The sequence below is a fragment of the Lutra lutra genome, chromosome 1, assembly GCF_902655055.1.
Source record: "Lutra lutra chromosome 1, mLutLut1.2, whole genome shotgun sequence".
In the NCBI taxonomy this organism is placed as follows: domain Eukaryota; kingdom Metazoa; phylum Chordata; class Mammalia; order Carnivora; family Mustelidae; genus Lutra; species Lutra lutra.
The window spans coordinates 110,748,510-110,804,581 of NC_062278.1; the positions used below are offsets into that span (position 1 = coordinate 110,748,510).

At 42.5% G+C, this 56,072-nt stretch overlaps 1 protein-coding gene across 1 annotated transcript; it reads right to left on the reverse strand.

The window, feature by feature from the left end:
• Positions 1-19,330: 19,330 nt before the first annotated feature.
• LOC125101235 (uncharacterized) lies at positions 19,331-53,025 on the reverse strand. The gene is made up of 5 exons (XM_047731842.1): positions 52,954-53,025; positions 39,856-40,391; positions 38,849-38,926; positions 32,898-32,955; positions 19,331-22,726 (listed from the first exon to the last, which is right to left on the reverse strand). The coding sequence occupies exons 1-5, from the start codon at positions 53,023-53,025 to the stop codon at positions 22,715-22,717; spliced, it is 756 nt and encodes a 251-aa protein (XP_047587798.1). The 3' UTR covers positions 19,331-22,714.
• Between the last annotated feature and the right edge of the window lie 3,047 nt (positions 53,026-56,072).

The window sequence follows — 56,072 nt, forward strand, 5'->3', positions numbered from 1 at the left end:
TGTTTTATCAACTAAGTTGACGTAATATTCTAAAGGCTTTGTTGCCGTTTCAACAATTTTCATTGCATCTCCACTAGGAGTAGATTCCATCTCAAGCAACCACTTTCCTTGCTCCTCCATGGAAAACAACTCCTCATCCATTCAGGTTTTATCACGAAATTGCAGCAATTCAAATATAACCATGAAAATCTTTGAAATATGGTGAGAATTACTAAAATGTGACACAGAGACAGGAAATGAGCAAATGCTGTTGGAAAAAGTGCCAGTAGACTTGACGCAGGCTGGCCACAAACCTTCAATTCTTAAAAAACGCATATCCACAAAGTGCAGTAACGCGAAGGACAACCAAACAGGGAATGCCCGTATTTCCTTCTGACACCGGCCCCCAGTGCTCAAGTGGGGTCAGCCCCCTGGAACTCAGCTGGAAGGCCCTGCCAACGAAGCCTGGGTTTTTTTTCTGGATCCCAGTGGAAAGGGCACTCGGAATAGAAGTGACAGAAAAATAGATTCCAGTCAGTATGGGAACTGAGATTTGCACTGGCCACATTTATAGTGGCCCTAAATCTCTGTGAGGTTCTCTCGGCTGGTGAGGTAGATGGGCTGCGCCCCTCTCTCTGTGGCTGGAGGGAAACTTCCGCAGCCTCCTCACGCTGCCATTCCCCTTCTTCTGACTCTAGGTAATCTGCTCCTTTTTCATCTATGTTGGGCACGAGGGAGAAAGAATGGGGTCTGGCTCCTCCTTACCTTACCAGCCACTTGTGAGAGCCAAGCCACAGAGGGAAAGGCCATCGAGTGAGAGAATCATCTGTCACCCCCACATCTCCCTCACCAGTAGCTCTCCTCACTGACTAAAGCCCAGCTCTTAGGCCCTTTCTTCTTATAGAAGACTTGGCACCCTTACAGCATGCTGAGCCCACACCCACACCCACACCAGTATCAGTCTTATAGGCAGGAGTGGGTGGGGAGAGGGGTGCACTTGGACTCCCCAACTGCCACCCCATCTATTCCTAGCTCCTGGCCTCTGGTGTGGCCTTGGTTTCCTCTTCCCTTGTGACCTCCAGGGCAGCCTTCCAGGATGTGCGGTGATGTGACAGGGGCTGTGTTATTGCCCCAGGGTCACTTTCCACTATTCCAGCCCTGAACACTCATCTCTGTGGGCTGGGATCATGACATCAGTTACAGGAAAGAGGAAAAGGCCTTACCAGTGCCCACAGAATCCCACCATCTGATGCACTTAGGCCACCAGCCAGTCCTTTTTCAGGGTTGATCGGACAACTAGTTTCTAATGGGAGGAGAGCTTCTCTTCTGTCCATTGAGTCCACAGGGAGCACCTCCAGTGAGTGGTACTGGGAGACAGGACACAGAACCACAGAGCCTGGGGGAACGGGCCTGCCCCACCTGTGTTATCCCCAGGAGAGAGAGCAGTGAGGCCATTTTCTGGAGCACTAAACCTAGGTGGTATGCTTATGTTGTTAGGGATGCATTTATAACAGCACAGGAGAAAGATACCACACAAACGCCAAAGAAAAAGAGATGGGATTGTACAAGAAAAGGAACAATCATGAAGTTATAGAAAAAAAGAGATTGATTTTGACAGGGATTTGGGTAGTCTTACTGGGTGACAGTCTTGAGGGATGGGCAGGACTGCCCCTTTATTCTTTAAAGGTTTTTTTCTGATTATAATAGTAGTACATATTCACTGTCCAAAGCATAAAAGGGAAAAAGTCATCTGCATCCTATCACCCCAAAATAATCCCTGCTAGCAGTTCCCCATTCTATTTTAAAATACCATAAAAACATACACATACACACACACAAAATATTACACAGACACATAAGATCATGTCCTGCTTTTTCTAAACTTAAAAATCCATCATAAAAGTGTCTCCAGAACAGTAAGGATCTCTTTGTAATTATGCTCTGTAATGGGTGCATGATAGTCTATCATAAAAATGTGTTGTGATTTATACAATTTTCCTTAGACTTGGACATGTGGTTTCTTTACACTTGTTTCCCCCCAAGTAACTGCACATGTAAGCATACGTCATCATCTCTGACTACATTCTGAAGTGGATGATAGGTGGGATAGGTAGTCTTCTCTCAGGGAATTGTCATTGGAAGACTCTCAGAATCATCTTAGAGGAACTTCTGGAACAGTCTAAGAAAGTCAGAAAAGATAGCCTAGGGAATAACCAAAGGTAGCACTGTAAGATTGCTAAAAACATCATGACTTTTTCTGGTTTATTGTTTTGTTATTCCTTTTTGTTTCTCCACAGAAATTAGTAAAAACCTAAAAAATGAAGAGTGTGTTATTAGTTATATTGCTATCTAACAAATGGCTTGAAGGTTAGCAGCTTAAAACGTCAGGAAACCTTTCTGCACACACTGCCTGTGTGAGGGCTGCAGCCATCTGAGTGCTTAACTGGGGGCTGACTGGTCTCCCTCCAAGGCGGTTTTCTTACAGGGCTCTGATGTCAGGGGCGGTGCCACTGGCTGGGCTCTGCGATCACTTCGGCCGTCTCCCTGAGAGGACGCTTCTGCTGGCTTTACTCTGTGTTCAGGAAGACTCTGGACAGGGCCTCAGACTGTGCTTTGTGATCAGTCAGGGCTGGAGACTAGGCCCTGTCATCTGGCAGGCTGCTGGCTGCGCTCCACTGATCCGGTAAAGGGATGAACGTGTGGGGCGTGGGGAGCAAGAAGGATCTGGAAGCGGTGAATATATTTTGCATGTGGCAGGGGGAGGATCAATAAGGCAGACGGTCATAGCCAGGCTTCAAAATGACCCCCAACTGCCCTTGCCTCCTGGTATTCATACCCTTATGAAATCCCTTCCCACACGGAATAGTGCCGATCTGTGTTACCCATAGGGTACTGAGGAAATGACAGTGTATTACTTCTGTGTTAGGTCACAAAGACATGGTAGCTCCCACTTGCCCTCATTTGGATCACTTGCTCTAGGACAAGCCAGCCACCATGTCAGGAGGACATTCCAGCAGTTGGAAAAGTCCTGTGAAAGGAGGCCTCTTGTCAACAGCCAACAAGGACTTACCAACCAAGTGAAAGCAAGGTTGCTGGGAGGATTCTGTGGTCGGGAGGGGCCTCCAGCTACATCCTGCAGCGGGGTGGGGATAGATACTGTGCTCTGCGATCAGGCAGAGTTGCTGTCTGGGTTTCCCTTCATCAGGCTGGGCTGCCCGCTATCACTCTGTGATCAAGTCAAGTCACCATCTGGGCTTCCTGCCTGTGGAAGGCTGCAGGGCTGTGTTCAGCAATCAGGCAGGGCCAGAAGCTGGAGTCTGCGGCTGGGTGGGGCTGTAGGCTGGGCTGCGTGGTTTGGCAGGACCACAGGCGGGGCTCTGAGCCTGCTCAGGGTCACTGTTCAGGCTCCCTGGTTATGCAGGGTCAGGGGCTATGCTCAACAGCTGGACAGGGTGGCTGCCTTGGCTCCCTGCCCAATCAGGGTTGGAGGATGAGCTCCACAGTCATCCCAATTCCTCGGCAAGGCTTCCTGGATAGGTGGAACTGGAGGCTATGCTCAGCACTTGAGTGGGACTGCACATCTGTTTCCCCACACCAGCAGAACAGAACAGGCTCTACAGTCAGCGTGGCCTCGACTAGGGACTCAAATCAGGCAGAACTGCCAACTGAGCTCCCTGGCCAAACAGGGCCACCAACTTGGTCTGAAGATATATGGGCAGAGCCACTGGCTGGGATCTTGGCTTGAGTGCTGCTGCAAGCACAAATGAGACCCATCAAGACCAGAGCACTGGCTGTGGTAGGCTCTGTCCCCTTCTTCCTCTCTCTCTGATACAAGGTAGTTGAGCCCTGCAGAGTCCCCCAGTGATCCCCTAGAGGTGAAATCCAAGTGGGCCCTCTGGGAAACATCCCATAATGCTGGGGGAGCTGGATGTCCACCTTGGGCTCTGGTTTCCCACTGGAGAAGTCAGAAGCCCAGGGGCACCCATTCAGTGTAGCATGGTGCCAGCTGGGGAAGGGGCAATGAGTTTACAGTGAAGAGTAAGGCTCTTCTTACCTTTTTTTGTTTGTTTGTTTTTTAAAGATTTGAGAGAGAGAAAGAGAGAAAGAGCGTGAGTTGGAAGGAGAGGGAGAGAGAATCTGAGGCAGACTCTGTGCTGGCCACAGAGCCTGACACAGTGCTTAATCCGATGACTGCGGGATCATGACCTGAGCTGAAGTCAGTTGAACAACCCAGGTGCCCCAGATGACACCCCAGGTGTCAGCCTTTTAGTAGGGAGATTTTAATTTAATTTAAACTCATTCTAATGTACCATAATTGTTATCTTTAACGTCACTTTCTTCCATTCTGTTTTTATACTTCCAGCTATTTCTTTTGTTTTCCCCTTTTATTATATTGGTTTCTCTTTTTATCTTTTTCAGAGCTTTGTATAATATACATTGGATACTGTGTAGTATATGTCCTATGTTTCATTCTACTCAAAGTTTTACAAAAGCATTTTAACCCATATTTTACTCCTTGTCAGAGTCAGAAATAAAATGATCTTATGTTTCTATATAAACAAGATAAGTTTGACAAACTTTTATTCTCTATTCCCTATCTTTAATCTTTGTTAATATTAGAATTTTAGCCCAGCAATTGCACTACTAGGTATTTACCCCAAAGATACAACTGCAGTGTTCTAAAGGGGCACCTACTCCCCAATGTTTATATGTTTATAGCAGCAATGTCCACAATAGCCAAACTATAGAAAGAGCCGAGATGTCCACTGACAGATGAACAAAGAAGATGTGATACACACACACACACACACACACACACACACACACATAATGGAATATTGCTCAGCCACCAGAAAATGAAGTCCTTCCATCTGCAGTGATCTGGTTGGAACTAGAGGGTATTATTATGCTAAGTGAAATAAGTCAATCAGAGGAAGACAATTATCATATGATTTCACTCATATAAAGAATTTAAGAAATAAAACAGAATATCATGGGAAAGGAAGGGAAGAATAAAATAAGATGAAATCAGAGAGGGAGATAAACCATAAAAGACTCTTGACTATAGGAAACAAACTGAGGTTTGCTGAAGGGTAGGGGGGTAAAGGGATGGGGTATTAAGGAGGACATGTGATGTAGAGAGCACTGGGTTTTATATAAGACTGATGAATCATTGACCTCTACCTCAGAAACAAATAATACATTATATGCTAATTAATCAAATTTAAAAAAAATTTAAAAATTAGGATTTTAGATTCAGAATATTATTGTTCAGAGAACAATTTTTGATGACATCATTTAGTCTAAGAACCAGAGTTACAATGTATTTTTTTAAAAAGATTTATTTATTTATTTATTTGACAGACAGATCACAAGTAGGCAGTGAGGCAGGCAGAGAGAGGAGGAAGCAGGCTCCCTGCTGAGCAGAGAGCCCGATGTGGGGCTCCATCCCAGGACCCTGGGATCATGACCTGAGCCGAAGGCAGAGGCTTTAACCCACTGAGCCACCCAGGCGCCCCAGTAGCAATGTATTTTGAGGAACATTTCTATTTTAAATTGATTAATTACTCAGCAACAATTATTTTATACTGTAATATCCCCAATCTTGATGCTCTTAGTTTGCTCCCTTTATTATTCTGTTGCAGTACATCTTCAAAAACTTGTTTCAAGGTTACAAAAGTCCTTATATACCTGAAAATGTCTTTCTGTTTTCATGAAAACAAATTGCCTTGGTATAAAATTTTACTAATAAAGATAATTTACTAATAGATATTAATAAATAATAAAGTTTCTTTCTAAAACTGCACAGTGGAATCATATTCCTATCTAGTTGTAAGGTTCAAAAGTTAGTATAGAAGGCAAAAAGCACACATAGTTAAAATTTCTCCTAAAAATTCCTTAAAGCACCCTAACCCCAGATCTGGACCTGGAAAATTCAAATGCCCAAGTACGTTCTATGTCTTTGTCTTTTGGCTCAAGTTCCCCTTTCCCTAAAGCAGCGAAGGCCCAACGCCTGCCAGCCAAACATAATTTTGAAAGTGGACTCTTGCTAGGCAAACCATGAATTGTTTTATAGTCATACAGATTGCTCCCAAAGGTCCAGGCCTAGGGGAGCAGTCAGTCTGTCCTTCTAGGCTTATCAGGCCTGGCTCCGGTTCAAGGGGTCACAACAGGAGGGGAAAGGGACACGGACTGTTCTATTGCTCTGTTATGGAGTTAGGACAAGAGGACTGTGGTATCAGTATGAGAAAGATTCAGATTCCCTGCAATACCTACAGGAAATGGAAAACTCAGTGTGGTATGTGGCAGGGAGTAGGATGATAAGCAGAGGCAGCAACAATGGCTGGTGCCTGGCACCGGTGTTGACAGAAAAACATGAAGAGGAAAGTGCTGGCTGCCATGAAGACAACTGCACTTCAGATCAAGGCCTCGCTGTCCTGTTCGGGTTGAGATTTGAGGAAGCTGGAGCTTCAGTGAAAAGGTCAGGGTCAGGGCATGAAGCAAGGTTTGGAGAAACAAGAATGGCCTCTGACAGAGAGGTCCTCGTGGAGGGTGTGCGGGTGCATACCTGGTCAGCCGGGAAAGGGGCCAGGGGCAGCAGGATGGTGGAGACTGAGCAGGAGTGTGGTTGCTTGGAGTAACTGCATTTTTCAAGGCTTTAGCTACAGAAGTGACTCACTCTTTCCAGATATGAGATCCGGTCTGTCCTGTGGTGAGAAGTGGTGTGTGTGTGTGTGTGTGTGTGTGTGTGTGAACCTCTCTGCTCTGGGGCAGCCTACAGGTGGGCCTGTGCAGCTGAACCGACAGGGCCTGAATGGCAGCCTCAGGCCCTGGCATCGCCCAAGGCTCTCCCTGTGCTATGTCAGATGTTTGTTTTTCCCTCTTTCCAAAGAAAGACTGAAGGATCCTGAAAACGGGTGGGGAAAAGTGACATAAATTTCTTTATTGGGACACTCTGAAACCCACTTGCCAAAGGTCTATCATCTATCGGAGACATGACTGGTTGAATGTGGAGGCTCAGTCTCGGGCGCAGACATGAAAATGGCTGGAAGTCTTCAATTCTGCAGCTCATGTTGAGACAAATCTGTGAGCCCCCACCAACCTCTGTGGAAGGAGATCAAGAGGGAGTGTCTGCTAGGTCTTTACATGAATCCCTATTTTCCAAGTAGGAAACCTCCTGTTCCTGGAAAATACTGCACAGGGAGTGCGTGTGGCCCTGGGAACTGAGTAATAAAGTAGGATTCAACTGAGAGTTGTAGATGAAAGTAAAAACACAGAGAAACCCTGAGTAGCCACTTTTATAATAAAATAATCCAACCGTAGTTGATTCGAATGCTCCAGGCAGTGCTTACTTACCAAGAGAAGGGAGTTAGTGGTTTGGCCTGGGGTGACCATGCTGATCTCACTGTCTGCTCTACTTGGCCAGCAGTTACTAATCTCAGCTTTTTTCCCTTCAGTTTCACTCATGTGAGTTATTTCCTATCAGACCATGGTAAATTCCATCAGAAGCCACAGAGCAGTTTTTCATGCTTAACAGCTGGAAGGACACCAGCACTGCCAGGCCACTCGAGAGTAGAAACACTTTCTAAGTTTATTCTTGCATTGACGTTTCCAGGCTTGCCCAGCTCAGTAATCTTCACTTAGGACAGACCCTCTAGTTCAGACCTAAAGTCCTTTCCAAACTCTTTGAATCTAGTGCCCACTAATCCTGCCAGCTATCTCTTTGCACCCTCTTCTTTCAGAACTTCTAAAAAATATTTGTTTCAATTTTTCCCCATCCATCCGCCTGTCTGTCCATCTATCCATCTATTCATCCATCCATCCATCCACCCATTCATCCAACTGATAAATCCTGATCTATATACATAATGCCCAGTCCTGGTGTCATGTGATGAAGTAACAGTTATAATGAAAATGATGACAAGGAGAGTGACATCACCAAAATGGTGACATCACCAAAATGGTGACCCCAGCTCCTGTCCCCACATAAAGATCAATAGACAGCTAGCTATGAAAAAACAAAACAAAACAAAACAGCTCTGGGGTCCACTGAAGAAAAGTTAGCAACACAGTGGAACGGAGACAACCCGAGCATAACTGCAGGAGAAGGAGGGCGGCTTCGTTCTGCCTGCCTTGTCCCGCCTCGCCGGCTGCTGTGCTCAGTGCCAAGCGGGAACTCCCCAGGCTAGAAAGCAGCCGTCTAGTCAGGGAAGGAAAAGCAGGCTGAACCACCAGCTTCTCTAGACTTTCATGGCACCACAGATGAGACCCGCTTCAGTTTCACCCCACTGGACAGGCAAAACTGAGCTGTATAGCAATGGCTAGGGACAGAAAGGAAAGCGGGGGCTATAGACAGCAGCCACGTGGCAGGAGCAAGGGTGGCTTGCATGACCTGCTCCACAGACAGCCCCAGCTGCTTTCGCCGCTGAAGAAAGAGCCAATGGCCAGTACCGCTGCCAGACCCTGCACATCTCACCCACTTTGGCCATACAGGGTTTGTGTTCACAGATGCCGGCTGCCTGAGTCCCTCCTGCCCCGTCACCACCCCCTCCCTGCCCCTGCCAGAGCCCAGGAACCACACTGGCAGACAGCCTGGGCCTGGTGCCTGCCTCACAGCAGAGCACCAGCCTAGATCTTCACAGCTGACCCCCCCCCACCGACCCCCCACTGCTATATGTGCAGTCAGGGCAGATGCTCCAGCTGTCCCCTTGCATGCCGCTTACCAGCCAGCCAGCACCAGCCTTTACCGCGCGACACCCATGCCCAAGGAGACTGTGCAGCCATGGGGAAGCATGCTGGTGGCCAGGAACCCCGTGGCTGCTTGTGGGCCCAGATCAGGCCCTATGTTCCGTCACTGGCCTGAACAACTCTACTAACCTGTAGCGAGCCTCCATCTGCGTATCTGCATAACCTGGCCCGACCCCTGTTACCAGCCTCCACTGTAGTGCACACATACACACATGTACAGGAGACTGTACAATAGAAACATGTCGGCATCCAGGGCCTCGGGAGCCGCCAATGAGCCCGTGGCTGTCCCCGGCCCTGGATCTGTATGTAGGCAGCTGGCGCCTGCTGTTACACAGGTACCTGAAGCTGAGTGTGTGCACGCCACCAGCCCTGGCCCCCAGCTGCTAGACCCGGGGCGAGGGGGGACTGCTGAAGATCACAACAGCTGCTGCAGCCGTCATGAACACCCACCCCACCCCATGCCCCACCAAGTCCTCACGAAGGACACATAGCTGTCAATGCCAGGGACTCTGGTGGCCTGAGCTGAAGGGACATTCTGCCTTTTCCTGGACCTGGTACTTCCACACGCTCCCACGGCCAGAGCCTTGCACCACTAGACGGGGGCTCACAGCAGACTCCAGCACGCCCCTACCTGCAAGTGGAAGTCTTCCCTGACCAAAGGCTGTCCCTAAAGTCTGTGCTTATTCCACTGCACAGGCACCTACATGGGGCTGCCGGAATCATTAAGAATAAAGAAAGCACGACTCCACTAAAGGCATACAGTAAGCCACCAGTAACTGGTCCCAAAGCATGGAGCTTCGAGAATTGTCTGGCCAAGAATTCAAAGTAATTGTTCTAAAAATGCTCAGAGAGCTGAAAGAGAACACAGATAAACAATTTAATGATATCAGGAAAATAATACAAAAAACAAAATAAGTTCGGCAAAGAAAAAACACGAAAACAAATAAACACGGATTTGCCAGCATGGTTCCTCACAGGAACCGCAAAACAAAAACCTACAGTGGAATCACAGAAGATAAAAGGCAGAAAATCAGAGTGTACCACTATGGAAAAATCATTAATTCACAAATTAACACAGCAAGAAGTGAGGAAAGGGACAAGGGAACCATAAAACAGCTAGAAAAGAATACAATGCCATTAGGAAGTCCTTATCCATCAATAATCACTCTAAAGGCAAATGGATTGAATTCTTCAATCACAAGACATCAAGTGGTGGATGGGTACAAAGACAAGAACCAACATTATGCTGCCTAGAAGATATCCAATGGGGGAAAGGATAGTTTCTTACAAATGGAGCAGAGAAAACTGGATAACTACAGATGGAGGAATGAAATTGGACCCCTGCCCCACCACTCACAAAAGTTAACTTGAAATGGACCACAGATTCAAATTAAACATAAGAACTGAAACCACAAAACTCATAGGAAAAAAATCCACATGAATAGGACTCTTTAACATTGGTCTTGGCAATGATTTTTTGGATATGGCACCAAAAGCACAAGTAACAAATTAAAATAAACAAGTAGAACTACACTGAACCAAAAAGCTTCTGTGTAGCAAAGAAACTATCAACAAAGTGAAAAGGCAACCTACAGAATGGAGAAAATATTTGCAAATCCGATGTCTGATAAGGAGTTAAAAATCCAAAATATATCAAGAACTCATACAACTCAATAGCAGACGAATAATCCATGAAAACAGGGTCAGAGGGAGAAAGAACTAAATAGATTCTTTTCCAAAGTAGACATACAAATGGCCAACAAGTCCATAAAGAAGTGCTCGGCATCACTAATCATCAGGGAAATGCAAATCTAAGTCACAAAAGATATCACCTCACAGAAAGTTAGAAAAGCTGTCTTCAAAAAGACAAGAACTAACAAGGGTTGGCAAAGATGTGGAGGAAAAGGAACCCTTGGTCAAAGTTTCTGGGGGAAAGCTTATGAGAGCCATGTTAATGAGAAAATCCACATCCCTCACTGCTGCTGTTGGTCCTGAAACTGTAGATAATATCTGTCATTTTTCTCCACTATTACCTGTTCTTGATTCATCCCTTGCCCTTGGCTACCATTTCTTGTAGTCTAGGTGGCTAGGCTGGTGAGATGGCCCAGACCTTCAACCTGGGGGTTCTGAGCTCCTGGTTACCATGCCTTTATCAGGCCATGGCTCTGTAGCTCCCCTTTCACACTTCATCCTGGCCGTGGGAGTACCAAGGAATATCTCAGTGAGCCACCGGAGCACCAAACACATTCTTCCGCACCTTCATTATGAAGCATAGTTCTGCCTCCTTGGAATCAATTCCCCTGAGAGTATGGCAACTCATTGCTGTATCTTTTGGTTTACTGGCAATAACCAGATGGTAGCCATAGCTTTAAGTTCAATGGGATTCTTAATATATCCCCTGGTGGAAGCACACCTTCCCTGGAAATCAGTACCTTTAGACCCACGGAGCCAAAGTTTGCTGGAACAAGAAGTACACATTCTTCAAGTGGGAGTGCTGGTACTGGGGGTCATTTCCTACTTCTACCAGCTGACTGCCAGAATCCTATGTTCTCCCCATTGATTACGCAGACTCCAGTCCTCACAGGGTATACCCTGCCACTTTAGCCGTGCCTTTAAGAGGCCGACTCAATACTCTAGAAGGCTGGCAGCCTCTGGATGATGCGGTATGTGGTAGAACCAATGGGTCCTACAGTTTTGTACCCATGGATGCACATTCAAAGCACTGTTATGCAGTATATCATGCTGGTAAATCAGGTACTCTGTGGGCCCTTGGCTAGTGAACTGAGGCCTGTGTGCAGGAAAGGCAAGTCCGTTCTGGAATATATATCAAACCCAATCAGGAAAAATGCTTCCGTTTTCAGAGTGGACAGGGTCCAACGTAATCAACTTTTCACTAAGTGACTCATTGTTCTTGAGGGCTAACACTATATTTGGACTTGGTGTTGTTTCTGTTTCTGATAGGTCAGACATTCAGCAATGCCAGCAATTAGGTCAACCTGGGTGAAAGGGAGCCATGGGCCCCAAAACAGTGTGTCTTCATCTCTGCCTTCATGGCTGCTTTGTTCATGGGCCTATTGTACAAACATGGATATGGCCAAGAAGGAGGCAAACTGACATCCATTGGAAGAGTCACTCCATCCAGCTTGTCGTATGCCTCTACTGCAGGGATGCTTACTGGTGGGCCAAACATGTGGTACAAAGATGCTCACAGTGTGAGCCCACTCTCATAGGTTCATCTGTATGCTTCCCCTCCAGGCTACTTTATTCCTGATTTCCCCATCTTTCTCCTTCTAGGTCCCTAACCAATCAGCCGAGCCATTCAGTGCTATCCATGAATCATGTACATATCCTCACCGCAGGCCACTTCTCTCTCCATACAAGGTAGATGACCAGATGCAATGTCCAAACTGTCCAGTTGGGGAATTTCCCCTCACCACTGTCTTTCTGGGCCACCGTGAGTGTGGATACATATGGTCCATGGCTGACTCGGGGCTTATACCAACATACTCAATCCATTCGTGAGTCAGACCTGGTTATTTTTCTGCTTTGTTGGTTGATCAAAGGAACTCCCCCATGAGACTGTAGTTGTTAGCAGAGAAGTTATTGGTGCATTGGGGATAAGTAATGATTGAAAACTGAGCTGGCTTTCCTCGCAGATTATTTGTGTTCTCTGCACCAGCTCCAGCAACATCCAGAATATACCACTCCCGTTACAAAATGACTTGTTGCTGGGCCTGCCCAACATTACAACTTGGTAATTCTGACAGCTCTCAGCTCAAGATGGGCAGCTCTGGTCCAAGAGTTACTTGATTTCCCAAGATCAGACCCTCTGTGTCTATCAGGGCTCAGTACCATGCTAGGAGCTGGTTTTGGTTTTGTCTTTGTTTTAATGGTATATAATTCTATGCCGCAGGCGGCGGGCTTTTCTGATATATCAAGGATTCCAGCTAGCAAATTCTGTGGTAGTCGTAATTATGATTTACCTTGTATCTCTCAAATGCTAACGATAGGAATAAGCCAATACATTCCCTCCCAACTGTGCACCGTCTGAGTTAACCCCAGCTGAAAGTTTTAGTGACTGCAATGCTGCAGGGTGTCAGGGCCTATCACCACGATGGAGTCGTTGCCTTCCGGCCAATGTCTGACCAGCTCCAGAATCTCATCCCTAGAGCCTGCTTCCTAGGACCATTTCTGGTACGAACTGTCTTAAATTGGATTCTCCCAGAACCAGATCCTGAGTCAAGGATCCGATGCTAGTGATTTATTAAGGAAACAACTAGGAAGGAAGTGACAGAAGCAGGAGAGGGGCGGAGAAGAGGCTCAGCAAGGCTGCATTTTCTGGTGAATTGCCAGCTTCAACCTGACTTGTAGACACTCCTGGGAGTAACTGACTCCTCAGTTTGTTTCACTGTTTGTTTCCTAACAAAGAAGCAAAGTGTGTGTGTGTGGGGGAAGGGGTTGAAAGTAGATGTAAGACACCCAGGCACCTCCAGGTCTCAGTAAGGGTGGGCAGCCCCATTGCCTAGAAGAGAAAGCCTGTGAAGGTCACAGATGCTGGCTGTAAACGGCAAAGCACGCAGAAACTGGAGGATGGAGACCCACAGTGATAGAAGGGCTCTCAGGGCAACTGGGCAGGCCCCCCTTCTGTCTACTCCAAAGTGATCCAGAAAGAAATATCCTGAGTTCAGAAAATTAAGAGATCATGAGTGAGATGGGGTGGCTGGATGAGGTCAGACTTTGAGCAGATTTACAGAGAGGAAGCAAACCCGTGACTCCAATTATTGTATTAACAAGGGCATCATCATTGCATTTGGTGGGGCTGTCAGTAGTTACTGGCACACAGAAGGCTCTGAAGGAACGAATTGGATTAACACAGTAGCTGTATTAAAATGCTTTAGTAATTTTCTCCAGAACCCTTGTTAGGCTGGAGAAAAACACAAATATCTCGAACATCTACTCTTGCTTACTCTTCTCTCCATGTCTGTTTGAAGGCGTCTTCTAGGAAACTTATTTTGAAGGGGGAATGCCAAACAGTTTGGTCTTAGTCCTGTGTTCCCCAGCCCTTGCCAGCCCATTTTCTTTCCCATCCCTCACGCTACAGTAAGTAGGCAAATGAGTATAATAAGTAAGTATAGTAAGTAAGATGCTGCTTCCTCTCTTGGATGTTTGTACCTATTATTCCTCTGTCTCCTCTGAGGGCTCAGCATTTGCTGCAAGTTCCAAATCATTGCTTTCTAATAATAAAAAATAAAATATGAGATACCAGCAAAGTAATAAATTATGAATAGGAGAATTCAGGGCCCAAAATTGTTTAAGCAAACAGGGGTGCCTTTCAGAAGAACATGGGACCTGTTTTGACTCTTAAGAGCGCAGTGTGATGTAGGGAAGGTATGGGGGAATGGCTTCAGGGGAGCTGAGGTCTGTGAGTGAAGGTATTTAGTATGGAGGACAGAGGCAGGAGAATGTGACAGTGCTTCTTAAGCTTGATCCTGATTTTTATTTTTCAGTTTCAGAAATTATTTTCTACAATGGAAGATGAAATCTTAGCTATCTTACAACTCACCCTTCACCCATACACACTTCTATATCCACTCCTGATATAATCCTAATAGTACCATATTTGGTTAAATCAATATTCAATAATTGCATTTTTTGCTATACAAATGTTATTAGGTAAGCCATATTTCATGGTTATATTTTCTTTCTTTTAAAATCTTCCTATCCCAGAGTTAATGTTTTTTGTTTGTTTTAATGAGGCTCCGTGCCCAGTATGGAACCCAGCGCAAGGCTTGAACTCACAACTCTGAGATTAAGACCAGAGCTGAGATCAAGAGTCAGATGCTTAACCAACTGAGCAACCCAGGCGCCCTACATTTATGTTGCTGCTGCTTGATTAGTGTTCTTTTGCAATATCCTTAGTTTATCCCCCAATTCTTTGACAGAATTATTTTTTTTTTTATTTTTTTTCGGCATAACAGTATTCATTATTTTTGCACCACACCCAGTGCTCCATGCAATCCGTGCCCTCTACAATACCCACCACCTGGTGCCCCCAACCTCCCACCCCCCACCCCTTCAAAATTCTCAGATCGTTTTTCAGAGTCCATAGTCTCTCATGGTTCACCTCCCCTTCTAATTTCCCTCAACTCCCTTCTCCTCTCCATCTCCCCTTGCCTTTGACAGAATTATAAAACTTTTCTTGATATATTTACTTATGAGATACTACCTTCATGTTTTGAGGGGGGCTGTGGGGGAACTCTCTCTCCACAGCTAATCTCTCCAGGCAATCTCTAATCCTACACTAAATAATATGGTCCTGGGATTTCATTTTATTCTCCTCTTAGGAACTCCCTGTGCTCCTCTCTGCTTTTTGAATTCTGTTCCTCTCTGCTCCCCACCAACTGGTTTCTTCTTGGTTTACATTTCCTTGTTTTTGTGGGAAATAACAGTGGTTTCAAGAGAGAGGGAAGCAGAGAGGGAAGGTGGGGACGGCCCCAAGAAAGCGTCCCATATAAGGAAATGTGAGGTGAACACTTAGGGTAATGCAAGAACGCTGTATGCTTTTGGGAGCTCTTCCTGAGAAGGCAATATGTTTCAACACACAGAACTGGAAAGGTGAGGGCATTAAGATAAAACTTTATATTCTTCAGCGCACATCACAGGCTTGGATTTCACATGGAAGAGAGACAATCCCTCCCTAACCACCAAAAACAAACATTAGGAAAAGCTGTACTTTGCCACATATTGACAGAAGAGGGCACCATTAAACTCAGAATCTTGTAAACCAGCCTAAATCCACAAAAAGAATTGAAGAAAATTATGCAAACTTACTTAAAGGTAAAGAAAATCAATACATCTCAAGGGATAAAATCCTCCACCATTCTGAGGGAGATAGAAATCAAAACAAATCCAAACAACATAAAACAGCCATGAAGTAGAAGAAAACTGCATGACAGCATTCTAGACTGAACTAAATAACCTCAAAAAGTATTGGGAAATATAAAAAACTGCCTATAATCAGAAATTAAAAGCAAATATGGATTTGGACAAAGAACAGGAAGAAATTAAGAGAGTTGCCTGAATTCAAGAAATAAATAGAACAAAAGAAAAATCATCTCAGGATTGAAGAGTAAATTTATTTATTTATTTATTTTTTCCCTGAGAAGAGGCAAAGGGAGAGGGAATCTTCAGCAGGCTTCATACCCAGCGCAGAGCCCAATGTGGGGCTGGATGCAGGGCTGGATCTCACAACTCTGAGTCAAAACCTGAGCCAAAATCAAGAGTCGGATGCTTAATGGCTGCGCCACCCAGACGCCGCTGAAGAGTCCATTTTAAGAAGTTAAGTGTGTTAGTTTTCTAGGGCTGCCTGAATGAATCACCACAGACTGGGTGACTGGAAACAACAGAAATGGATTCTCTGGCAGTTCTGGAGGCTGGAAGTCTGCCATTTTGGTGTCAGCAGGGTAGGTTCCTCTGGAGGCTCTCTCCTAGCTTCTAGTGACTGCCAGCCATCCTGGGCTTTTTGGTTTGTACATGCATCACTGTCATCTTTGCCTCCAACTTCACATTCTCTTCTTTCCTATGTTTGCTCCCCTTCTTTTCTAAGGACACTTGCCATTGGAATTAGGGCCCACCCAGGTAATCTGGGATGATTTCATCTCAACATCTACACTATAATAACAGCTGCAAAAACTCCTTTCCCCCACAAGATCACAGTGACAGTCTTTGAGTGGACATATCTTTTGGGGGGGGGGGCACCATTCGACCCACTACAACACCCAAAGCAGAAGAGGCTCAAATGTAAACTTAGGAAGTGGCATGAAAGAAAGACAAGCCAACAGCCAAGACACTCAACGAGACAGCAAAGTAAAAAGGGTGACGAAGGAAATGGTTGACACAGAAGATAAGCAAAGCAACATGCGTTAACTTAAAGAAGTCTTTACGAAGAAATATAAAATGTGGGCTAGCTATCAGAAGAAATGAACACCAGTCTACAAACTGAAAGGATCTACCAGATAGCTGAAAAGATGAAGCTGAAATTGTCAACTCCAAAATAAGCTAATAAAACTATCTCATTCCTGCCCTCTCCATGTCTGTTCTTTCACTGAGCCCACAGTGACTTAATTACTGTGGCTTCCCAGTAAGTATCAAAATCAGGAAATACAAGTACTTCAACATTGTTGTTCTTTTTCAGAATTGTTCTGTGTATTCTAGGTCCTGTGCATTTCCATATAAATTTTACAATCCATTTGTCTATTTGTGCGACAAAACCTATAATGTTTCTGATTTCAGTTGTGTTTAGCCTTTAAATCAATTCAGAGAGCAATGCCTTTTTGGCAACATCGAGTTCTCCCATCTATGAACACAGTATCTCTCCATTTACTTAGGGCTTTGCATTCTTTCATCTGTTTTGTAGGTTTCCGCATACAATCCTATACATATTTTGTTAGATTTATACTCAAGTATTTCATGTTTAGTGTATTATAAATGGTACTATTTTAGAAAATTAAATTTCCAATCACTGACTTTTATAATATAGAGCTCAACAGATTTTTTTTTATATTATCTTGTGGCTTCATAACTTCATTTATGAGTCTCTGTATTTGTTTTGTAGAGTTTGGAGGTTTTCTATATGGAAAATCATCTATGAATAGAAACAGTATTTTTTTAATTTTTAATTTTTAATTAACATACAATGTATTATTAGCCCCCAATGTATTATTAGCCCGTTGTATTACAACGGCACTCACCATAGCACATACCTTCCCCAATATCCATAACCCCACCCACCTATCCCTACACCACCTCCCGCAACTCTCAGTTTGTTTTATGAGATTAAGAGTCTGAATAGAAACAGCTTTTTTTCTTCCTTTTCAATATGTATAAAATCACTTTTTCTTATTGGAAGGGGTTTTGGGAGTAAACATCCTTACTTTGGCTTACCAGCAAAGCAGTCCATCTTTCACCAGTTAAGTATGATGCTGTAGGTTTTCTGTATCTTTATCACAGAATAGCTTTCTTCTATTCCTAGTTGCTATATTTTTACCAAAAATTTAATATTTTATCTGTTATCTTATTTCTATGTGACACTTTATAATTTCCGTCTCTCTGAGCCCATGAGGACTTTTCTGCTCCTCCCAGCCATAATAAGTATTCACCTATCCCCTGGGAGTAACAGGGATGCTGCCCTTGGCCCAGTGGCTACATTTCCAGACAAGGCTTCCTGCCTTTCCTGCAGCAGAGACTGCTCCCGTCCTGCAGGCCTGTACCACATGGATGTTTTCTCCTCTAGTCCCCGCTCTGCCAACCAGACTTCTTTGTGAATACCTTGTAGGGGGTCCATCGAGAAAAGCCTGCAAGTATGAAATCCCTTATTTCTGTGGCTCCTTGGGATCCTGTTCTGATTATCCCACATTCGCGTTGAGACCTTAGCAACTAGGTAAATGTGTTAGCTGAGTCCTTCTTCCCTGCTTGTGATTTGACCCCATAGTCTTTCCGTGCTTTTCTACAAGTGAGTGTTTGTGTCTGGTCCCTTTTTAGAGACTCCTTTATTTCATTAGAGTCAGGATAACCAGCTTCCCTGTAACCTTATCTAAGGAGTTCAAGAAAAGTTGCACATTTTATAGATTGTCTTCTGGCTTCTTTCTTTGATTTTCTGTAATTTTAAAATGATATACCCAGGTAGAGTATTTTTTAAAAATTTACCCTACTTGGTATTCTCTAGATTTTGTGGATCTGTGCTTAATGCCTGACATTTGGGGGAAATTGTCATTATTGTTTCATATGTTCCTTCTCTCCTCTTTTCCCCTTCTGACATGTCCATTATAAGTATGTTACAACTTTTGTACTATCATGTAGTCTTTGGATATTCTATTCTGCTTTCTTCAGTTTTTGTTCTCTTTGCTTTGCAGTTTTGGGAGATTTCTACTGGTATATTCTCAAGCTCAGGGATTCCTCCTCATCTGTGTCCATCTACTAATAAGGCCACCAAAGGCATTTTTCATTTCTGTTAATGTTTCTGATTTCAAGTATTTCTTTTTGGTTCTTTTTTATGATTTCCATCTCTCTGCTTACATTGCCCATCTCTTCTTGCATGTTATTTTACCCCTTAGAGCCCTTAGCATATTAACCATAGTTGTTTTAAATTTCCTGGGCTGATTGGTTGTTCTCAGTATTGCAATTACAAATGATGCCACAGTGAATATTTTCATGACACATATGGTCATATTGGTAGAGGTATAGATTCCCACAAATGGGTACATTCCCAGAAGTGGAACTGCTGAATCAAAAGGTAAATGATTTTGTCGTTTTGTTAAATACTGTTAAATTTCCTCCACAATGATTTTATTGGTTTGCATTTTTATCCACAACTTATGAGGGTTTGTAGTCTTCTCATAACTTTGCATAATATTAAACTATGCAATTTTTCCCAATCTGAAAGGTGAGAAATGGTATTTGTGATTTTAACCTCCATTTCTCTAAGACTGGATATCTTCTCCTATCTTTATGGGCTATTTTTACATCGTGTGTGTGTGATATGTTCACATCTTTTGCGTATTTTTCGGTCATATGTGTGCTCTGGGCATCAGAGCAGCCTACGAAAATAAGGAACTTGATATGTTATTAGATCAAGGTCTCCACAACATAGAGAAAGCTGTCATTCATAAGAATCAAAATCATTTTTGGTGTGGAGATAGAGAAACCTCCCTGTGGGTCTTCACAAAGACACTGAGAGATCTTCCTTCGGTTTGGCTTTGCTTTCAAGGATTTTTTTGTAGTTTTGGTCCAGTCCTGGCCTGGGGATAACCACCTTGCTACATAAACGCCCACATGCACAGTGACGTCATTAGCCTTCTGCTGTACTTGTTCATTGTGAAGGACACATTTCCTCTCACCCGGACTATCTTGCTAGCTTGTTGACCTTTATAGCGTCCTCACACAAACTGAACTCAACATCCTTTTCGGCTGGGCATGGATTGTACATTATACGTCCATCTTAACAACTTGGAAAGAGGGGAAAGCAATCTTCCTATGCATGTGGGAAGTTGCACGGAAATGCCTTTTAAGATTCTTGCTCTAGTCAGAAGTTAGAGGGATTAAACTTCATTGTGGCTGCTATTGTTTTAGTAATGACCAACAGAGAGGGAAAAAAAGGCTGATATAGATGCTTTTACTTACCTTCCCCACTGTTTTCTATGATCATCACTAACTCAAAATAGCTGTCAGAGGGAGGGCAAGTGAGAGACTGAGCCTGAGGAGCAGTGAACCAGTCCTGTATGGGCTGTGATGCCCAACAAGCTAGCAACAAAGGGGAGGGGAGCTCCCTCATGCATCTGTTAAGGGTGGTGTTGGTGCCTGAGCGTTACCTTGACTTTATAGTCCCCATGAAAGGAAAAAAGATCTCAACTAACCATGGATTCCATTAGGAGACAGATGTCCTATGGTCAGAACATAATCTGTCTGAATCAGGAAGCTACCTGTTGTCTTGGGTCTGTATGACAAATTAAACCTTTTCCAGTCATCAACGCTAGAGTGTAGTCAAACACCCTTGACGCAGCCAGAAGACAGATGAGCCCAGACCCATCCTCAGAAATGGACCCCTGCAACACAGAGGTTGAGCCAACCCACACAGCTCAACCCAGCTCAGGGGCAGGCATCTAAAACTTGGAAACTTGGCATTTCAAGACAAAAAGGAGGATTTTACTTCCTTTCAGTTCACAAAGTTTTATCTCAGTATCTTTTGAGGCTTATAACCCAGTGAGAAAGGCAACCTCCTAATTTCAGATGAAACAATGAAGACTCAGAGAGGTTTTCTCCACCTGTCCAAGATCATACAACCGCTAGGAAGAGCCAGGACTCCAAGACACCTGGCTCCTCATCCTTTGCTTTATGTTTCTGGGTTTCTTCTGGCGTGATTCTCCCCAGAAGCAGAACCACTCCCATGAGCTGAGAGTGTATGATTTAAAAACTGAGACCAAAATGTTAATATTAAGGGAGTGAAGCTTTGTTTAATTAGCCAGGGGCAGCAAACAGAAAACAATCCATGATTTTATAGGTGACCCCTTTTCCTCTCCCATAGCTTTCCCCAGTGTGATGCGTACACAGTCCACAAAACACAACCACCTTCCTGATGCACAGGCAGGTTATTTCCTCCATTGTCCCACCACGAGGTTGTCTTTACCCACTTGGCTTAGCTGTGTGTAACACTGCTCTAAGTCCTGCGGATGTAGGCTCTGTTCTTAAAAAATTACATTCTTAATACCCATGTCCTAAGCCTTCTTTAGACTCCATTCTTTTCTTAGCTTCCAATGGCACCCACTCATGCTATGACATTCACCTCACATGCATTTCTGTGCTCAAGGCAGCTACACGTTTATGAGCAAGAGCCTGCCATTCCATCTTGAGAATAAGGAATTCCCTTCTGAGAGGAAGAGCATGCTGACCTCTAGGACACTTTGGTACCAAAGAAAAAGGTACCTTTCTTTCCTCTAGGCAGTTGTAGCCTTGCACAACCCTTGTTTGGGTTGCCAAGGGAAATTCTGGCAGAGTTTTCAACCCTGTTAGCTTCCTTAGCCAGGTATCTTTGTGCAACACTCAAATTGCACAATCATACCAGGTAGCCCTGGGTCTGGGAGCCATGAAGAGTGTTACCTTAAGATTTTTGTTAGTGGATAACAAGACAAGTTGACATGATTATCTCAGTTTGTAATCACACTTGCAAGACTTAATATTTACTCTCAGTACAGTAAGTTCCACTACAGTAGGGACTTTTTACTCACCCCATATGCCAGTGCCTGCTACAGTGCCTGGCTCATAGTAAGCACCCATTATTTGCTTGGTCCTTTCATAACTGTGGCTTTAGTACTTTGGGAAGAGCAAAGATTTTACCTCGTAACTCAGACATGACCACTGTCCAAAAGTTTACCTGTGATAAACATAGGAACCCATATGGAAGGGTGAAGAAGATGGACAGTCATTTCAAAACCAGAGAATGCTAACTAGTAGTCAGTCAAGGTTACAAATTGTCCATCAGATTCTGCAATTGCCTCATTTAAATAGCTATAGAAATGACTGGCCCTTCCCTGATTACTATTCTTTCCAATCCCTCTCTTGTCTCTTCCTCTAATCCATTTCCAGTACCACAGCCAGGGTGAAAACTAACCTGATTTTTCAGCTCAAAACATTTCAATGGTGAGACTGCTTAGGAAAAAAAGACAAAATCCTATCATAATTTACATAATTGTGTGATTTGGCCTCCATTTACCTCTGCAAACTCATCTAGCCATTCTCTCCGCTTTCTCTTCTCTAGCCACTGTCCTCTCACTCTGTTCACCAGAGCGATAAGGTTCACAGCATCTTGAGGTCCTCACGCATGCTGTTTCCTCTGTCCAGAATACTAGTTCCCCTCACCGTAACTGTTACATACCTGCTCTTTCCCCTCCTACAGTTCGCAGCTTGGGTGGGAATTCTGAACGCACAAGGCAACGAAGGTCTCCCCACTTGTCCAGTGACTCGACCTCCTAGCAGCCTGTTCTTTCATAGTCCTTTCATTTCCCCATTCTATACATCGGAATGGTCTGATTTGCATCTCTCCTCCAACTACACCCTAATTCCATGGAGGTCTGTTTGGCTTCACTGTTATGTTCCCAGCATTGCTCAGGGGTTTGGCAAATAACCCAAATTCTAGTGTTTACTGAATAAGTAAAAGCACACTTTTTAAGCATCAGAGAGACATGTTGACATGGGATGGGGCAAGGCACCATGAGGAAGCAAAGGCAGATGACAGCGAGCATCTCTGGTGTCACAGTCAGGGCTCATGGCCACTCAGGTCCCATGAATAGCTCTGGAGTAGTTCACGAGCCTGGAGCAGCCGGGGCTGTCAGCTGTGGTGTCTCTGCAGCAGAAGCGGGCAGCCCTCAGGTCCTGCTGCTCCCAAATGCTCTGCATTTCTCAGCCACATTCTGCTGTTTCTCTTCTTAAATGTCCATCAAGAGGATGTCTTTTCATTTTGAAAAAAAATTATTCTGATGTAAAAGTGGATACCAACTCATTACAGAAAAATTAAATAGAACACTCAGACTATATTATCTATCCCATGATCTAGGAAAAAAACAGTCACAGCTTGATATTATATATATGTGTCTATAGAAATGATCTTTTTGTAAACTGGGACATTTGTAGATTCTATTTTGTGACCACAATTAAGTAACACACAACTTTTTGGAACTTAAAGTTGTTGCAATAACCCTCTATAGTTGTAGGTCTTACACCTGCTCCAGAGTTGTACTTTTACAAACAATACGAAGCTGGAACAACTGGCTGAAAATAAATAGGAATCTAAAAAGAGAGTAGTTCACCTCCACAAAACTTAAAATATGGATCTAGACATTTAAAATGGGTAATGTGTTGTAAAACCATCTCATGGTACACTTACATTACTACTATTTTAATAGCCAGTTTCTGTGGATATTAATTTTTAAAATCTGTGAAAATTAACTAAGTTGCTGTCAACTCCATTGTTTTCAAATTGTATACCACGACTCCCCTGGAGGATCTTAGGCCTTCCATTCCTAAAAAGTGTCAAGTTTTGAACTTGGGGCAAAGAGGTACCAACAGCTAATTTTAAAGGACTTAGGTATAAAAAAAGTCTCAGATGGTAAGAGTAGCCAGTAGCAGCACAATCTTATGGCAAACAGTGTTAGAGATGTCGGCGTGTGGATCTGTATGGCAAAGGCATGCTTTCACAACCCTAAGGCAGCAGCGGAGGCGATGGTGTGCACAAACTATGCAATGTGAGTTCACACACAGCGCCCATCTGCCCTGTCAATAACCCAGCCTTTTCAGATGTAACCCAGGCTCTTCGCTTGGCTTTTCTCACAGGGTCATATTGTTGCAAGGTGCCTGTTTTGTGTAGGGCATCTCCTCTAAGATACAGGGAAGAAGAAGCGGGGGGAAAGAAGAGCAAAAGGGCACATGCCCTGAAGTTATCCCCTTTTAAGGAGCTTTACTAGAAACGCCTCTCAACACATCTAGTTACCCCTCATTGACAAGAACTGGGTCACACTGTGTCATCCTTATTGGTAGCTGATGGACATCATTTTTGTTTTTTTAGCTGAGCGCATTGCAAATGTGCTCCATGCAAATCAGCGTTCTGCTAATAAAGAAGAAAAGAAGAAAGAATAGATGGGTAGATAACTAGCAGTCTTTCCTATGCACAATTTTGGAAAAGATGGCTTAGGAAGACTTCTGGTATTTCACCTCCCAAAATAACCAAAAGAAAATGGGGGAGGGGATGTAAAAAAGAGGGGAAAAAGAGATTCCAGTAGAAAGACTTATTGGTCTAGCTATGAAGACAGGTTGAAAAACAGCCCAAATTGATGGGCAAACTATTAATGGTCATGAGAAGGAAATACCAAGAGAAATAATAGCCAACCATACTGTCTGCCCTTCAACCCTATATCCAAACTTCAGACAATTCTGAGACACATGCCCCTGGAGGGGAGGCCCATGATCCCAAATTAGGACACTTCCTCTACTGGGAACAGGAGGCTTTATCTGCAAGTAGCAGATGTGTGGGTACGGAGGGTGGGGTACACAGTAGGGTGTGGTTGAGACACAAGTGTTTCAAGAACACCAAGTCACAAGGAACCTTGCAGGAGGAGACTACAGGCTAACAGAGATAACAGGCCTGAAAATACTGAATAGATAATAAAAATAGGGAAGATACACTACTATCCCTCTGCCCCATCCTCTCCTTTTCTTCCCACACAAAACAGAAGTTTAAACTACCTATCATAGTTCATCCTAGGTTGACTGACTGATGACCTATAGAAAGCATCTAGTTGACCCTGTTCTACTCTCTGTATAGGACTCCGCCATTCCCTCTATATGGGAATATAGAGAAATTGTTATAACAATTTCTACCCTCTATAACAATTTCTACCATTGGCTACTTGGCTCCAACCACTTCAGAAACAAACTTGGAAAGATGCAGGGGGAAGAACTGGACTGAGTTGCTGCCAAACCAATGAGTCTACCATCTCCCCCCGTTGAGGACAGTGGTTGTGTTGGCCACGTTCTGGAAGTCATCCTTATTTGAAAGTCTTCTCAAAGAAAACTTTATCGTAGTAAGACAAAGAAGTTCAGTAATATAAAGATGCATATTGTACTATTCCAGGTACTAGTTCCCAGTGAGGAAGAGGAGTAGAGTGCTCTCTTCTGGGGACTCTCTGGCTTGGAGCACTGACCAGGCATTGCCCAACAGTTCAATGCCAGTCACAGATTGCTACAGCTGGAGGTAACTCTGCAGGGAAACTTTCTGAAAGAAACTCAAAGAGGTCTCTGCTACCCACACCGAGGACACTGAATATTAGTTATGGAAGGGCTAACTATAATGCCAAGTTAGAGAACATTACAGCCAATAAGCCAGTAGTCCTCATTTGAGTACAAAAAAAACCATCGGCTACAGTTTTATCTCGAAGGAATGATCACAGTCATTGCCCTAGACATCTCAGGTGATTCATAACACCCGTGGTAATTGACTTTTCTTGGGAAAATACTAACTTGCTTATTTGGCTCTATGCCAAGTTATCTATTTAGTCTAGAGGCTGCAAATACAGAATAATACATATCCCAACTGTTGGAGATACTTTATTCTAGAACAATCGAGGGATGGGAAATCATGGTACCGAGTAAAAAACCAGGCAGAATCCAGACTTGGATAGCCTAGGCAAAGACTAAGCTTCAAAGTAACAATAAATGGAAGGCTCTACTGTAGTTAAGAGAGAAAGTATATGTGGGGATGGGGAACATTAGACTTACCAAATCTCTAACAGCTGGAACAGGGTTGATTGTACCTGACCATTTAACTGGACCCATGAGAGAGATGATCCATTCCCAAACCCTGAGACTTCCTGGCTCTGGTTGTCCTAAGGCATAGTCCCAACCCCATCTAAATGTGTTTTCTCTGAGTCTGAGCTAAAGGGAATAGATATCAGCACTTGTAACATCAAGGATGCTCATAACAGTCCTATATTATTGTATCCATATCAAGTGCCAAAAATTAGACTCTGGGTTTTGGCAAAAAGTGCAGGTCCACTCCTAATTCTCCCACTTACAGTATACGAGGACCGCATGTATGCCAATGACTGCCTGAGGCCTGAGGAATACAGGGGGAGATGATACTTGGAACTAACTAGACCAGCACTGGGAGCCATTAAATGGCTCCCCCAAATCCCTATTGGGCTCAGGTACAAAACTGAGTATATAATCTCCAAAGTTCACATTAACAGGGTTACTTCAAAGGTCTGTGATACAGCTATACATGAGCAGCTATGCCAACAGTAATGCTAAAGAAACTGTAGCCATAAGATCTATGATGGTCTCCAACCACATGCCCTTAAGGTTCTATTCTGGCTGGGGAGGGAGGAGCAGCATGTGCCATTGCACAGGGGAAATACCTATATCCCAGACAACTCCCTGGACACATGGGACTCAGCAAGCTATGTCCACAAGGAAATGGTTAAACTGAGTGGGCTTCATGTGGTCCTAGTTCTCCACAGTTTTTAGTAAAGTCAGAATTATAATAAGGGAGTTTATTATTTGTGACAGCACTATTTCTATTTTTAAGGGGTGAGTTATGTGAAAATAATAAATGATGGTATCATATTGGTCTGGAGATCAATGTGTTGGTCCACATAAAAGTTATCAACTAAGGGGTGGATTGTGCTGGGTCTTTTTGTTTTTTTTTTTTTTTTAGATTATTTATTTATTTATTTATTTGACAGAGAGAGATCACAAGTAGACGGAGAGGAAGGCAGAGAGAGAGAGAGAGAGAGGGAAGCAGGCTTCCCGCTGAGCAGAGAGCCCGATGTGGGACTCGATCCCAGGACCCTGAGATCATGACCTGAGCCGAAGCAGCGGCTTAACCCACTGAGCCACCCAGGCACCCCGTGCTGGGTCATTTTTAAGTACTGTAACTTAAGAAATCCCATGGTTGGAAAGCCCCCATGTTATACGGAAAGCACCCTCCTCCCACCCACACACCCACTATTTGTAGTTCCGAACTGGAGAGTTCCTATATCCTGGGGTATAGTTTGAAAGTCTAGACTCAAAACATGAACCTTAGGTCCAGCAACAAAGTAGCAAGAACACAGGTTTACTGATTTATATATCAATGACATCATCCTCTAAACTAATAAAAGAAAAACACAAACTGAGGGGACTCAGTGTCCCTCTGATATAGTGGGACTCCCATCCTGCATTAGTGACATAAGCCTATGCATAGATTTTGGGCACATCCCAGGAAGAGAAAAGAAAGGTGGAGAAAGGTACTGGGGAGCAGCATGCGCTTACTGCCTTCAGACATTCTCTGCTCTAACTAGTTGGGTTATAGCCTTTGAGATATGCTAATGCTTGCTACCATCAGGATTAAATTCTTCCATTTCTCATGACACACAACTTAGAGAGGTTGTGTGCTCCCCACAACTAACCGTCACCATCCTGACATTTATCAAATGACTGTCAAGTATCCTAAGGACTCTACAAATAGCTCTCAAGAGTTTGTTCATTCCTACCCCAAGCCCAGCCTACATGGATTGCTATGCATCAGTGAGAGTTTTCAACATAAAGTGTCTCACCGTATTACTAACAACCTCTGACATCTGGAAAGCCTACCAGTTTACCTTCCAAATGCACATGTGTACCATTAGTGTATTTCCATCTCTAACCCCCCTCAAAAGATATCTGAAGATAAATACAACAGACTCATTCCTCTCTGGAAAGAATGTATTCTGATTTGGCAGCAACGGAATAATGGGAAGGGGATTTTCTCTTCGAGAATCTTGCCTATCTCGAGGGAGTAACATGACATAGGAATCAAACAGGAAAAAAAGATGATATGACATACTTTTTGGGGAGAGAGGGAGGTGGTTAAAATATCATCTATCAAGTGCTTAGAACTTGACAGTGAACAAGGTTTGGGGCATTCCACATGCTATCCCAGACAGAAACCACGTTAGGGATAAAAGTGTAGCCATCTCTACTTCCTAAATTTGGTGTGTCCAGCCTGGTTAAAGCTACAGACAAAAATAAACCTTACAGAAAGTGCCATAAACTATAAAATGGATCCTGTACTAGGCCCGTCTCTGCATTTTGTCAGGCTTTCTCAAGTTGCGGGAAGCATTCCTTGGAACCCACCAGAAATAACAGAGCCCTTTAGAGTGGTTAAAGGTCATAAATATGCAACCCTGGAAATCTTTACACAAGGAGAATTTTTATACCAAAACCATCTTATGTGTCCCATGTATGGGAGAAGTTGTAGCTAAAAATAAAAGTTTTTAAGGATATAAATATCCATAGATTTTTAATGTTTTGAAAAACCACAGTATGGGCGCCTGGGTGGCTCAGTGGGTTAGGCTGCTGCCTTCAGCTCAGGTCATGATCTCAGGGTCCTGGGATCGAGTCCCACATCGGGCTCTCTGCTCAGCAGGGACCCTGCTTCCCTATCGCTCTGCCTGCCTCTCTGTCTACTTGTGATCTCTCTCTGTCAAGTAAATAAAATCTTTAAAAAAAAAAAAAAAAAAAAAACCACAGTATTTTGGAAAAAAAAATACTGCACATCAATAATTTATTTCCCAGATTTCCCTTCTGGTAAAAGTGGTTCAGGTTGTTCATATCAGTCCTGTAACTGTAAACAACGAAAAAAACTGGATGAAATATATTTAAAATAATCTTTTCAAAAGCATCAAAGAGATTACAAAATAGTAAGGAATTATTAGGCCAAAAGTAGAGAAGAATCTAGAGAGGTGAACAAGCTGGAAGCCACTTTTTCCTTGAGAGTACTAGCTAATCCCAGAAACCCAGACCCTCCATTTTCATGGCCTTTCCAGCTATAGAAGGGAAAAAACACTGGATCCAAACAAGTTGGGGAATCTGACAGGAGGCTTTCCCCTACAACGGTCTGCATTCCAGGATCTCAGAGAGAAGGGGACAAGAACTGGGATGATCTAAAGAGAATTCAAACATTACTATAGTAAGAATCCCTTGAGTTGTCCAGGAAAAATGAAACTTTGAACAGGTGATCTCAAACTGATAGCGCCCTCAGGCGCCTGGCAGAGGCAAATGCAAATATTCTTTGGAGAAAAGTGCTTGCATTATAGGCCTCACAGTTATTCCTGCAAAATAACGTTTCAAATGCAATGACTAGCACAGAGTGAAACATGCCCGGCACATAAGAAAATGAGAATCAGTGAATAAAACAGACAAACAGAAAGAGCTCATCAAAAACTCCAGGTGTAGGCCCCAGCACCTCTGTTTTAATAGGCCATCCAGGTCATTCCCATACATGCTAAAGCTTGAGAATCCCTGCTTTAGACTTAAAGAATCACATAAATATTCATCCCCCACACAAAAATGTGTGGGTATGTTAGGGCTTGGAAAGGGCCCAAGAATTTGCATTTCTAACAAGTTCCCAGATGATGCTCATGCCAGATGAGGAACACTGCTACAAAGGTATTACTCTACAGATCAGAATAGTGGTTACCTGTGGGGAGATGGGCCATAATTTGGAAGCAATATGTGGAAGGCTGAAAATCCTCTCTTTCTTGATCTCAGTGGTGGTTACACAGTGTAATCATTAAGTTTTAGGTTTTATTTTAACGCATGACAAGATCAATGGTTGTCCTTTTTCCATTCAATCATCTAAGTCCAATGTCACTGCTATGTCACTAAATCCTATCCACCTCCATCTCACCACCCTCATTTATAATCAACTCCCAAAGTAGAAAGTGTAAAAGGTTGCAAAGTTCCAAGACATTACTTCCTTCACTTTAGTTCTTAATGTAATTAGCTCATGAAATTAAATACCTTTAAAACTCAAGACAAGAAAAATTAAGTCTGTCTCTCAAAACCCTGTTTAAAAAGTTGTTTAAAACCCAGAGATATGATACTGCTTATAATCTTAGTTCTTTGTCACCAAAAACACCTGCAAAAATAGACTACCGTAAATTTTTCCCCTAAGTTAAAAGAAAGGGAGGAGATACTACCTTTTACCTGTCTGAACTTCCTACTACAAAGAGGCAAAGATGCTTGCTTCTCTCCAAATACAACCTGAAAATAAAATACCTAGTACTGCTTATAGTAATGGTAAGATCCGTCCTACTCTCTTAATTAATCCTCATCTACGTGGAAAAGTAATACTCACCAACTGGCCTTAAATCTGTGAACACTTTAAGAGAAAATATAGAAAATCTCTTTGTGGGAAGGGGAACAATGAAAATAAAAAAGGCTGAGAAGCACCAAATTAAATTGACCAGTGCAGACTGTACTTTGAAGTTCCCACACTGGTTTCTTATATTTATACAAAATACTTTTTCCGGCGGTCAAATTCTTCTGTGAACTTCAAGAAACACTTACTACTTTCCATTTTTGATTCATAGTACCAACACCCTCTATTACCCAAGCCCTCACCATTACTCTGTGAGGAAACAATGATAACAGTGGAGTTTCTGACTCTGGCAACTAGCAGGGGCCGAGGCCTTGTGATATTCCAGACAGGTATCTAAACAACCAAATGGTTCCCACAACCGGGTGTGGCAAACTACTGAGACCATGGGGGGAAAAAATGTAGCTGGGTTTTGTTATGCCCATAAGTACCTTGAGAGTGGTCACAAATACCTTCAACACCTGGACATACCTTCCTATTTATGTGGTAAGAACGGACCCAAGTGCTTTGCTTAACTCCCACTGTAACTCTGACCATTGCAGACCTGAATTCATACACCTCTCACAGCTTCCTCTTTCTCACAACATCAAAATATGACCATGTAAGATGCCTAATCACTATTACCTTAACTGTAGACAATGTAGCAAGATAATGTTGGTAGTTTAGCAAGGATCATTCCAGGATCCTGAAGGTTAGAGGTCCAGATGATCAGGCTTGTGAAAGGCAGTTTTTGTAACCATGTGATATACTGGGATTTGGGGACAACGTAGGTGGGGATATAAGAGGCTTGGAAAGCTTCTCCAACCTGGGCAGGCAGAACCCGAGTATCACCAGCCTCAGCACCTGTCCTGGGAGGAGCTGGAGAGACCTGAGAAGCCACAGTCACTAACACTCCAACCCAATGCCCTCTGTGTCCATTATCTAACCCTAACCAAGCCTCAAACCAAGTCTTCTGTGGGATCATTTCAATTCAGAAAGTAATACTCAATAAAAAAAAAAAAAAAAAAAGCATAACCACCATTTTGGAGCAGAGCTGATCCTAGTAGAAAAGTGCTCCCCTTTCTGCTCGTTGCTGACAATACCTTAAGTACTGAATTGGCCCTTCAAAAGTACATCCTCATTCAATTAAGTAGAAAACTCCAGATTATCATATTGTAGCTGAGCTTGTTATATTAAATTCTTTCACTTGTCTGGAGGATAAGTACTACAGTAAAGCAAATATATCATCCTTTTACTAAGGGCTATCAGCTAGATGAGATTACCAACACTCTATAAACATTTTAGTCCCTGGTCAAAATTAATTTTAAGAAAACATCCTACAGAATTTATGATTATACCTTTCAATACAATCTGAGTACTTTCTTCTTACTCTTGGATTACTTTTGCCTCTGTGAGAATATCAAATTCACATGTAAATGAGTGCCTATTAAGAGCTGTTTAAAGTCATGTACGTCATCCAGTACATATAGAGAGGATTTTGGTGATTGCTCTTAGGTTAAAGATTTCGTCCCATCTATAGTTATAAACAATATTTTCTGATAATAATCACTTGACTTGAAAAACCAAAGCATCCTACTTTTTCAGCAAAGTCAGAGTCCCCACCAACAGACTTCTCCGAAGTTGTGGATGTAACTGTTGACTGTCCTGCTCCCCTAGGTGTCCTCTGATTACAAGGATTGGTTTGGAGGGTTATAGAATTTTCTAGTCATTTGTGAATCTCACTGTGCTTCATGTGAGTTACTAATGTTCATGTCGTCACCCTTAAACCAAAGTTCTTTTACATACCGTTCACTGGTTTTGTTCTCAATCACTGAATCATAAATGGAACTGATAAAACTTTTCATACTCAATTTCCTCTTTAGGGCAAGTGGCATCTAAGTCATCTTCGATTTTGAAACTGAAAGTATCCAAGTATCCCGTGGAGAGAAGTAGAGCTTGTCCTGCACGTTGTTTTGCAGCATTTCCACTATTACTGGGTCATCTGGTAGTACGTGAACTTTAAATCAAATATCCGACCACACCTGTTGGTGTAATTCATACTATGTTGACTTGTAGTGAGTACAAAAACATCACTTTATCATTTTTTGAGTCCTCTTCCTTAGCATGTCCTCCTTTAGCTTTCCATACATCTCTGTTTGGTACATAACCTAAAATCAAAATGTTATTTGAAAGGCTTTTTTTGTTCACATATACACAACTCCCGCACTACTATATACCCTCCTGAAAGTTGAAATCTTTACCTCTTTTTTTTCTTTGTCATAGTGGTTAAAAGAATTCTGGAAACAGACTACATGAGCTTAAGTCATCTTTCGTTCAGTGTGACCTGAGCACATTACCAAACTTCTTTGGTCCTCATTTTTCTAATCTGTGATATGTAGATAATAACACCTAATGTTCTAGGATTGTTATGAAGTTTCTCTTTTTTTAATATTTTATTTATTTGCGAGAAAGAGCAAGAGACCACAAGCAGGAGGATTGGCAAAGGGAGAGGGAGAAGCAGATCAGGGAGCCCGATGTGGGGCTCTATCCCGGGACCCCAGGATCACGACCTGAGCTGAAGGCAGGCACTTAACCGACTGAGCCACCCAGGCGTCTCTGGATTGTTACGAAGTTTCTATGTATGAGGATTCAGTATGTTAATAGATGTAAAACTCTTCGGACAATGCTTGACACATGATAAACACTCTACATCTTAGCTCTTAGATCTACTGCCACATAAACCACCCAGCTGTTGAGATTATACACGCTCCTGATCTTAAGATTTCTGTGCTGTATTTCTTATACTAATCAAACGATTGACAATTTTAATAGGAAGATACCATATATACAGCCTACAAGTTCATCAAACATCTTAACTATTTCTCTTGGATACTCCAAGGCATAACTGAGCAATGATAGAGCCTTCAACAGAACACAAAATATAAAGTATTGCCTTGAGGCTGCCTACCTTATTACCACTACTGCTGGCTGGAGGGGTCACAAACATTCTCAGGCTCCCTTGATATCTGAAATAAAAACCACAAGACCAGATATAGCACAATGGCAATGTAAATCAAGCATGTTCCCAGCAGTTGATAGCAAAATTACACACACACGTGTACACATACCTACAGCACATTTACCCAGAGGTGGTCACTATTCTTATTGAAAGCCTATTACTGTATTCGGCCTTCTTCCTCCCCCACAAAAGGACATTAAGATTCTTTTTTTCTTTCTTTCTTTTTTTGGTTTCACTAAAAAATCTGTAGGAGCTACTCACTTGCTGGAAGTAAAGTCCAAATCGGGTGCTAGCTGAATGTTGAATACAGTTAAAAGAAGAATAGGTGAGCATCTACCTCTTCAGCTGAAGTTTATTTAGGTAATGAGATAAATCTGTTGTTGACAGACAAAAGAAGGGCAGAAAATTTTGCTTATTCTCTATTTTAGGGAAGATTTCACAAAAATCTGTCTGCCTTAGTAAGAAAACAGATGTTTACCCAATATGGCATTTTACTATCTCAAGAACCATTTTTGTTCATAGTCAACATGTGTATTTCACTAATTTGGCTTCTATCTAGGATGTAGAAACTTAGCATGAACATCACTCTTACCTAAACAACTAGGAAAACTATAGAAAAACTTTTCTTAAACCTGTTGGAGATCTGAGGTTAGGATAACCAACTGGACTTTCCCTCATTTTAGTCCTGTAAGTCCTGGGAAACTCCTCAATACCACACAAATTGGGATGGTTGGACATCCTAACAAGGGTCACAGACCAAGCAACTAACCTGAGCTCCAAGGAAAAGACTGGTCCTATCAGGAAGATAGGATGTGAGCACTGAAGAAGAGACATCAAGAACTAGGAATTCAAGACATCATCAAGAAGAGACATCAAGGTGCTAGGAATTCAGCTAGAATTGTTAACAAACTGCTAAAGGCCAACAGGGGACAAGGATGCCCTAAAAGCCTCAGATAAAAAAGGAGCTTGCTTCTATTTATAGCCTCTTCTCCATGTTCTCACTGGGTGCTGATGAGAAAAACAGGACAAGGCAGGAGGTCAGAGAGAGCCTCTCTTGGAGATGAAGGCCTTGGTGGAGGAGAAAAAGCTCCCACCGTGGAAAGTACAAAAGTCCTGCCATCCTCTTCCTATGAACAATAGCTTCAAGCCCCTGGGAAAGGGGCAGCAGACTCTATTATCTCCAAGGCTCAGGTAAAGGGCCCTTGATACTGGGTAAGAATAGGAATAAGAGAGGACAAAGAGCTTCTGTCCCTGGGTAAGGAGGGACAGGAAACAGTCTTGGGCCCAAGATCTTATGTTAATAAAATTCTAGGAATCAGGAGACTCTTATCTTCTCAAGACTCATCAAAGATGCAAGGTAGAATTCTGTGTCACAGGGAGACTGAAGGGCTGAGGAAGCCCCCACTTAGAAGGCCCAAACATATAAGGCTTGCTTAAGAGAGGCTGGACCAAGATGACTGATCCTCTGGCTCCCATTACCACCATGCTATCAAGCAGCAGGTTACAGGCAGAGGAAAAGGCAAAGGCATGGATAGAGGCCCTTTTTGTGCAGGTTAAAAAGAAGGCTCGAAGCTGAGAGTAGAAAAGGAATATTGAAAAAATCCCTCCAGCATTCTAGCCCACCATAAGTATAAGGTAACACCAAAGGAAACTGAAACCAGTGGTGTACTGAAGGTGAAAAAAATCAAACCCAAACCCAGCTCAACTGCTGAGTGATTCAAGACCCCGCATTACTGACTCAGCAGCAGAAGAAACATGCTTATTTGAGTCACACATTATTTTAATGTCTACTGTTTTATACAAGATGCCTAGAATTGGATAGAAAATTACAAGACACATAAAAAAGAAAAGGAAAAAAAACCCCATTGTCGAGAGAGAGAGAGATCAATCAAGAGAATGAGGTTCAGAGGTAACCTAAGTTTGGAATTATGAGGGGGATTTAAAATACCATTTACTAATATATTAATCATACATATTAAAGGTGGATAACAGGAACGATCAGGTAGAAAATTTCAGTAGAGATAAAAACTACGTCAAGTGGAAATGCTAACAAAAAGCACAGTAACAGAGATGAAGAATACCTTGAAAAAGCCAATCAGTACACTTGATACAGCATGCACTTGGAAAGCATGAACTTGAAGCTGTATAATAAAATTACCCAACTAAAATACAAAGAGAAGAAAGTGTGAAAAAAACCTCAAATAAGTGTTCAAGTGTTGTAGGACAAGATCGAACAGTCTAATAAAAGTATATTTGGAATTCAAGAAAGAGAGAGAGCAATAACAAGAAACAAATCTTCCAAAAATGATAAAATATACCAAACCACAGGTAACAAAAGCTCAGATTCCCAAGAAGAATAAACACCAAAAATACGAACCCCAACATATTATATTCAAACCGCTGAAAAGTCAAAGTTAAAGAGAAAGTCTTGAAGGAAGCCACAGAGAAAAAGACACAGTACAGAGAAACAGAGAATTACAGCTGCTTAGGAACTACGCAACTCAGAATACATTGGAGTAATAACTGTAAAACACTAAAGGAAAAATACTGTTAATGCAAAATACTGTGCCCAGGGAAAATATCTTTCAGATATGATGGAAAAATAGACTTCAAAAGACAGACAAAAAGCCAAAAAACCAAACAAAACCGAGAAAATTTATTATCAATAGACCTGTACAAAAATAAAGGTCAAAACAACTTCCTTCAATACAAAGAACATGATACTAAACAGAACTTGCTTCCAAAAAAGGAAATGAAGATTTCCAGAAATAGTTAAAACGAAAGTAAAATACAAAAGATTTTTTTTTTTTTTTTAACTGCTCCAAAAGGTAGCCTAAAGCAGTGGTTCTCAACCAGGGGTAATTCTGCCTCTCAGGAGACATTTAACAATGTTGCGACATTTTGATTGTTATAGTTGGGGTGGGGGTAGAGATAGGAATAGAGGGATAGAGATGCAGTGCTACTGGCATCTAGTGGGTGTAAAGGCCAGGCATGTGCTGGACACATCCTACATCCTAGAAAGGTGAACATTGTACAATAAATAACTATTCAGCCCAAAATGTCAACAGTACCAGACTACTGTGGCTTGATTGATTAAAAAAAAAAAGAGAGAGAGAGAGAGAGACAAAGACATAAAATACCAAAACAATGAAATGAAAAAGGCGCAATCACTACAGATCTTGGCCATTAAAAGAATATGACAATATCACAAACAACGGTATGCCCATAAATTCGAAACTTAGATGAAATACACAAACTCCTTTTAAAACACAAACGACTAAGACTCACTTAAATACATAACCTGAACAGTCCTATGTCTATTAAAGACATTGAATTTGTAGTTTAAAAACTTCTAACAAGAAAGACTATAGGTCAGGATGCTTTCACAACCTACAGTGAAGATCATGACAAGATCAAACTAGCTCTTCTTAGTGTACCTAGATTTGATAAATGTCTTATTAGGTGCCAGGAAAAATGCTTGAGTTTCAACCTACTGGAAACTGCAGCAAGTCCAGAATTCCAAGTTACCCCTCCAAGGCACCAGTCCTCACCTCCTACCCCTGCCCCACTCACATTCCCACACTAGGGCCACTTTCCAGGGAACTAGAGGCTCTAGGACAGTTAGGGTTAGGACTAGCTTCCAACACACACTGATGTAGAGCTGACATCTTCACTTACCACATTAATTTTTTTTAAAAGATTTTATTTATTTGACAGACAGAGATCACAAGCAGGCAGAGAGGCGGTGGGGGGGCGGGAAGCAGGCTCCCTGCTGAGCAGAGAGCCCAACTCCGGGCTCGATCCCAGGACCCTGAGATCACGACCTGAGCTGAAGGCAGAGGCCCAACCCACTAAGCCACCCAGGTGCCTTACCTTTGAGCGACATTCAAAACACTGAAGATACTGGAGTCTACCCAGTATGTTGTATTTTCCATAACTGAAGGAGGCTGCTTAAGTGAGAGTTTAAATATAGATAATTTTCTGCTCCTATCTATACTTCAGACCAGTGCACCAGGCAATTTCTTCACTAAAGCTTATTACTTTCAAAGATAGCGTGACTGACCAAAAGGAGTCAGGCCAAGGCTGCTGTAATCCCATAATTTGTAACAATAATTGAGAGCTAAGGTTGGTGCAGTGACCTTCCCTTGCTTCCTTCTTCCTTCCCTTCAGTTTACTTCTACAAAACTAGACAAAGAAACAGTTCTGCCAGCATCCAAATTGGTTCTAGTGGCAAGAGTGAACAGAAGTTTGAGACTTTCCTGTATAAGTGACTATAATTTTGTAGTTCTAGACTATGCAGGAGTACTCTCTGGGAGAGAAAAGCAATGTGAGTTTTTTGGGGAAAAGCAGTTTTTCTGAACATTGTAAGTAGTTTTCAATACTCTGCAATCTTTAGAACAGGGCTCTCTAAAAGAAGCATAATGTGAACTACATATATAAAATTTCTAGTAGTCACATTAAAAAAGTGAAAATTAATTTTAATATATTTTATTCAACTCAATATATCCAAAATATCATTTCAGCATGCAATCAATTTAAAAGTAGAATATTTTACTTTAAAAAACAAGACATTAAAATCTGGTGATCTGGTGTACGTTTTACAGCACATCTTATTTTATTTTTTATTCTTATTTTTATAAAGACTCTTGTTAACATTTTTAAGTTTTTATTTAAATTTCAGTTAATATATGGTATAATATTAGTTTCAGATGTATAATATAGTGACTTAACACTTCCATACATTACCTAGTGCTTGTCGCAAGTGTCCTCCTTAATCCCATCCCCTATTTAACCCACCCCCCCACCTCCCCTCTGGTAACCATCTGTTGGTTCTCTATAGTTAAGAGTCTGTTTCTTGGTTTGCCTCTTCTTTTTTCCCCCCTTTGCTCATTTTTCTTAAATTCCACATGTGAGTGAAATTATACGATATTTGTCTTTCTCTGACTTACTTCACTTAACCTAATACTCTCTAGCTCCATCCATGTCATTGCAAATGGTGAAGATTTTATACTTTTTTTGGCATATGTATATATATATACACATACATGTATATATACATACACATACCCCACATATATATATTATATGGTATACAATATATAGTTTGTGTGTGTGTTTCTCACATCTTCCTTATACCTTCATCAGTTGATAGACACCTGGGCTGTTCACATAATTTGGCTATTGTAGATAATGCTGCTATAAAGACTGAGGTGCATGTATCCCTTTGAATTAGAATTTTTATACTCGTTGGGTAAATACCTAGTAGCGCAATTGCTGGGTCACAGGGTAATTCTACTTTTAACTTTTTAGGCACCTCCATACTGTTTTCCAGAGTGACTGCACCATTTTGCATTCCCACCAACAATGCAAAAGGGTTTGCCTTTCTGCATATCCTCACCAACACCTGTTTCTTGTGTTGTTGATTTTAGCCATTCTGACAGGTGCAATGGGGTATCTCACTGTAGTGCTGATCTGCATTTTCCTGATGATGAGTGAAGCACATCTTATTTTAGACTTGCCTCATTTTTTTTTGAGATTTTATTTATTTGACAGAGAGAGAGAGAGAGAGATCACAAGTAGGCAGAGAGGCAGGCAGAGAGAGAGGGAAGCAGGCTCCCTGCTGAGCAGAGAGCCCGATGCGGGGCTCCATCCCAGGACCCTGAGATCATGACCTGAGCTGAAGGCAGAGGCTTTAACCCACTGAGCCACCCAGGTGCCCCTAGACTTGCCTCATTTTAAGTGCACAGTAGTCACTTGTATTTTGTGGTTACAGTATTGGACAGCATAGCTATAGAGCCTCTCAGTTTCCTTCTTGATCTGCCCACCACACCTGCACTAGCCCTTCCAGGGCATCTGTAAAATTAGTCCCAGAGCACTGATTAATACAGCTGATTGCTCACCTGCCTCTATCCTTGGGCAAGGAACCAAATGCCTTCAGAAGCTTGGCATTTTCACATTCTGCATATTCTTCAAAGGCCCTGAAATATAATGAGGGGTGGGGTGAGCACTGGATCAGAAAGGTCTCATGATTCCAACAACTGTTTAGTTAATAGAATCATCCCTTCTCTGTCTCTTGATGTCTTAGTAGCTGAGTGGTCCAGAGAAGAATCCCTTTTAATGCTATTTTTATATCACTGAATTTTACCAAAGACAGCCTTCAGGAAAAGATGAGAGTTGGGGCCAGTACCAGGTTCATAATTTGCTGGGCCCAGTGGAAAAGAGAGAAGAGGGAGCCTTTGGTTCAAAAATTAAGAACTTCGAAAGGTGACCGCAAAGCAGTAAAACAAGTGCAAGGCCCTCCTTCTGAGCACGGAGCCTTGTATGACTACACAGGTTGGACGTCTGTGAAGCTGGTGCCAATTGAAGCTTCTGTCCTTGGAGGAAGCAAGGAAATGGTGACATTACCTAGACTATCCCTGAGGACCTGACCCTTAATGGAGACTCCAAAGTTATGTGTACTAGAATTCACTGCGGAAGAGGTTTTCAGGCCAGTGAGAGCTCTTCGGAAAAAATGTAGTGAGGGGATCAAGGAAGTGGGTAAGACTTAGCTTTGCTGGTTAAATCACTGAGTATCCCGGGTATTCCAAAGGTCAAGCTTCTGTGACCCCCAAGTGGAGTTACAAAAGATTGCCACCTGCAACGTGACTCCACGCCTGGGCAGGAGTCCCTTTGAGGCTGCTTCAGAGTCAATTTGCCCCTCTTCAAGCCACAAACGGGCGCTGCCGGTGAGGGAATTCGGGAGCTCCCTCTGTGGGAGTCGGTGGGAGCCACGGCCCGGCTTCGGGCACCTGACCCTGCGAGGGCGGACCGGGTTAAGGCCACGGGAGGGGACTCGGCGTACCCGCGCCCAGAAGCGTCCCCTCCCGCGCCCGCACTTCCGCCTCTCCCCCACGGGGGAAACGCACACCTGCAGCTGTAGGGGGCTTGGGCTGGCAACGGCCGGTCGGGCCCGGGCCCCGAGGCCCGCCCGGGCCGGTGCAACCCACCCGAACCATAGTCACTGTTGCTGAAGCCCGCGGCGGCTTCGCAAAGGGCGACCGGGGACTCGCCCCTGCACCTGGTCTGGCCTAGCCGCGGCCACACTATCGCAAGGGCCCTCGGTGCCCGGAGCCTCAGAGACCCCTTTCCCGCCACTGACGTCCGAGGGAGGTAACGGGTCAGAGCGTCTGCCAGCAGCCGCTCAACTGAAACGCCGGCCGGGAAGCGTGCGCAGCCAGCAGGTGCTTTCCCCGGGCGACAGGCCCCGCCTCCAGGAGATAGGCCCCGCCCCCGGGCGACAGGCGCCCCCTCCTGACGACAAGCCCCGCCTCCGGCCGCGTACGCTGCCAAGCTCCTCGCGGAGTCGCGGTTGGGCTGTGGGTTTGGTCGGATTCTGGGATGGCTTGTACCTGCCCCGGCTTTCGTGTCCCTACTCTTCTTAGTAGTCTGGCTGGTCGCGGTATGCTAGTGGCGTTTGGCACGCAGGTGGCGTCATGCTGGATGTTGGTTAACGAGAAAAAGATTCGCTTTCCTTGGCGGGTGTGGGCTGGAGACCGCTAGCTTAGACTCCAGTGGGCCAACGAGCGAGGAACGGCCATGGCCTCCAGGGGGCGCCCTCTCCACGAGGCTCTCCGCAGCTGCTCCGTTTCTTCCTCGCTATCAATTTACTTACAGCCCAGAGTCAAGATGTCAATTTAATATCACAGATTTCTTACGCAACTGAACTTTTAAATGACTCACTTTATTTTAAAACAGTATTGATAAATTAATAAGATCCCTATTAATGCAACATCCACGTTTAGTTCTAAATTGAAAGGAAGGTCAAATCTGTTACTTATTAGCAGTTCACCCTTGAAGTAGCTGCAATTGAAATCTGTTTCAAAACAACTATGTAGCTGGAGATACTATGAAAATGTACCTTCTTTCCCAGTTAGTGGATATAAAAGTTTGAATTAGATCTGAAACGTTTCCTATTCACACTGATTAAATCATGCCACAGGAAAAAAGGTTATCTTACCTACCTACATTATCATAATGCTGTTTTACATAATCAGAAATGGATTAATCTCAGAGATCTTTAAATATAACCATCATACTCAATGTCAGTGTGTTTTCAAATCTGTCTTTAAGCCTATGTTATTTAACTCATGCAAAGATGTAAATTTTGAAAGATGTTCATAAATGGGGTTAACATAGTACAATTTTGTTGATAAAGATCCCGTTAATTTCTTTCATGTTAGGGAGATTGATTTTATTTTCTTCCATATATCCATTGTCAGTAACTATTAACTCTGCTATATCCATTGTTAGCTGTCAGTTTAAGAACTTTAACTTTGAAATGCATTTGAAATATGTCAGTTACATAGTATTTACTTTTTTTTTTTTTACTTCTCTGATGGAAATACACATTCCCCAGTCATTTCAAATAGCAAACATATTCAAATAGTGACTTTTTTTTTACTTAAAATTTTTTTAAATTTATTTATTTTAAAGAGAGAGAGAGTGTGTGTGAGCCAGGGGAGGAGCAGAGGGAGAGCGAATCCCAAACAGACTCCCCGCTGAGCACTGAGCCCTTTGTGGCACTGGACCCCAGGACTCTGAGATCATGACCTGAGCTGAAATCAAGACTCAGGGCTTAGTTGACTGAGCCACCCAGGTGCCTCTTGAATAGTGAATATTTTAAAAACATTTTTCTTTATAGAACTATCTGATTTCTGTGTGTAAACTACAATATCCAAACTCTTATTTTTCATTAATGTGAGATTTTAAAATATTATTTAAGGAAATTCATATTACTGGATTCTATAAGGCTCATTGGTTGTGATTTTTTTAGTCTTGGTGACTCGAAGAATAATGCAAACAATTGATGCTACACATTACTACCCAACTGCAGCTGACATTCAAGTAATGACACTGGAATATGATTTTTAAAAAATGTTTTTCTTGAATTAATGTGTGTGTCAAACATGAACAACTCTGTCATATCCATTGTCGGTAATTATTGAGGGTAATTCTCATCAGATTTTTAAAAATTAAATTTTGGATTTTGTGATAATTGTACATTCATGAGTAGTTATAAGAAATAATGCAGAGATCTGTGCCATTTACCCAGTTTTCTCCAAAGGTCACATTTTATAAAACTATAATATAACTAGGATGATGAGATTGATGTAGTCAAGATACAGGACATTCCATGACCAGAAGAATCCCCCACATTGCCCTTAAGAGTATACCCACTTTCCACCTGTCCCTATCCCATCCTTAATCCCTGATAACTATTAATCTGTTCTCTATTTCTATAATCTTGAAATTTTCACTTCAGGATTGGCATATAAATGGAAGCACTCAGTATGTAACCTTTTGAGATTGGCATTTTTTACTCATCATACTTCTCTGGAGATTCAGCCTAGTTGTTTCCTACGTCAGTAGTTGGTGCCTTTGTGTTGCAGAATATTATTTCATGGTGGATATCCCACAGTTAAACTATACCACAGTATACCACAGTTACACCATTCACCTATTGAAGGACATCTGGGCAGATTCCGGTATTGGGCTTTTATAAATAAAATTGCTGTAAATTTTTTTGTGTATAGGTTTCTGTGTGACTGGGCATCTTCATTTCACTGGAATAAACGCCCAGAAATGCAATTTGCTGGGTTGAATGGCAGTTGTGTGTTCAGTTTTTCAGAAGCTGTCAAACTGATTTCTAGGGGCTGCACCATTGTGTATGCTCACCAGCAAGTTATGAATGAACCAATTTCTCCAAGTTCTCTCCAGCATTTGGTATTGTCACTATTTTTTATTTTAGTTATTCTGGTAGGTATTTAGTGATATTAAAACCACAATGATATCTCATTGTGGTTTTAAGTTGCTAATATTTCCCAGTTGCGTAATGACATTGAACATCTTTTCATGTGCTCATTTGCAATCCATGTATCCTCCTCAGCGAATTATCTCTTCATGGGACTCGGGTTGTGCGTGTGTGTTTGTGTGTGTTTACTGTTTGGACACCCCTCCCCCCGCCAGCTTTACTCTTGTAGAATTGACAAATAAAATTGTAAGATAAAGTGTACAATGTGATGATTTAGTATATGTATACATTGTGAAAGTTTCCCCCTTGCAATAAAGGCATCTGTCACATATTTACCTTTTGTGTGTGTGTGAACATTTCAGTGCTACTCTTAGCAAATGCCAATGATACAACACAGTGTTATCAACTAGAGACACATGTTACACTTTAGAATCTCAGACCTTATACATCTCATAACTAAAAGTTTGTATCTTTTTACCAAACTCTCCCTATTTTAATTCTGTTGAGATTTGTTTATATATCCTAAATACTAGTTCTTTGTCAAGTACATATTTTACAAATATTTTCTCCCATTCTGTAGCCTGTCTTTTCATCTTCTTAATAGTCTTTCAGAGAGCAAAAGTTTTTAACTTCATTAATGTTCAATACCGATTTTTTCTTTTATGGGTGGTGTTTTGTGTTAAGTCTTAAGCTCTTTGCTCAGCCTAGATCTTGGAGATTTCCTACTTTTTTTTTCTAAAAGTATTATGGTTTCCTTTACGTTTTTTACCGTTTGAGCTAATTTTTGCTTAAGGTGTGAGACTTAGGATTCATTTTTGTTGTTTTGTTTATGGCTGTGCAATTGCTCCAGCAGCAGCTAGACTTCTATCTTCTTTTTTTAAAAAGCTTTGTTTAAGAGGAAAAATTATAAACTTGATGAAACTACAAAATTAGTTGAGGATTTGGAAATTAAATTCTATTAAGAAAGTAGCATGTTAGCTATGGAAAAAGTAATACAGTACACTTTGCATTAAGAATGACAGCAGGAGAGGGACGCCTGGGTGGCTCAGTGGGTTAAAGCCTCTGCCTTTGGCTCAGGTCATGATCTCAGGGTCCTCGGATAGAGCCCCGCATTGAGTCCTGCTTCGGGCTCTCTGCTCAGCAGGGAGCCTGCTTCTCCCTCTCTCTCTGCCTGCCTCTCTGCCTACTTGTGATGTCTGTCAAATAAATAAATAAAATCTTAAAAAAAAAAAAAAGAATGACAGCAGGAGAAGAAATAATCCAAAAGGAGAATGTTCTTTATAGCATTTAAAAAAAAATTTATTTATTTAAGAGAAAGAGAGACCAGGGGAGGGGCAGAGGGAGAGAGATAATCCCAAGCAGACTCTGCACTGAGCAAGGAGGCCACTGCCAGGCTTGATCTCACAACTCTGAGATGATGACCTGAGCTGAAATCAAGAGTTGGATGCTTAACTGACTGAGCCACCCAGTCACCCCTTTACTCATGCATTTTTAATCTATTTCTCCACATAACTCATGCAATTTTTATTTGTGGATATTGACGTGATGTTACTTGGTGCACAGATATTTGTAATTATTATTTTTTCATTGTTATTTGTATGCCTTGTCATTATAAAGCACTCTTCGAGACATCTCCTTTGACACTGCTTTCCTTAGATTCATCTTTTTTTTTTAAATTTTTTTTTTAAAGATTTTATTTATTTATTTGACAGAGAGAGATCACAAGTAGACGGAGAGGCAGGCAGAGAGAGAGAGAGAGAGGGAAGTCAGGCTTCTTGCTGAGCAGAGAGCCCGACGTGGGACTCGATCCCAGGACCCTGAGATCATGACCTGAGCCGAAGGCAGCGGCTTAACCCACTGAGCCACCCAGGCGCCCCTCCTTAGATTCATCTTATATGATATGTTAGTGGTCTCTCTCCCTGTTGGTTTTTTTGTTTTGTTTTGTCTTTGCCTATACACTTCCTACCATTTCACTTTCAGTTTCAAACCCCTTTGTTTTTAAGATCTCCTGTATACAGGTGTTAAGCTGATTCTGCTTTGTAATGCCATATGAAAGTTTTCTTAGTTGATTGAAATCTATTGCTATCAGCCACGGTGTGCTGGAGCCTCTCACACCAACTCATGAGTTTCTAACTCCACATTAAGTGGTAGCAGCTCTGTAGCTTGAAACCCGCCGTGGGAGGGTTAGATAGAGGCTAGACAAGAGTGGTGGAAGGAACGTTCTGAAGCAGAGTCTTAAGTCCTTCAAAGGGAATGAAAGGTGCCTGCTCTGGAGGTGAGGACAGTGGGGAATAGCGTACACAATAGAAGTCCAGGTGCACAACATCCAGACCTTGGGGCTCTAAGACGCTGGCACTGACAGGTCAAGAGTCATAGGTGCAGAGCATGTCCTCTCCTCTTCCACTCCTGCCCCAGGGTCACCCCTAGACTCATTATAATGTATTTGCATTACGGTTACAGCCCCATCCCCATGGAGAAAAGCTGCCATGAAAATGGTTCAGGTACAAAGCTTTATAGGGTCAAAAACTCCTCTCCCAACCAGTGGGAAGAATGCCCCAAATGATTGGAAGCAACTTCCATTAGAGACTTCCCCACTGTATGTCCCAGCTCCTCTTAGCCAGAGAGACACAACAAATATCCAATCCCAATTCATTCAGAGTTCCTAGGCTGGGACTAGGGCCAGTTCCATCTCTGGCTTTCCAACCTCCTCTTTAATAAGCTGCTTTGTGATTGCTACTTTCCTTCTGGCTGTCTTTATTACAGCGTGGATCCCCATGAAAATTTTCTTCTGGGGAATCCAAGGACCCAGACCTCCATTCACACAATGTAGACTTTCCCATCTGTGATAGTAGGAGTATGCATGCACACTGTGGAAATCAACAAAAGCTACAAGTTAAAGTGTTTTGATTTGTTTTCCCAAGGACAGGTGTTCAGTATCAGCTAGCACATCACTGGCTATCAGTGATATGTGCAGCTTAATTCTGTCATACTATTTTCTTATGTTTTATGTTTTAATACCTACTATGCAATACGTTTTGTACTTATTTTTTGAGTGTGCAAGTGTGGTCCAATACTTTGGAAAGTATTTATCATTGATCTAAAAATTACAGTTATAAACATAACTTAGGATCAAACTATCTGTTTAGACAGAATCTATTAAGTCCCCACTGTGAGCAGTCACAAATTAGTACATTTCCTTTTTCTTTCCCCTCACTCCTCAGTTCAATTTTAATTGCTATCTTTCTTAGCATTTACCTTCGTATTGCTAAATAAATTCCCATTGTTTTTACTTGATTTCTCAGCTGTTAACGATATCAAGAGATATGACCCCTTTTGACCCCTTACTATAAAGGATGAGTGAATTCAATGTGCATTAGTACCTACTTATTCTCCAAATTCTTGTCTCAAATCTGTTAGATAAGTCCTTCCCATACAGGAAGAATTACTGAAACTGCTATAGAAACATACAGATGGATGGAAATTAACATGGACGCACTGGTGCTTCATCAAGGCTTGACTTTGAACACATTTTTCTCTTCCTCATTCTTGAAGCTTCTCCTTCCCCTTCACCTGTTTTTCTGTAGAATCCTCTGTTCCAGGAACTTGGCATTGATATCAACATTCTGCTGACTTCGATATATACTTAGGAGACTTAGATGGTGGGTGTGGGTGCTGGTCCTAAGACCCTCGTTGAAGACACGGCGGACTCAGCTGGCGGCGCTACCAGATTCCTACTGAAAACACTCAGATCCTGCATTTTCCTGGAAAACCCCTCAGCCTTTTACCCCAGGTGGGCTTGCAGCGCTGGAGGCATTAGGCTGCTGCAGCCTCCTTTGCCTGGCGAAGTAACACACTATCTTCTTTTTTTATACCCAAACTTTGTCTTCACATTATGAATTTCAGCTCAGAAGCTCAGAGGTCGGTTTTCGACATGACTGCATTTTCTTCCCGAATTGTTGCCATAATCCCCGCATTTGCTCTAATCTTTATCCCACAGCAAAGTAGCTTCAATCTCAGTGGTAAGCCTGTTGTTTTTTTGTTTATCTCTTGGCTGAGAGAACTTTATCTTCCAGTGTTTTGTACAAGAAGGGCTCATCAGATATTCAAAATGTTCATTTCTTGCCTTTATGCTTGAGCGGCATTTTGAGTGAGTAAAATATTCCTTGGTTACAGCTTACCTTCTTGAGGGTATTATAAACATTGCTCCACTATTTGTTGGTATGGGAATTTGCCTTGGGGAAATCTGAGGTCAGCCTTATTTCCCCCCACCCCCTTGTAAATGAATTAACATTTTTGCATAGCTCCCCAAAGATTCTTTGTCTTTGAAGTTTAGTAGCTTTGTGACAGTATGACAGTACTATTCCTTTGTCCTGGATCATGGCGTGTCCTTTCAATTTTGCAAATCAAATCTTCTTTTACAGGATTTTAAAAAATTAAGTAATTTGCAAGTTCAAAGCAACTATTTTTTTTTGATAAATGTTTTCCATAATCTGTTTTTCTTTTCCTCATTTGTTTTTATAGGCTCTTTGCACAGATCTTTTGCAGTTCCTATGGGTAACCTCATTTTTGAGTCAGTGGTGAGTTTTTCCTAAGCAGGTATTTGCAGGAACCTCACATGGAGCTGGGGCCACACCTGTGTTTTAAGCGAGCAGAAATTTGCTTTTGAATCTGAGCTTTAGGTGTAAGTTTGTGTGTGTGTGTGTGTGTGTGTGTGTGTGTGTAGGTGTGAGTTTTGGCAGGCTTTTATTCTCCTCAGTAATGGAAAACCGCTGCTATAGGGCTTGCCACTTTGCAAGTCTCTCTTCTCCTCCAACCACAAGGGTAGACTCTTACGTAAAATGACCTTTTACCTGTGTAATGCAACCTTGCCTCCTCTGCCTTTCACATCGAAACCGGGGCCAGGGAAGCTGCCATTGTGTGCACACTGTATTCCTGTTACAGACAAAAGATTTTGTTTTTGCAGAGTGTGCTCTTATCCTTTGAAAACGAACTTGATGATCTTTTTCTGAGCTCTGTAGCCCCCTTTCCACTTTCTGCCGTACTCTTCATGCATTTCCAGTGCTTTTCCTAACCCTTCCTGCTTTTTCCAGTTTTGTGACTAGATGTTTCAGCAATCTCTGTTTCTTTGAAGGAAGAGTTTGATTTTTGCTTCCCATTCTGCTGGTTGCTTTAGGATGATTTCCAAGAAAAGGAAGACATGATAACCGCAAGCTCCATCTTCAGGCCGGAGGTCTTTTAACTAAATTCTTACTTCGCTGGAGTTTTGTCAATTGCAGTTTCCAGCTTCTAGCCATGAGAACTTGCTGGAGACTTGTTTTGATGCATGCAGAGACAGCAGAATGTGGGGGAAATGTGGCGGGTTCATAATTATCTTACTGGATATTGCCTTTTGAATATCTAATATGGCGACTCTTTGACCTTTGTCCTAACAATGAGCCTTCTAACTTAATCAATCTCAGTGCTAAGCCTGTTGTTTTTTCACTTATCTCTTGGCTGATAAATAGTCCTAGATTAATAGATAAATAGTCCTAGCCATAGCCTAAAGAGATAAAGGATGATTTTTGCCGAGTCCCTTCTTCCCTGCATGATACATATTATCTCAACCTTTGTTGTCTCTCTAGTTCCCATCTCCTTTGTGAGGCCCCCCCCCCCAAATCCCCTGTCCTTGGAAAGGAAATTGATATACCCCAAATCCTCTTCCAGTAATGGACTTCAACATTTCCTACCTCCTGAAAATACCTGAAATGAAACCATACAAACCTTTAGATTCCGACAGATGAAGCAAAGCCCCACAATCTGCTTGTCCCAAAGAGATTTCTCCTCTTCAGATTCCTTCCCCAGCTGCTTCTTAGGGCAACAGATTTCTCTGTGTCATCAAACTAAGAATTCTCTTCCTCTTTCTTCTGTGTCAGATCCTTTGCTTACTATGTGCTCAGGTCTTCCTCTTTGATATATTGTTGTTTATTCTTGATTTATGCTCTTATTTTGGTGTAACAAACACCTCCACCTGCAGCTTGCTAAGAATGAGGGCAGAAGAGGAAAACAGTATTTTGAGGCATTCTATGTCTGAAAATATCTCTAATTCTTCCCTCATTTTAATTAGAATATTGGCTGAGTATAGACGAATAGGTTGGAAATAATTTTATCTCAGAATGTTGAAGGCCTTACTCCATCTGCTAGCTTCTGGAGCTATTGTGGAGAAATTTGACGCCTATCTGCTTCTTGAACTTGTTGTGTATGTAACCTCCCTTTCCCCATCTCTGGGAAATTTTATTATCTTTTCTTTATTACATCTGTTCTGAAATTTCACAATAATGTCTTGTGGTTCCTTTTATAGTTAATGAACCACAATTTGGTGGGTCACCTAAATTAAGAAATTCATGTTTTTCAGTTCTGGGAAATTATTTCTTTTTATAACTTTCTCTTTCAGGAACTTTTGTTAATCGAATATTGACTCTCTTGGATTAAATTTATTTTACGTGGGAAGAACACTTAACATTAAAACACTTGAGCTCATTCATCTTGCATAACTGAAATTTTATGCCTTTAGATGGGGAACTCCCCATTTCCTCCTCTGCAGCTCCTGGCAACCACCATTTCACTCTTTGATTCTATGAATTTGTCTATTTTAGATACTTCGGATAAGTGGAATCATGTAGTATTTGTTTTTCCGTAACTGGCTTATTTCACTTAGCATAATGTTCTCAAGGTTCACCCATATTGTCACATATTGCAGATTTTCCATCTTCTTTTTAGACTGAGTTGCATTTCATTGTGTGTACACACCACGTTTCTTTATTCATTCATCCACCAGTGGACTTCAAGGTCTTTTCCATGTCTTGGCTGTTGTGAATAGTGTGGCACTGAATGTAGGAGAACTAATATGTCTTTGAGGTCCTGATTTCAATTCTTTGGCATAAAGACTCAGAAGTGGGACTGGTGGATCATATGGTAGTTAAGGGTTTACTCTTCAAAATATATGAGGAACTACTACAGTTCAGTTAGCAAAATGCCCTTAATACTCTGATTAAAAATAGCCTGAGGGTTTGAATTGATATTTTGCCAAAGAAAACATAAGATGGCCAACAAATATATATTTTTTAAAAAGTTTAACATCATTAATCATCAGGGAAATGCAAATTAAAAATGCAGTGTGATACTGAGGCCCCTGAGTGGCTCAGTCAGTTAGACCTGATCTGCTCAGGTCATGATCTCAGGGTCCTGGGATCTAGCCCCGCACTGGACTCCACATTTAGCAGGGAGTTTGCTTCTCCCTCTCCCCCTGCCCCTCCAAACTCTCTCTCTCTGTGTCTCAAGTAAATAAATAAATGAAATCTTTTAAAAAATGCAATGTGGCCCTATCTTAAGTCTTTCAGGATGACTATTATAAAAAACCAAAAAACAAAGACAACAAGTATTGGTGAGAAATTAGAGACCTTGCATACTGTTGGTGAAAATACCAAATAGTTATTGCTGGTATGAAAAGCAGTACGGAGGTTCCTCAAGAAATTGAATCTTTTGGATTGATCCTCTGATTCCTTTATCTTTTCTATGTTCTCTTTGCTTTTCTGTTGTTATTTTTCTGATTTCTTAGAAATCTCAACTTCACCTTTCAGTTCTTTTCTTTCAATCTTCATTTCTCTTAATGACTCTTAAAAATTTCTAAAAACTCTTCTTTGAAAGGATTCACCCAAGGCAGAGCAAAGGAGGTAGAAGTTTCTTGAATACATTGCAAGGCATCAGCCAGCAGGACAGCGAAGGAGAGACCCTCTGCCAGGAGGCAGTGGTTGGGGGCTATAGTTAAGTGGGAGAGTGAGGTGGTATGAGGACATATGAAATTTTCTTTTTTTGGTACCTGTGCCCGGTTGTAAGAAGCCCACTGGTCAGTCAAGGTCTATGGCTATTTTGTGGTGGGTAGCTTACCGGGCCTGTGTACATTCAGCTCAGTGGTCGCTGTGGGCTCTTTGACCCTACACAGGTTTCCATGATTCAAGCCTGTTGCCTAAAAGCAGCCTCTACAATAATTACAGTTTTGAGGCCTTTTTTTTTTTTTTTTCTGCCTCCTGCCTTATCTCTCTTTCCTTAGAGTTCCTTTTCTTTCTTTCTTTCTTCCTTTGGTCTGCTTTTGTGTCTTTGGCATTATGTTCTTTTTCTAAAATTGAAGTACCATGGACACCCAGTATTACATTATCATTATATTCTTTCTGGAAATATCTTGTGATCTCTGGCTGTCTCTTCACATTTAAAAGAGCGCTACCATGCTGCTCAGAAGTGCCTTGGGGGGGCTTCTAGGATGATGGGTTTCACTGCAGGGTGGAAGACCCAGCCGTTTTTTAAGGTGGGGGGGGTTACCCCATCATGTCAGTGTCTGTAGGCTACTCAGTTTACCTATAGACAAATTCTCCCATCTCCTGCTTGGGTGGGGAGGAAATGAGAATCTTGATTTCCAGTGTTTTGGAAGCCAAGAGGCCGAAGCCGCTTTAATAAGTAGGCTCTTCTGTCATCTCCCTGTTTGGACTGTAGGGACTCATTCTTACTTCTGGCCATTTCTGGTCCATCTGATTCAAGTCCACCTGCTACACCGTCTTCTGAAAGCAAACCTCTTGTCTGTATGGTCATCTGGCTGCTTGAGTGGAAAGAAAAAAACCTGGGGTTCTAACCCCTCTTCAAACAGACTTTCAGCTAGTTCTTTTGAGATCTAGCCTCTGAAATCCTGTCCTCAGAGACAGCAGATGCTCACAATTCCTCAAACTCTGGGCTTTCCCACAGTCAGTTAAGCGTCTGCCTTCAGATCAGGTCATGATCCCAGAATCCTGGGATCCAGCCCCATGTGGGTCTCCCTGCTCAGCGGGGAGTCTGCTTCTCCCTCCTCCTGCTCTTGCATGCTCTCTCTCTCCCTCTCAAATAAATAAAATCTTAAAAAAAAATAAATTCTCCTGAAGTCTGTAGTCTCACTTCCCATTCTGTCTGTCCTTACAGATTTACATATTTAAAAAGTTATTTTGTCTTGTCTTCCTGTGGTGTGGGAAGGGAGTAGAAATAAAAGCAAGTATTCAGACTGCTGCCATGGCACACCAGAAGTCTAATTTGATTATATGGAAGCTTGGGGCAAGTCCTGCTGGTGGCCTCCTCACCCTTTCCCAAACGGCTACTCCTCCATTACCAACAAAGATCTTTCTAAACATCATTACTTCTCCCCAAACCTCATCCTCCCTTTTCCTAGAACTTTCTCTTCAACCTAACTCCTTTAATGTCCCACCTGCATATCTGAAACTTTGTTCTTTTTTTTTTTTCTAGGACAAAGAACTTATTCTCCTGTTCAGGGGGGGAAAAAATCCCTTTATCTGATACCATCATTCATTCACTGCTTTGGAATTCTGTGTTTTCAACTGCTCTCTCTATGGGTGGTAGAAGTTGTGTATGTCTCTCTCCTCTTTATAAAATAAAAGACCCCAAATTCCCACCCTCCCCCAATGAATTATCCCTGGAATGTAGGTCTACTTCTCTTTTATTTTAGCTCTCTGTCTTTTAGGTCTGAACTATAGGGAGTCTTATGCTTGAGGTATTTTGGGGTGAAGGGTAATAGATGCCACTGACACCAACAAGGTCAGTAGCCAACAGAGAACCCAATAAAAAGAAGCATGGAGATGGGTTGGGGTTGGTGGGCTCTGAGAGAGGGTATATATAGCAGTTATGTATTCTAAGGTATAATTCCTTTCAGTTATTTTCAAGGGTGGAAATAGCATGTTTTTAATTGTAACATAAACTAGTCCGCCACTGGCATAAAGAAACCAGAGTTAATTTTCTCACAGAAGTCTAAAGGGAAGCCACAGCTCAGTCACATCAGGGTAAGCAGCTACCTGATGTTTTTGGCTTTTTCCTCACGGTTGTGAGTTGGCTGCTAATTTCTGACCAACACAGAGGGTGAATCTCATGGAATGATAACCATAGACAAGCCAACTAACTGTGTCTCTCAAAGAGTAGGTTGTCCTCCCCATGGCCATTTTGGGGATTCCGTTATCATTTTAATAAGGGAACCACTTCCTGACAGTCATCTCTGGGAGTTGTCAGGGCAGCTGTGTTTTCCTTGCTTCTGTCCTGGTTCTCTACTGTGAGGCGTTGCTCTAGCTGCCAACCACGAGCTCTACTGACACTCATCCTAGTTGTGTTCATTTCATTAAATTAATGAATCTGCATGGCCACTCTTCAGCTCACACCATCCTCATGCTGGATGCCTTTGAAACTTGCTTTCTTCTGGATACTACTGCCTTTTCTCAGGAACCCCATTTCCCGTTAGGTACCACTTTGACCGACCGGGCATTGCTGTTGTTTTCCTGGGTACCGAGCTACCACTGGGACTGGTAATTATGGCACAGTGAAACTCTCAAGTGCCAAAGCTCTATGACATTTCATGGGGGAGAAAGCCCCTCTCCTTTGTGTTACATTTGCTCATTAGGTACCGTGACTATGATGCTGTGCCTCAGCATTTAACATGATGACTAGTGGAATAATGTTTTTATTTTCATTCCACCTCCCACTCCACCTCCATTTCCCAAGACACATGACAAGTAGTTGTATTTGGAATGGTCCTTCCCCAACTGATATCACTGGGTCATCAAGTTGTTTTCTCCAGACTTCCCCCCATTTTCCATGCTGATTGCTTTTAATGAGCTAGTATAGTCCATTCACCATTTGTCCACATATCTACTAATTCAAAGTATAGGTTCTGACATCAAACCCCACGTTTAGTTCATCAAGGCAGTGGGCTCCCAAGGGTTCCCTTGGGAGGAGATATACAGGTATACAGCAAGAAGGGTGAGAAAGGGACTGGTTAGTTGATGCATTCATTAATCAATCCAACCTACTTGCACTGTACCTTGAAGGAAACTTCTCTATCCAATGGGATGGTTACTGAGCATTCACTAACCTTGTATTTCACAATCTGCTCAAGGGAGTTAGGGCTGAGATCTCTGATGCCCCAGTAGTATGATGGTGTGACTATGACAAGCAGAGTTGATTGCCTAGGAATAAGGTGCTGAAATTAGATGAAGCTTGAAGAAGGTAGGCTTGGCTCAGGAGGATTTTTATTAAGTTCCCAAAGATGATAGATGGTTATGAGCTCTTCAGTCCACAACACACCCCTTTGATCCTTCTCAAAGTTGCCTCCTGCCTCAACCTGGCAGCTTATGCCTTGAGAGGTCCATGGAGCTGCTAGTCTCCCTGTTGAGTAGCAGCTGCTGGCTTGAGTTGCTCAATTGTCACCAAGGGAAATTCTTTGCTTTCTCTTTCTCCTCCCTCCACATCGATCCCTTCCTCCATTTTCTCCTTCTTAGTTTTATTTCCTTGCTTTTGTTTCTTTCTTTTCTCCACTTCTCTTTTCCTATGTCTTTTTTGCTTCCAAGAATTTCACATCTTCCTTTCTCTGACAGTCTTTGTTCAGTTCATTTGAACACACGCAGCAAGCATGCTATGTGCCAGGGTGTATGTTCGGTGGGAAGGATATAAACATCTATAAAACCAGGTGAGTTTTTCTGAAACTTGGTTCATTGTTGGCATCAGAACTGTAATCTGCAAAACAACAACAAAAAAATCATTAAGTGACTACAGTACTTCAGGTGCTTTACACACATCATTGTATTTAATTGTCATAAAAAATAGTCAAGCGAGTTTTCCATTGTACAATTGAGAAAACTGAGACAGACAGGATTAGAGTTAGGCACCTGTGTCCTGTTTCTGACCCAACCCTTTCTCTTTGGTCCTGTCTTTCTTCAATTTATGTTACCCCTTTATATCCTTCTTCTGTTTCTCGTCCTCTTATCTATATTTTGCCTCCCTCCCTAATTCTTTCTCTCTGTGCTATTGCTCTTCCCCAGCCTCTTCTCTTCCTGGTCCCATTCCCCTCCTTCTAGTTTGCTCTCTCTCATCTCCCACTCTTCTCCCCTTTCCCTCTGCATGCTTTCTGGCCATTTTGATGCTGTCTTCCCTTATTCTCTGTTTCCTTCATCCTATCTCTGCATCTCAGGGCTCTCCTTCCCCTTCCTCCTATTTCTCTGTCTCTCAGTCTCTGTGTGCCCTTCTCACCTCTGCTTTCCTAGTTTCTATCTCTTTGCTGTTCTGCCCTTTGGTCTTTCTTGCCCAGTCTTTGTTCTCTTTGTTGTCCTTCCTCTGTTTTCTCCTGCTGTTCTTGTCTCTGACTCTGTTCCTTTGCATCTCTTCCTCATCCTCTGTGTTTATTGCTCTCTCATACTGTACATCTCCCTCAGAGTGTCTGCTTAATTCTTTCTAAAGATTCCTTTTTTCTCCCTCCTTTCTATGTCCTTCTTCCCTCCTCTCCCCCTCACCTTTCCTTTCGCCTTCTTCCCTGATGCCCATTTGTCACTCTTACATTTTTTCTTTCTCTACATCCGCTCTAAGCTTTCCATTCTCTTGTCTTACTCCTTTCCCTGCTATGGCCCTGTTTCTCCTCCAGTTGTCATAACCCAGGAGGAGAAGCCCTATGATTGATCTTTCCCTCTCTTTGGCTGTGGCTTGGTGAAGCTGGGGCTTCTTCCTGCCCTGGAGGCTCTCCTCCTGCTGCTCCCTCTGGGCAGTGTGGACAGGTCCCAGGCTAGCAGAGGCATGACCATGCTGAGAGAAGCCAAAGAAGTCAGAGTCCCATCCCCAGAGAGAAGGGTCATTTTCTAGAGTGTCCAGAGTGGGGACTGCATGCTGGGTGAGGCCACAGTGTTAATATGGAGCAGCAAACTGCTTTTCCTTGACCACTCTCTTGTTGTCCTGTTCGTGTGCTCAGGACACCCCCATGAGCGTCATAGTATTGGTAAATTCTGTGAGGGGCAGCTGCCCCAGTCATGCCCTCTTGGGGTCTGGAACTTTGGGTTACCTGGTCCTGGCATTGATAGGGCAGCATCTAAGAACTCTTCAGTCTGGCTTTATGAAGGCAATGAGATTTGAACCTGCCTGTATGCACCTTCTGCCGTGGTCTGGAGTACAGTTATCTGCACCTTCTCCTGGAGAATGGACTATGCCCATGGCCAGTGGGTGTCCCGCATGCAGAATGCATCCTCTGCTGAGGCTGGGCTGAGGCTCTGTGCTGGGTGTGTCCTCTTTCCTGTGTTCCATTTGACCGTGTCTCAGCTGAGGGCTCTCTCTGGAGTATCTGCTTCTTTGGTTAGGTGCTTATTAAGCCAGGGAATATGTTTTATGATTATTACTGTGAACCCATTAGGGTGGGTACAGTGGTGAGGTCTGGGCCAGATAAATGACACAAAGGCTGGGCCTGAACCTTAATCCAGCTTTCCCCAAAAGGCTCTGTGCATGCTGCTGGCATCATGGGA

Bases quoted from the DNA above. Each gene is read 5' to 3' on its own strand.
- LOC125101235 (XM_047731842.1), bottom strand. From the start codon at position 53,025: ATGGGGTTCCTGAGAAAAGGCAGTAGTATCCAGAAGAAAGCAAGTTTC. The intron at 40,392-52,953 runs GTGAGCTGAAGA...AAACGCCACTAG, and splicing joins GCATCCAGCATGAGGATGGT to CATACCGCGACCAGCCAGAC. The intron at 32,956-38,848 runs GTGAGCAATCAG...TTTTTATTTCAG, and splicing joins TTGCCCAAGGATAGAGGCAG to ATATCAAGGGAGCCTGAGAA.